Genomic DNA, 72,089 nt, shown 5'->3' on the forward strand with positions numbered 1-72,089 from the left:
GCTATCGTTTAACGCCCCTAGCTAGGCATGATGATTTCAATGATGCTCACATAAAAGATAAAAATTGAAACATAAAGAGAGCATCATGAAGAATATGACTAGCACATTTAAGTCTAACCCACTTCCTATGCATTGGGATTTTGTGAGCAAACAACTTATGGGAACAATAATCAACTAGCATAGGAAGGCAAAACAAGCATGACTTCAAAACTTTAAGCACATAGAGAGGAAACTTGATATTATTGCAATTCCTACAAGCATAAGTTCCTCCCTCATAATAATTTTCAGTAGCATCATGAATGAATTCAACAATATAACCAGAACCTAAAGCATTCTTTTCATGATCTACAAGCATAGAAATTTTATTACTCTCCACACAAGCAAAATTCTTCTCATGAATAATAGTGGGAGTAAACTCAACAAAATAATTATCATGTGAGGCATAATCCAATTGAAAACTAAAATCATGATGAAACGTTTCATGGATATCATTATTCTTTATAGCATACAAGTCATCACAATAATCATCATAGATAGCAACTTTGTTCTCATAATCAATTGGAACCTCTTCTGGAATAGTGGATTCATCACCAAATAAAGTCATGACCTCTCCAAATCCACTTTCATCAATATAATCATCATAAATAGAAGGCACGCTATCATCATAATAAATTTGCTCATCAAAACTTGGGGGACAAAAAATATCATCTTCATCAAACATAGCTTCCCCAAGCTTGTGGCTTTGCATATCATTAGCATCATGGATATTCAAGGAATTCATACTAACAACATTGCAATCATGCTCATCATTCAAATATTTAGTGCCAAACATTTTAATGCATTCTTCTTCTAAGACTTTGGCACAATTTTCCTTTCCATCATACTCACGAAACATATTAAAAAGATGAAGCGTATGAGGCAAACTTAATTCCATTATTTTGTAATTTTCTTTTATAAACTAAACTAGTGATAAAACAAGAAACAAAAAGATTCGATTGCACGATCTAAAGATATACCTTCAAGCGCTAACCTCCCCGGCAACGGCGCCATAAAAGAGCTTGATGTCTACTACACAACCTTCTTCTTGTAGACGTTGTTGGGCCTCCAAGTGCAGAGGTTTGTAGGACAGTAGCAAATTTCCCTCAAGTGGATGACCTAAGGTTTATCAATCCGTAGGAGGCGTAGGATGAAAATGGTCTCTCTCAAGCAACCCTGCAACCAAATAACAAAGAGTCTCTTGTGTCCCCAACACACCCAATACAATGGTAAACTGTATAGGTGCACTAGTTGGGCGAAGAGATGGTGAAACAAGTGGTATATGGATGGTAGATAAAGGTATTTGTAATCTGAAAATATATAAACAGCAAGGTAACTAATGATAAAAGTGAGTGTAAACAGTATTGCAATGCTAGGAAACAAGGCCTAGGGTTCATACTTTCACTAGTGCAAGTCCTCTCAACAATAATAACATAATTGGATCACATAACTATCCCTCAACATGCAACAAAGAGTCACTCCAAAGTCACTAATAGCGGAGAACGAACGAAGAGATTATGGTAGGGTACGAAACCACCTCAAAGTTATTCTTTCCAATGAATCCGTTGGGCTATTCCTATAGGTGTCACAAACAGCCCTAGAGTTCGTACTAGAATAACACCTTAAGACACAAATCAATCAAAACCCTAATGTCACCTAGATACTCCAATGTCACCTCAAGTATCCGTGGGTATGATTATATGATATGCATCACACAATCTCAGATTCATCTATTCAACCAACACATAGAACCTCAAAGAGTGCCCCAAAGTTTCTACCGGAGAATCACGACAAAAACGTGTGCCAACCCCTATGCATAGGTTCATGGGCGGAACCCGCAAGTTGATCACCAAAACATACATCAAGTGAATCACGTGGTATCCCATTGTCACCACATATACACACGGCAAGACATACATCAAGTGTTCTCAAATCTTTAAAGACTCAATCCGATAAGATAACTTAAAAGGGGAAACTCAATACATTACAAGAGAGTAGAGGGGGGAGAAAACATCATAGGATCCAACTATAATAGCAAAGCTCGCGATACATCAAGATTGTATCACCTCAAGAACACGAGAGAGAGAGAGAGAGAGAGATCAAACACATAGCTACTGGTACATACCCTCAGCCCCGAGGGAGAACTACTCCCTCCTCGTCATGGAGAGCACCGGGATGATGAAGATGGCCACCGGAGAGGGATTCCCCCTCCGGCAGGGTGCCGGAACGGGTCTAGATTGGCTTTTGGTGGCTACGGAGGCTTCTGGCGGCGGAACTCCCGATCTATTGTGCTCTCAGATTGTTTTAGGGTATATGGAGATATATAGGTGGAAGAAGTACGTCAGGGGGGCCACGAGGGGCCCACGAGGGTGGAGGGCGCGCCCAAGGGGGGTGGGCGCGCCCCCTACCTCGTGGCCTCCTCGAAGCTTCCCTTACGTGCACTTCAAGTCTTCTGGGCTTCTTTCCTTCCAAAAATGAGTTCCGTGAAGTTTCAGGTCAATTGGACTCCGTTTGATTTTCCTTTTCTTCGAAACCCTAAAACAAGGTAAAAACAGAAACTGGCGCTGGGCTCTGGGTTAATAGGTTAGTCCCAAAAAGGATTTAGAAGTGTATCATAAAGCCCATAAACATCCAAAACAGTAGATAATATAGCATGGAGCAATCAAAAATTATAGATACGTTGGAGATGTATCAGGCACGCCCAGGGGGGGACTCCTACTAGCAGTAGGTTCCCCCCTTTCCTAGTCCAACAAGGAGGGGAAGGAAGGAGGAAGGGGAGAGAAGGAAGGAGTGGGGCGCCTCCCCCACCCCTTGTCCAATTCGGACTGGGGGGCGCGCGCCACCTCCTAGCCGGCCCTCTCTCCTCTAAGGCCCATGGTGGCCCATTAACTTCCCGGGGGTGGTTCCGGTAACCCTCCCACACTCCGGTTTTATCCGAAACTCTCCGGAACACTTCGGGTGTCCGAACAACATGGCCCAATATATCAATCTTTATGCCTCAGCCATTTCGAGACTCCTCGTCATGTTCGCGATCTCATCCGGGACTCCAAAAAACCTTCGGTAAATCAAATCACATAAACTCATAATATCAATCATCATCGAACGTTAAGCGTGCAGACCCTATGGGTTCAAGAACTGTGTGGACATGACCGATACACTTATCCGGTCAATAACCAATAGCGGAACCTAGATGCTCATATTGGTTCCTACATATTCCACGAAGATCTTTATCGGTCAAACCGCTTAACAACATACGTTGTTCCTTTTGTCATCGGTATGTTACTTGCCCGAGATTCGATCGTCGGTATCATCATACCTAGTTCAATCTCGTTACCGGCAAGTCTCTTTACTCGTTCTGTAGTGCATCATCCCGCAACTAACTCATTAGTCACATTGCTTGCAAGGCTTATAGTGATGTGCATTACCGAGAGGGCCCAGAGATACCTCTCCGACAATCGGAGTGACAAACCCTAATCTCGATCTATGCCAACTCAACAAACACCATCAGAGACACCTGTAGAGCATCTTTATAATCACCCAGTTACGTTGTGACGTTTAATAGCACGCTAAGTGTTCCTCCGGTATTCGGGAGTTGCATAATCTCATAGTCATAGGAACATGTATAAGTCATGACGATAGCAATAGCAATAAACTAAACAATCATAGTGCTAAGCTAACGGATGGGTCTTGTCCATCACATCATTCTCTAATAATGTGATTCTGTTCATCAAATGACAACACATGTCTATGGCTAGGAAACTTAACCATCTTTGATTAACGAGCTAGTCTAGTAGAGGCATACTAGGGACACTCTGTTTGTCTATGTATTCACACCTGTACTAATTTCCGTTAATACAATTCTAGCATGAATAATAAACATTTATCATGATATAAGGAAATATAAATAACAACTTTATTATTGCCTCTAGGGCATATTTCCTTCAGTCTCCCACTTGCACTAGAGTCAACAATCTAGATTACATAGTAATGATTCTCACACCCATGGAGTCTTGGTGTTGATCATGTTTTGCTCGTGAGAGAGGCTTAGTCAACGGGTCTGCAACATTCAGATCTATATGTATCTTGCAAATCGATGTCTCCCTCCTTGACTTGATCGCGGATGGAATTGAAGCGTCTCTTGATGTGCTTGGTTCTCTTGTGAAATTTGGGTTCCTTTGCCAAGGCAATTGCACCAGTATTGTCACAAAAGATTTTCATTGGACCCGATGCACTAGGTATGACACCTAGATCAGATATGAACTCCTTCATCCAGACTCCTTCATTTGCTGCTTCCAAAGCAGCTATGTACTCCGCTTCACACGTAGATCCTGCCACGACGCTCTGCTTGGAACTGCACCTACTGACAACTCCACCATTTAATATAAACACGTATCCAGTTTGTGACTTAGAGTCATCCGGATCAGTGTCAAAGCTTGCATCGACGTAACCATTAACAACAAGCTCTTTGTCACCTCCATAAACGAGAAACATATCCTTGGTCCTTTTCAGGTATTTCAGCATGTTCTTGACCGCTGTCCAGTGATCCACTCCTCGATTACTTTGGTACCTCCCTGCTAAACTAATAGCAAGGCACACATCAGGTTTGGTACACAGCATTGCATACATGATAGAACCTATGGCTGAAGCATAGGGAATGACCTTCATTTTCTCTCTGTCTTCTGAAGTGGTCGGGCATTGAGTCTTACTCAACTTCACACCTTGCAACACAGGCAAGAACCCTTTCTTTGCTTGATCCATTTTGAACTCCTTCAAAACTTTATCAAGGTATGTGCTTTGTGAAAGTCCAATTAAGTGTCTTGATCTATCTCTATAGATATTGATGCCCAATATGTAAGCAGCTTCACTGAGGTCTTTCATTGAAAAATTCTTATTCAAGTATCCTTTTATGCTATTCAGAAATTCAGTATTATTTTTTATCAACAATATGTCATTCACATATAATATCATAAATGCTACGGAGCTCCTACTCACTTTCTTGTAAATGCGGGCTTCTCCAAAAGTCTGTATAAAACCATATGCTTTGATCACACTATCAAAGCGTATATTCCAACTCTGAGATGCTTGCACCAGTCCATAAATGGATCGCTGGAGCTTGCACACTTTGTTAGCACCTTTTGGATCGACAAAACCTTCTGGTTGTATCATATACAACTCTTCTTTAAGATATCCATTAAGGGATGCAGTTTTGACATCCACTTGCCAAATTTTATAATCATAAAATGCGGAAATTGCTAACATGATTCGGACGGACTTAAGCATCGCTACGGGTGAGAAAGTCTCATCGTAGTCAACTCCTTGAACTTGTCGAAAACCTCTCGCAACAAGTCGAGCTTTGTAGACAGTAACATTACCGTCAGCATTAGTCTTCTTCTTAAAGATCCATTTATTATCTATGGCTTGCCGATCATCGGGCAGGTCAACCAAAGTCCATACTTTGTTCTCATACATGGACCCCATCTCAGATTTCATGGCCTCAAGCCATTTCGCGGAATCTGGGCTCATCATCGCTTCCTCATAGTTCGTAGGTTCGTCATGGTCAAGTAACATGCACTACTGTAGGATGCTGCTAACACGACACTACGATGAGAGACCCTTCGAGAAACTGTGTGCGATGCAATAATCGCAAACGGTGATGTATGAAAACCGTCAAAAAAGGTGAAAATGTTTGCGATGGAGGATGCATCAAACACGGTTCATATTTAGTTGCATGTGCCATGAAGGGCATACGGTTCAGTTCAATTAACTATTTGTGATGAGGAGGAACAAAAGAAACGAGCAGCCAGATGAAGGCGTGTGCGATACACAGCATACGGTTCACTCGGATGAACTGTTTGTGATTAGGAACACAAAAGAAACAGGCAGCAAGATGAAGGTGTGTGCGATATACGGCATGCGGTTCACTCGAATGAACTGTTTGTGATTAGGAAACACAAAATAAACGGTCAGCCAGATCAAGGTGTGTGCGATATATGGCATGCGGTTCACTCGGATGAACTGTTTGCGTTGACACAAGAGAACAACAACGGTTCAACTTGACAAGACGTGTGTGTTGTGTGATGGGATTGCATGCGGTTCACTCGGCCCTTGTCATCAGTGTGTGACCTCTGTGGAAACCGTTCACTCCCCAGGTGCCTCTTCGTGTACCGTGGAAACCGTCCATCGACTCTTCACCTTGCCCTCTCGATTTGGAACTGTTGTCACATGCTAGCTCTTCCCCCCTCCTCCATTTGCCTTCACCCTTCCTTCTGCCATTGTTTGATCGTCTTCTCCATGGAGGGAACAAGCCGGAAATGACCCCGTTATTCTTGCCCCGATCTGAATGATGACGCGGTGGAGGAACTCATTGACCGGTGCGACGCCATCACCTCGGCTAGCATGGCAGGTTCGTTCAAGATCATTCTCGACTCAACTAATAACATCATTACAAGGAACCCAAGGGTCCAGGAGCGGTTTGATCTCCCCTATCTTCTTCGTCGTGACCCTGCTGACTGGCGCGGAGATGAGGGAAGCCTCGCCTTGTGTAAGTTGATGCCGCTTGATAATGATACGTATGATGTTAAGATGCCATCGCTTGAGGGCAAGGCTTGGGAAGGCACAAATGGAGATTGGGTTGTTTTTATTTGCTACAATTGCGAGTGGGAACTTTTGAATGTGTACACTCGTCACCGGGTTCCACTTTGAAAAATCTCAGACAACTGCCCAGAGGTTGAGTACACCGGTATTCTACGTGAGTTCAAATACGATCAGGCTGAATGTCGTCTACGGAAGATAGAAATTTGTCGAGTTCCCAACCGCTCTTGGGGTTATAGGAATGCTTATGTTGTCGCTATCTTCGACAAGCTTGTTGCTGTCCTTCATGGTTCGACTCGATGGATATTTGCTCAAAAATCAGTTTCTATACACAGATGAGTACTGTGATGCAATTCAATACGAGGGTCTTGTGTTTGCTGCCACAACTCGTGGCACTGTTTTTGCATGGAATCCTTATGATTTCGGTACGTTTGTCTTCCACCATAATTATAATTGTTTCATCCACATGCATGCGGGTTAGCTAGTTTCCTTTTACTAATTAATCTTCTTGTGTTTCCAAGGTCCTGTGAACATTCCACCACCTATACTTGAAAATTTTATTCACGAGCATGAGGACGAGTAGGACCCATATACTCAGTGGCGCCTAGCAACTTATTCCGATGGATCACCTCTTCTTGTCTGTATATGGGGCACTGCTAATGTTACTAAGGAAGCAGGTGTTTTCTCGTATGGTCACACTCTTTGGACCTATTCCAACATCTGTTGCAGGGTATTCGGGATGGATACTAGTGTACTAGTGCCAACACCTTCTCCCTGGTTCAGTATTGAAAGTCTTGGAGGAAACTCGCTCTTCCTTGGACAAAACTATCCAATGATGGTGGAAGGCGATCCAGCTGCTGTTGACACAACGTTACTACCATTTATGAGAAGCAACTATATTTATACCTTGGACATTACTATGCTTCCCTACCATCCCAATATGGGTCCTGACATAGGCCGCTTCAGCCTCGATGATTAGTCATGTGTTGGTCTCGAGATTGACAGTAGTTGGCCCTTCCCAGAGAATCACTTCTGGTTCAAAGCAAGTGTTTCCAACGCCGACGAGTGGTTGAGCTGAAGTTCATTTCATCGCTTTGTTATTTGTTGTGCGAGAAAAACTTTACTAGAATGTTTTGTTGGAAATGATCTATAATCCAACGTGTATCCTCGTTGTTGTTGTGGTTTGATGACTTGTTGTATGTAATAAATGGTACATTTGCATATGCGTCCATGAACTCACGCATGCTAGTGGTGTCCATATGAATAGTGCTAGTGATTTTAGTTGCAAAAATTAGATAGTGCTAGTGATTTGTGGCTGCATATTTTGACAAATCGCAATGTTACAAGGTTGACAAATGGCAATGTTACTAGATAAACAAATGTCAATATTTCTAGTTTGAGAAATGGCAACATACCCAAAATGATAGATATGCAAATCTTACCCAATTGTTTGTATGCGATTGCACATGGGTCATGCAAAACAACCTTTTGCATTAAAGGGATGCAAAAATCCTGCTCGGCACATTTTCCCTTGGCTTCCTGGGGAAGCTGTCGGTTTGCATACGGGTGTTCTAACAAATGTTTGCGATGAGTGTTTTATATTTAAAATTGTTGACTTTTTTTCAAAAGAAAATCGTTTGATAAGTCTGTACATTAAGAGAGAAAAATGCAAGTTCGTTCAAACCATATCTTTCATTCAGTCACACTGTGAAAATTTATATTCATATGATCGAGAATTCAAGATGCAGTATTAAACCCCAAAAAAACTATTTCCGGTGGCGGCGGAGGCGGCATGCTGCGCCATCGTTGTCATTTTCATCCTTCGGGACGCCGTTGTTGAAGTCTTCAAGGCAGCACAAAATGTTCTTCACTTGTAAATCAAACATCATGTCGTTGCGCGATCGACGGGCGGGGCACGAGAGGACGGCAACTGGCGCCACTGAGAGGTAGCGGTCGACGGCAGCGTCCCATGCTGCTGAGGGGGGGGGCGCACGAGCACAGGCACGGGCACGGCCAGTGCAGCCAAACGCATGGGACCAGTGCCGCGGTGGATGGAGGGGCGCGCACGGGCCCGGTGGGTGCAGCCAAACGCACGGGGGCTGGCGCCACGGTGGGTGGAGCGGCGCGCACGGGCACGGGCGCTGGCGCTGGCGTGTACACAAGCTCGCGCGGGTCCGCGGAGACCTCGCTGACGCCCGCGGCTTCCAGCTCTGCGATAGTGCTGGGCGACCAGCCCGTCAATGCTATGGGGATGGTCACTGGCGCGGGCGGGGGGATGGGAGCTAGGACGGGAGCGGGGGCAGCAACCGCTGCGGCCGGCTCATTCTAGGCCATGTCCATGAGGCCCCATTCCTCCTTATTTTCTATCTCCTCTGGCTCGGAGTCGACTTCACCAAACTTGAAGACTAGTGGCAGATGATCATTCTGCGCCATGGCAGTGGAGGTCTGCGGGGGGGAGGGGAATGGGAGGCGAACAGTAAGGCCGCCCGTATTAAACAGCGGCTCGGGCGCCATTAATGGAGAGGAAGGCGAGCGGCCATGGAAGTCAAAGGGCTCGCTTCCCAGTGAGCCTGTGCAGTGTACAACTCACACGCTTCCCGATGAGCCTGCGCATTGGAGGACAGTTTGCATGCATCTCGGTCAGCCTGCGCACCGAACTGCGCTCACATGCCTCCCATTCAGTCAAGGTCAAGCAGTTGTCCGCACGGCCCCTCCTACAGCCATTAAAACCAAGACACGTGGCGTCACGTGAATGGTTAACAGAACACACACGGTTTGAATTATACAAACGTTTGAGATATTAAAGTGGCAGCTGTTTTTTCAAAATGCCTTTGTTGGCTGTCATTATTCGAGTGCGCCTTCTCTCAAAATGGACATGAAAAATACCACATCATGTGCCATTCCATGATAGCATGCCAAGTTTCATGAATTTCAGACGAGTTTTGGATTTACTAGAATTTAAAAATCAGGCATCTCAATGTTTTGTCGGCAATCAACGGTGCCCTGGTGTTTGAAATTCATTCCTATTTCTTACATGGGACCTAAGCATGCACCCAAGGACACAGATTTGATTTTTCAACCAATTTATATGCACTGGAGCATGTGCATGTAGTTCAAATTTGAATTATGCACATAAATGCATTGACAACTCAGTTAATGCATAAAAATGTCCAAAAGAACCCCAAAAAATCACAAAAATTGACACAACACTCCTGTTGTTCTATGTTGACACGAGAAAAAAATTGGAAGCAATAAGAGGCAGTAGATATCATTTTGTCCCCAAAGGTGGGACATTCCCCACCGAAACCATGATGCTTGTTGTGAGAAGCTCTGGTTTGTGAGAAGCATATACCCAAACCTGCCCCAAACGGGACAAAAATTTTACCATGGCATGTTGATGCCGCTCCATGAAATCACGCCAAGTTTCATGAATTTCAGACGAGTTATGGATTTACAAGAATTTAAAAATGAGGCATCTCAATGTTTTGCCGGCAATCAACGGTGCCCTGGTGTTTGAAATTCATTCACATTTCTTGCATGGGACCTAAGCATGCACCCAAGGACATAGATTTGATTTCTCAACCAATTTATATGCACTGGAGCATGTGCATGTAGTTCAAATTTGAATTATGCACATAAATGCATTGAAAACTCAGTTAATGCATAAAAATGTCCAAACAAACCCCAAAAAATCCCAAAAATTGACACAACACTCCTATTGTTCTATGTTGACACGAGAAAAAATTTGAAAACAATAAGAGGCAACGGATGTCATCCCGTCACCAAAGGTGGTACGTTCCCTATCGAAACCATCATGCTTGTTGTGAGAAGCTCTGGTTTCTGAGAAGCTTATACCCGAACCTGCCCGAAATGGGACAAAAATTTTCACCATGGCATGTTCATGCCGCTCCATGATAGCATGCCAGGTTTCATGAATTTCAGACGAGTTTTGGATTTACAAGAATTTAAAAACCAGGCATCTCAACATTTTGCCAGCAATCAACAGTGCCATGGTGTTTGAATTTCATTCCCATCTCTTGCATTGGACCTAGAAATTCACCCAAGGACACACATGATTTTTCAACCAACTTTGGTGCATTGGAGCATGTGCTTGTAGTTTAAATTTGATTTATGCACATAAAAGGCCTAGAAAACCCAGTTAATGCATAAAAATGTCCAAACGAACCCCGAGAAATCCCAAAAATTGACACAACACTCCTATTGTTCTATGTTGACATGAGAAATTTTTTGAAAGCAATAAGAGGCAATGGATATCGTTTCATACCCAAAGGTGGGACGTTCCCTACCGAAACCATCATGCTTGTTCTATGTTGTGAGAAGCTTTGGTTTGTGAGAAGCATATACCCGAACATGCCCCAAATGGGACAAATTTTTTAACACGGCATGTTGATGCCGCTCCATGATATCATGCCAAGTTTCATGAATTTCAGACGAGTTTTGGATTTACTAGAATTTAAAAACCAGGCATCTCAACGTTTTGCTGGTAATCAACAGTGCCATGGTGTTTGAATTTCATTCCCATCTCTTGCATGGGACCTACAGATTCACCCAAGGACATACATGTGATTTTTCAACCAACCTTAGTGCATTGGAGCATGTGCTTGTAGTTCAGCTTTAAATGATGCACATAAAATGCCTAGAAAACCTAGTTAATGTATAAAAAGGCCAAACGAACCCCGAAAAATTCCAAGATTGAACACAACACTCTTGTTGTTCTATGTTGACACTAGAAATTTTTTTGAAAGCAATAAGACGCAACGGATATCGTCCCGTCACCAAAGGTGGTACGCTCCCTATCGAAACCATCATGCTTGTTGTGAGAAGCTCTGGTTTGTGAGAAGCTTATACCCGAACCTGCCCCAAATGGGACAAAATTTTCACCACGACATGTTCATGCTGCTCCATGATAGCATGCCAAGTTTCATGAATTTCAGACGAGTTTTGCATTTACTAGAATTTAAAAACCAGCCATCTCAACGTTTTGCCGGCAATCAACAATGCCATGGTGTTTGAATTTCATTCCCATCTCTTGCATGGGAACTAGAAATTCACCCAAGGACACACATGTGATTTTTCAACCAACTTTGGTGCATTGGAGCATGTGCTTGTAGTTCAAATTTGAATTATGCACATAAAATGCCTAGAAAATCCAGTTAATGTATAAAAAAGGCCAAACGAACCCCGAAAAATTCCAAGATTGAACACAATACTCATGTTGTTCTATGTTGACACTAGAAAAAAAATAAAGCAATAAGAGGCAACGGATATCGTCCCGTCCCCAAAGGTGGTACGTTCCCTATCGAAACCATCATGCTTGTTGTGAGAAGCTTATACCCAAACCTGCCCCAAATGGGACAAAATTTTCACCACGGCATGTTGATGCCGCTCCATGATAGCATGCCAAGTTTCATGAATTTCAGATGAGTTTTGGATTTACTAGAATTTAAAAACCAGGTATCTCAACATTTTGTCGGCAATCAACAGTGCTCTGGTGTTTGAAATTCACTCCCATCTCTTGCATGGGGCCTAGGAATTCACCCAAGGACACACATGTGATTTTTCAACCAACTTTAGTGCATTGGAGCATGTGCTTGTAGTTCAAATTTGAATTATGCACATAAAATGCCTAGAAAACCCAGTTAATGTATAAAAAAGGCCAAACGAACCCCGAAAAATTCATTCCCATTTCTTCCATGGGACCTAAGCATGCACTGAAGGACACAGATTTGATTTTTCAACCAATTTGTATGCACCGGAGCATGTGCATGTAGTTTAATTTTGAATTGTGCACCTGAAATGGCTAGAAAACCAGTTTAATGTATGAAATGTCCAAACGAACCCTGAATAATTCCAATTCTTTTACGACACACATACAGTTGCATGTTCACTGCAGATAAAAGGTCTAGCAATTCAAACACCGTCGATTGCCGCTGTGACCCCATTTTGTAATTCAAATCAAGTAGATCCCACACAGTTTATTCTCACCAACCCTGTGAGATGTAGTACAAAATATCGTGGAGCATCGTCGGTGTATAGTACGCCTATGGCTTATGCGAGAAGGTGTGTCGGTTGCAGTCCACAGCCGGCGTGTCAAGCACACTAGCTCTCTCCCCCAAAACTCCCGCCTCTACATCCCTCGCAATCTCGAAAATACCTACCGCCTAGAAGGTTTTAATGCTCGATAGCACACGATTAGTATGTGCGGACCATGTGCAATGTCTATTACTCCCGCTCTGCTTCAGTCCCTTGATTCAAATTTTCAGTAGCCCCGGCATTTTACTCCCGCCTCTGCATCCCTCGTGATCTCAAAAATATCTGCTCGCCCTTGATCCAAATTTTCAGTAGCCCCACCTTGTTACTCCCGCCTAGTAAAATTTTTCGTTGTAGCAATATTTCCTCAAACACAACCTCCGCTCACACAGACACACACAACCCTCGGAACAATTGGTAGGTCGCCGCCATCGCCAACGCCTCCATCCTCAACCTCTGCCTGTGTGCCGGGGAGCTCGAGTAGCCAATGGCCAAAAAGAGGTTTATCGCGGCCTTTTCGCCCGACGCCGGCGAGGTGGCCGCCGAGGTGTCCCCATCGTCCTCCACGGGCGCGATCCGCCATCGCCGGTCCCCCAATCCGCCTGCCGCCGCGCCCCTACACTAGTTCCAGGACTTCCTTGTCCTCCCCCGGACCCGGCAGCCGACGAAGTCCTACCTCGAGGTCCAGCAGCGGCGGTGGGGGACGTGGGTCGTCGAGATTACAGATCGAGAGACCCACACCCACCGGTGGATCGGTAGCTTCCACACGGCCGAGCTCGCGGCCATGGAGTACGACCGCTGGCAGGTCCGCTACCACGGCGTGGCGGCTAGGCTCAATTTCCCCTTCGGCACACGTCTGGTCCACCTCGTTCCGTCGGAACCAGGGGTGGTGAGCTCGGCTATGGTGCGGGACGACCATGAGGCGTGGGAGCGTCTCGAGGCCGAGGCCATCGACAAGGCCTACATGCAAGAGCTACGCCGGCAGCACCCGGAGCTCATAGAGGCGGAGTCTTTGTCGGCGCGGAGCGCGGAGACGTTATCGCGCTCTCCTCCGATGACGAGGTCGAAGGCGGCGAGGACGGTGGCGCGGAGGGCGGCGACGTTATTGCGCTCTCCTCTGATGACGAGGTGGAAGGCGGCGGCAACGGCGGCGCAGAGGGCGTCGAGGTGCGCCCCGAGGACGAGGAGATCGACGTCGACGAGTGGAGGAGTGCCTTCCCCAACGATCCCGACGATGGTACTGGCCCAGACCCGGCTCGCGGCACATCGTACATGACGAGGAAGGATTGGCTCGACCTCTACTTCGACCAAAAGTAGTTTAGTGATAACCCACAAGTATAGGGGATCGCAGCAGTTTTCGAGGGTAGAGTATTCGACCCAAATTTATTGATTCGACACAAGGGGAGCCAAAGAATATTCTCAAGTATTAGCAGCTGAGTTGTCAATTCAACCACACCTGGAAACTTAATATCTTCAACAAAGTATTTAGTAGAAAAGTAATATGATAATAGCGGTAACGGTAACAAAAGTAATAGTTTTGGTTTTATAGTGATTGTAACAATAGCAATGGAAAAGTAAATAAGCGAAGAACAATATGTGAAAAGCTTTTAGGCAATGGACCAATGATGGATAATTATGTCGGATGCAACACAGAACTACCTCCAGTTCATCAATGTAATGTAGGCATGTATTCCGAATATAGTCATACGTGCTTATGGAAAAGAACTTGCATGACATCTTCTGTCCTACCCTCCCGTGGCAGCGGGGTCCTATTGGAAACTAAGGGATATTAAGGCCTCCTTTTAATAGAGTACTGGACCAAAGCATTAACACATAGTGAATACATGAACTCCTCAAACTACGGTCATCACCAGTAAGTATCCCGATTATTGTCACTTTGGGGTTAACGGATCATAACACATAATAGGTGACTACAGACTTGCAAGATAGGATCAAGAACTCATATATATTCATGAAAACATAATAGGTTCAGATCTGAAATCATGGCACTCGGGCCCTAGTGACAAGCATTAAGCATAGCAAAGTCATAGCAACATCAATCTCAAAACATACTGGATACTAGGGATCAAACCCTAACAAAACTAACTCGATTACATGATAAATCTTTGATATCTACTACACAACCTTCTTCTTGTAGACTTTGTTGGGCCTCCAAGTGCAGAGGTTTGTAGGACAGTAGCAAATTTCCCTCAAGTGGATGACCTAAGATTTATCAATCCGTGGGAGGCGTAGGATGAAGATGGTCTCTCTCAAGCAACCCTGCAACCAAATAACAAAGAGTCTCTTGTGTCCCCAACACACCCAATACAATGGTAAATTGTATAGGTGCACTAGTTCGGCGAAGAGATGGTGAAACAAGTGGTATATGGATGGTAGATAAAGGTATTTGTAATCTGAAAATATATAAACAGCAAGGTAACTAATGATAAAAGCGAGCGTAAACAGTATTGCAATGCTAGGAAACAAGGCCTAGGGTTCATACTTTCACTAGTGCAAGTCCTCTCAACAATAATAACATAATTGGATCACATAACTATCCCTCAACATGCAACAAAGAGTCACTCCAAAGTCACTAATAGCGGAGAACAAACGAAGACATTATGGTAGGGTACGAAACCACCTCAAAGTTATTCTTTCCAATCAATCCGTTGGGCTATTCCTATAAGTGTCACAAACAGCCCTAGAGTTCGTAGTAGAATAACACCTTAAGACACAAATCAACCAAAACCCTAATGTCACCTAGATACTCCAATGTCACCTCAAGTATCATGGGTATGATTATACGATATGCATCACACAATCTCAAATTCATCTATTCAACCAACACAAAGAACTTCAAAGAGTGCCCCAAAGATTCTACCGGAGAGTCAAGACGAGAACGTGTGCCAACCCCCATGCATAGATTCCCAAGGTCATGGAACCCGCAAGTTGATCACCAAAACATACATCAAGTGGATCAATAGAATACCCCATTGTCACCACGGATATCCCACGCAAGACATACATCAAGTGTTCTCAAATCCTTAAAGACTCAATCCAATAAGATAACTTCAAAGGGAAAACTCAATCCATTACAAGAGAGTAGAGGGGGAGAAACATCATAAGATCCAACTATAGTAGCAAAGCTCGCGATACATCAAGATCATGGCACCTCAAGAACACGAGAGAGAGAGAGAGAGAGAGAGATCAAACACATAGCTACTGGTACATAGCCTCAGCCCCGAGGGAGAACTACTCCTCCTCGTCATGGAGAACATCGGGATGATGAAGATGGCCACCGGAGAGGGTTTCCCCCTCCGCCAGGGTGCCGGAACGGGTCTAGATTGGTTTTCGGTGGCTACAGAGGCTTCTAGCGGTGGAACTCCCGATCTATTGTGTTCCCCGAAGTTTTTAGGGTATATGGGTATATATGGGAGGAAGAAGTACGTCGGGGGACCTCCGGGCTGTCCACGAGGCAGGGGGCGCACCCAGGGGCTGGGCGCACCCCCCACCCTCGTGGGCAGCCCGGGACTCTCCTGGTCCATCTTCGATACTCCGTGGGCTTCTTTTGGTCCAAAAATAAGTTCCGTGAAGTTTCAGGTCAATTGGACTCCGTTTGATTTTCCTTTTCTGTGATACTCTAAAACAAGGAAAAAAACAGAAACTGGCACTAGGCTCTAGGTTAATAGGTTAGTCCCAAAAATCATATAAAATAGCATATAAATGCATATAAAACATCCAAGGTTGGTAATATAATAGCATGGAACAATCAAAAATTATAGATACGTCGGAGACGTATCAGCATCCCCAAGCTTAATTCCTGCTCGTCCTCGAGTAGGTAAATGATAAAAACAGAATTTTTGATGTGGAATGCTACCTAACATATTTCTCTAAGTAATTCTATTTATTGTGGCATGAATGTTCAGATCCATAAGATTCAAGACAAAAGTTTAATATTGACATAAAAACAATAATACTTCAAGCATACTAACTAAGCAATCATGTCTTCTCAAAATAACATGGCCAAAGAAAGTTCATCCCTAGAAAATCATATAGTTTGGTCATGCTCCATTTTCGTCACACAAGAATGCTCTCATCATGCACAACCCCGATGACAAGCCAAGCAATTGTTTCATACTTTAGTAATCTCAAACTTTTTTCAACTTTCACGCAATACATGAGTGTGAGCCATGGATATAGCACTATGGGTGGAATAGAATATAATGAGGGGGTTATGTGGAGAAGACAAAAAGGAGAAAGTCTCACATCGACGCGGCTAATCAATGGGCTAGGGAGATGCCCATCAATTGATGTCAATGCAAGGAGTAGGGATTGCCATGCAACGGATGCACTAGAGCTATAAATGTATGAAATCTCAACAAAAGAAACTAAGTGGGTGTGCATCCAACTTGCTTGCTCATGAAGACCTAGGGCACTTGAGGAGGCCCATTGTTGGAATATACAAGCCAAGTTCTATAATGAAAATTTCCCACTAGTATATGAAAGTGACAAAACAAGAGACTCTCTATCATGAAGATCATGGTGCTACTTTGAAGCACAAGTGTGGAAAAAATGATAGTAGCATTGTCCCTTTTATTTTTTTATTTTTTTTATTTGGCCCTTTTTTGGCCTTTCTTTTTTTATTTGGCCCCCTTTTTTGGCCTTTCTTTGGGGGGGCAATGCTCTATTAATGATGATCACCACACTTCTATTTATTTACAACTCAAAGATTACAACTCGATACTAGAACAAGATATGACTCTATATGAATGCCTCCGGTGGTGTACCGGGATTGCGATAAATCAAGAGTGACATGTATGAAAAATTATGAACGGTGGCTTGGCCACAAATACGATGTCAACTACATGATCATGCAAAGCAATATGATAATGATGATGCGTGTCATAATAAATGGAACGGTGGAAACTTGCATGGCAATATATCTCGGAATGGCTATGGAAATTCCATAATAGGTAGGTATGATGGCTGTTTTGAGGAAGATATAAGGAGTTTTATGTGTGATAGAGCGTATCATATCACGGGGTTTGGATGCACCGGCGAAGCTTGCACCAACTCTCAATGTGAGAAAGGGCAATGCACGGTACCGAAGAGGCTAGCAATGATGGAAGGGTAAGAGTGCGTATAATCCATGCACTCAACATTAGTCATAAAGAACTCACATACTTATTGAAAATCTACAAGTCATCAAAAACCGAGCATTACGCGCATGCTCCTAGGGGGATAGATTGGTAGGAAAAGACCATCGCTCATCCCCGACCACGACTCATAAGGAAGACAATCAAATAACACCTCATGTTTCAAATTTGTTACATAACGTTTACCATACGTGCATGCTACGGGACTTGCAAACTTCAACACAAGTATTTCACAAATTCACAACTACCCAACTAGCACAACTTTGATATCACTATCTCCATATCTCAAAACAATCATCAAGTATCAAACTTCTCTTAGTATTCAGTGCACTTATATGAAAGTTTTTATTATATCCCTCTTGGATGCCCATCATATTAGGACTAGTTTCATAACCAAAGCAAACTACCATGCTGTTCTAAAGACCCTCAAAATAATATAAGTGAAGCACGAGAGTTCATCTATTTCTTCAAAATAAAACCACCACCGTGCTCTAAAAAGATATAAGTGAAGCACTAGAGCATCAACAAACTACTCTGAAAGATATAAGTGAAGATCAATGAGTAGTCGAATAATTATGCAACTATGTGAAGACTCTCTAGCATTTAAGAATTTCAGATCTTTTTATTTTATTCAAACATCAAGCAAAGCAAAATAAAATAAAATAACGCTCCAAGCAAAACACATACCATGTGGCGAATAAAAATATAGCTCCAAGTAAAGTTACCGATGAACAAAGACGAAAGAGGGGATGCCTTCCGGGGAATCCCCAAGCTTAGGCTTTTGGTTGTACTTTAAAATTACCTTGGGGTGCCTTGTGCATCCCCAATCTTAGTCTCTTGCCACTCCTTATTCCATAATCCATCGAATCTTTACCCAAAACTTGAAAACTTCACAACACAAAACTTAACAGAAAACTCATAAGCTCCGTTAGTGAAAGAAAACAAAACACCACTTCAAGGTACTCTAATGAACTCATTATTTATTTATATTGGTGTTAAACCTACTGTATTCAAACTTCTCTATGGTTTATAAACTCTTTTACTACCATAGATTCGTCAAATAAGTAAACAACACATAAAAACAGAATCTGTCAAAAACAGAACAGTCTGTAGTAATCTGTATCAAACGTATACTTATGGAACTCATAAAATTCTCAAATAAATTGGTGGACCTGAGTAATTTATCTATTAATCATCTTCAAAAAGAATTAACTCAATAGCACTCTCCAATAAAAAGTGGCAGCAATTCTCGTGAGCGCTAAAGTTTCTGTTTTTTACAGCCTGATCGCAAAGACTTTCCCCAAGTCTTCCCAAAGGTTCTACTTGGCACAAACACTAATTAAACACAAAAAACACAACCATAACAGAGGCTAGATGATTAATTTATTACTAGACATGAACAAAAAGCAAGGAACAAAAATAAAGTTGGGTTGCCTCCCAACAAGCGCTATCGTTTAACGCCCCTAGCTAGGCATGATGATTTCAATGATGCTCACATAAAAGATAAAAATTGAAACATAAATAGAGCATCAAGAAGAATATGACTAGAACATTTAAGTCTAACCCACTTGTCGGGGAACGTAGCATAAATTCAAAATTTTCCTACGTGTCACCAAGATCTATCTATGGAGTCATCTAGCAACGAGGGAGGAGTGGATCTACATACCCTTGTAGATCGCGCGCGGAAGCGTTCAAGAGAACGGGATTGATGGAGTCATACTCGTCGTGATCCAAATCACCGATTATCCTAGCGCCGAACGGACGGCACCTCCGCGTTCAACACACGTACGGAGCAGCGATGTCTCCTCCTTCTTGATCCAGCAAGGGGGAAGGAGAGGTTGATGGAGATCCAGCAGCACGACGGCGTGGTGGTGGAAGTAGCGGGATTCCAACAGGGCTTCGCCAAGCGCTGCGGGAGGAGGGAGATGTGTCATGGGAGGGAGAGGGAGGTGCCAGGGCTTAGGTATTGCTGCCCTCCCTTTCCCCCACTATATATAGGGCCAAGGGAGAGGGGGGGCGCAGCCTTGGCCATTCCTCCAAGGAAGGGTGCGGCCAAGGGGGGGAGGAGTCCATCCTCCCCAAGGCACCTCGGAGGTGCCTTCCCCCTTTAGGACTCTCCCCTCCTCTTGTCCCTTTGGCGCATGGGCCTCTAGGGGCTGGTGCCCTTGGCCCATATAGGCCAAGGCGCACCCCCTACAGCCCATGTGGCCCCCCGGGGCAGGTGGCCCCACCCGGTGGACCCCCGGGACCCTTCCGGTGGTCCCGGTACAATACCGGTGACCCCGAAACTTGTCCCGATAGCCGAAATAACACTTCCTATATATAATTCTTTACCTCCGGACCATTCCGGAACTCCTCGTGACGTCCGGGATCTCATTCGGGACTCCGAACAACTTTCGGGTTACCGCATACTAATATTTCTATAACCCTAGCGTCACCGAAGCTTAAGTGTGTAGACCCTACGGGTTCGGGAGACATGCAGACATGACCGAGATGACTCTCCGGTCAATAACCAACAGCGGGATTTGGATACCCATCTTGGCTCCCACATGTTCCATGATGATCTCATCAGATGAACCACGATGTCAAGGACTTAATCAATCCCGTATACAATTCCCTTTGTCTATCGGTACGACACTTGCCCGAGATTCGATCGTCGGTATCCCGATACCTTGTTCAATATCCTTACCGGCAAGTCTCTTTACTCGTTCCGTAACACATCCCATGATCAACTCCTTGATCACATTGTGCACATTATGATGATGTCCTACCGAGTGGGCCCAGAGATACCTCTCCGTCACACGAAGTGACAAATCCCAGTCTCGATTCGCGCCAACCCAACAGACACTTTCGGAGATACCTATAGTGTACCTTTATAGCCACCCAGTTACGTTGTGACGTTTGGCACACCCAAAGCACTCCTACGGTATCCGGGAGTTGCACAATCTCATGGTCTAAGGAAATGATACTTGACATTAGAAAAGCTTTAGCATACGAACTACACGATCTTGTGCTATGCTTAGGATTGGGTCTTGTCCATCACATCATTCTCCTAATGATGTGATCCCGTTATCAACGACATCCAATATCCATGGTCAGGAAACCGTAACCATCTATTGATCAACTAGCCAGTCAACTAGAGGCTTACTAGGGACATGGTGTTGTCTATGTATCCACACATGTATCTGAGTTTCCTATCAATACAATTCTAGCATGGATAATAAACAATTATCATGAACAAGGAAATATAATAATAACTAATTTATTATTGCCTCTAGGGCATATTTCCAACAGTCTCCCACTTGCACTAGAGTCAATAATCCAGTTCACATCGATATGTGATTAACACTCAAGGTCACATCCCCATGTGACTAACACCCAAAGAGTTTACTAGAGTCAATAATCTAGTTCACATTACCATGTGATTAACACTCGATGAGTTCTGGGTTTGTTCATGTTATGCTTGTGACAGATGTTATAGTCAACGGTTCTGAATCTTTCAGATCCGTATGTACTTCGCAAATCTCTATGTCATCTTTTAGATGCAGCTACTATGCTATATTTGGAGCTATTCCAAATAACTGTTCTACTATACGAATCCAGTCTACTACTCAGAATAATCTGGATTAGTGTCAAAGTTTGCATCGGCGTAACCCTTTACGACGAACTCTTTTACCACCTCCATAATCGAGAAAATTCCTTAGTCCACTAGTTACTAAGGATAACTTTGACCGCTGTCCTGTGATCCATTCTTGGATCACTCTTGTACCCCTTGACTGAATCATGGCAAGGCACATTTCAGGTGCGGTACACATCATAACATACTGTAGAGCCTACGTCTAAAGCATAGGGGACGACCTTCGTCCTTCCTCTTTCTTCTGCCGTGGTCGAGCTTTAAGTCTTAACTTCATACCTTACAACTCAGGCAAGAACTCCTTCTTTGACTGATCCATCTTGAACACCTTCAAGATCATGTCAAGGTATGTGCTCATTTGAAAGTACCATTAAGCGTTTTGATCTATCCTTATAGATCTTGATGCTTAATGTTCAAGTAGCTTAATCCAGGTTTTCTATTGAAAAACACTTTCCAAATAATCCTATATGCTTTCCAGAAATTCTACGTCATTTTTGATCAACAATATGTCAACAACATATATTTATCAGAAATTCTATAGTGCTCCCACTCACTTCTTTGGAAATACAAGTTTCTCATAAACTTTGTATAAACCCAAAATCTTTGATCATCATCAAAGCATACATTCCAACTCCGAGATGCTTACTCCAGTCCTTAGAAGGATTGGTGGAGCTTTGCATACTTATTAGCATCTTTCAGGATTGAAAAAACCTTCCAGTTGTATCACATACAACCTTTCCTCAAAAAAACGTCGAGGAAACAATGTTTTGACATCCTATCTGCAAGATTTCATAAATAATGCAGTAATCGCTAATATAATTCCAACAGACTGTTAGCATCGCTACGAGTGAGAAAGTCTCATCGTAGTCAACTCCTTGAACTTGTCGGAAAACATCTTAACGACAAGTCGAGCTTTCTTAATGGTGATACTTACCATCATTATCCGTCTTCCTTTTAAAATCCATCTGCACTCAACAGCCTTACGACCATCGAGCTGTTCTGCCAAAGTCTACACTTTGTTTTCATACATGGATCCTCTCTCGGATTTTATGGCCTCGAGCCATTTATCAGAATCCGGTCCCACCATCGCTTCTCCATAGCTCGTAGGTTCATTGTTGTCTACCAACATGACTTCCAAGACAGGATTACGTACCACTCTGAAGTAGTACGCATCCTTGTTATCCCACGAGGTTTGGTAGTGACTTGATCTGAAGTTTCATGATCACTATCATAAGCTTCCACTTCAATTGGTGTAGGTGCCACAGGAACAACTCCCTGTGCCCTGCCACACACTAGTTGAAGAGACGGTTTAATAACCTTATCAAGTCTCCACCATCCTCCCACTCAATTCTTTCGAGAGAAACTTTTCCTCGAGAAAGGACCCGATTCTAGAAACAATCCCTTATTGCTTTCAGTTCTGAGACAGGAGGTATACCCAACTGTTTTGGGTGTCCTATGAAGATGCATTTATCTGCTTTGGGTTCGAGCTTATCAGCCTGAAACTTTTTCACATAAGCGTCGCAGCCCCAAACTTCTAAGAAATGACAGCTTAGGTTTCTCTAAACCATAGTTCATATGGTGTCATCTCATCAGAATTACGTGGTGCCCCTTTTAGAGTGAATGTGGTTGTCTTTAATGCCTAATCCCATAAACTATCGTGGCAATTCGATAAGAGACATCATGGTATGCATCATATCCAATAGGGTGCAGTTATGATGTTCGGACACACCATCACACTATGGTGTTCCAGGCTGTATTAGTTGTGAAACAATTTCCACAATGTCTTAATTTTGTGCCAAACTCGTAATTCAGATATTCATCTCTATGATCATATCATAGATATTTTATCCTCTTGTCACGACGATCTTTCAACTTCACCCTGAAATTACTTGAACCTTTCAATAAATCAGACTCGTAATTCATCAAGTAAATATACTCAACATCTACTCAAATCATCTGTGAAGTAAGAACATAACGATATCCACTACACGCCTCAGCACTCATTGGACTTCACACATCAAAATGTATTACTTCCAACAAGTTGCTTTCTAGTTCCATTTTACTGAAAACGAGGCTTTCAGTCATCTTGCCCATGTGGTATGATTTGCATGTCTCAAGTGATTCAAAATCAAGTGAGTCCAAACGATCCATCTGTATAGAGTTTCTTCATGCATATCTACCAACAAACATGGTTCGCATGTCTCAATCTTTTCAAAAACGAGTGAGCCCAAAGATCCATCAACATGGAGCTTCTTCATGCGTTTTATACCGATATGACTTACGTGGCAGTGCCACAAGTAGGTGGTACTATCATTACTATCTTTTGGCATGAACATGTGTATCACTACGATCGAGATTCAATAAACCATTCATTTTAGGCGTAAGACCATTGAAGGTATTATTCAAATAAACAGAGTAACCATTATTCTCCTTAAATGAATAACCGTATTGCGATAGACACAACCCAATCATGTCTATGCTCAACGCAAACACCAATCTCGATGGTAGAGGGAGCGTGCGATGCTTGATCATATCAACATTGGAAACACTTCCAACACATATCGTCAGCTCACCTTTAGCTAGTCTCTGTTTATTCCATAGCTTTTATTTCGAGTTACTAACACTTAGCAACCGAACCAGTATCTAATACCCTGGTGCTACTAGGAGTACTAGTAAAGTACACATCAACACAATGTATATCCAATATACTTCTATCGACCTTGCCAGCCTTCTCATCTACCAAGTATCTAGGGTAATTCTGCTCCAGTGGTTGTTCCCCTTATTACAGAAGCACTTAGTCTCGGGTTTGGGTTCAACCTTGGGTTTCTTCACTAGAGCAGCAGCTGAATTGCCGTTTCATGAAGTATCCCTTCTTGCCCTTTCCCTTCTTGAAACTAGTGGTTTCACCAACCATCAACAATTGATGCTCCTTCTTGATTTCTACTTTTGTGGTGTCAAACATCGCGAATATCTCAAGGATCATCATATATGTCCCTGATATATTATAATTCATCATGAAGCTCAAGCAGCTTTGTGGTAATGACTTCGGAGAACCATCACTATTTCATCTGGAAAATCAACTCCCACTCGATTCAAGTGATTGTTGTACTCAGACAATCTGAGCACAAGTTCAACAATTGAGCTTTTCTCCCTTAGTTTGCAGGCTAAGAAAATCGTCGGAGGTCTTATACCTCTTGACGTGGGCACGAGCCTGAAATCCCAATTTCAGCCCTCGAAACATCTCATATGTTTCGCGACGTTTCAAAACGTCTTTGGTGCCTCAACTCTAAACCATTTAACTGAACTATCACGTAGTTATCAAAACGTGTATGTCAGATGTTCGCAACATCCATAGACAACGTTCGAGGTTCAGCACACTGAGCAGTGCATTAAGGACATAAGCCTTCTATGAAGCAATGAGGACAATCCTCAGTTTACGGACCTAGTCCGCATAATTGCTACTATCAACTTTCAACTAAATTTTTTTTCTCTAGGAACATATCTAAACAGTAGAACTGAAGTGCGAGCTACGACATAATTTGCGAAGACCTTTTGACTATGTTCAGGATAATTAAGTTCATCTTATGAACTCCCACTCAGATAGACATCCCTCTAGTCATCTAAGTGATTACATGATCCGAGTCAACTAGGCCGTGTCCGATCATCACGTGAGACGGACTAGTCAACATCGGTGAACATCTTCATGTTGATCGTATCTACCATACGACTCATGCTCGACCTTTCGGTCTTCTGTGTTCCGAGGCCATGTCTGTACACATGCTAGGCTCGTCAAGTCAACCTAAGTGTTTTGCGTGTGTAAATCTATCTTACACCCATTGTATGTGAACGTTAGAATCTATCACACCCGATCATCACATGGTGCTTCGAAACAACGAACTGTCGCAACGGTGCACAGTTAGGGGGAACACTTTCTTGAAATTATTATGAGGGATCATCTTATTTACTACCGTCGTTCTAAGTAAACAAGATGCAAAAACATGATAAACATCACATGCAATCAAATAGTGACATGATATGGCCAATATCATATAGCTCCTTTGATCTCCATCTTGGGGCTCCATGATCATCTTGTCACCGGCATGACACCATGATCTCCATCATCGTGTCTTCTTGAAGTTGTCTCGTCATCTATTACTTCTACTACTACAGCTAACTGTTAGCAATAAAGTAAAGTAATTACATGACGTTTATGTTGACACGCAGGTCATAAATAAATTAAGACAACTCCTATGGCTCCTGCCGGTTGTCATACTCATCGACATGCAAGTCGTGATTCCTATTACAAGAACATGATCAATCTCATACATCACATATATCATTCATCACATCCTTTGGCCATATCACATCACATAGCATACCCTGCAAAAACAAGTTAGACGTCCTCTAATTGTTGTTTGCATGTTTTACGTGGCTGCTATGGGTTTCTAGCAAGAACGTTTCTTACCTACGCAAAAACCACAACGTGATATGCCAATTGCTATTTACCCTTCATAAGGACCCTTTTCATCGAATTCGATCCGACTAAAGTGGGAGAGACAGACACCCGCTAGCCACCTTATGCAACTAGTGCATGTCAGTCGGTGGAACCAGTCTCACGTAAGAGTATGTGTAAGGTCGGTCCGGGCCGCTTCATCCCACGATGCCGTCGAATCAAGATAAGACTAGTAACGGCAAGCATATTGAACAAAATCAACGCCCACAACTACTTTGTGTTCTACTCGTGCATAGAAACTACGCATAGACCTAGCTCATGATGCCACTGTCGGGGAACATAGCATACATTCAAAATTTTCCTACGTGTCACCAAGATCTATCTATGGAGTCATCTAGCAACGAGGGAGGAGTGGATCTACATACCCATATAGATCGCGCGCGGAAGCATTCAAGAGAACGGGGTTGATGGAGTCGTACTCGTCGTGATCCAAATCACCGATGATCCTAGCGCCGAACGGACGGCACCTTCGCATTCAACACACGTACGGAGCAGCGACGTATCCTCCTTCTTGATCCAGCAAGGGGGAAGGAGAGGTTGATGGAGATCCAGCAACATGACGGCGTGGTGGTGGAAGTAGCGGGATTCCAACAGGGCTTCGCCAAGCGCTGCGGGAGGAGGGAGATGTGTCATGGGAGGGAGAGGGAGGCGCCAGGGCTTAGGTATTGCTGCCCTCCCTTTCCCCCACTATATATAGGGCCAAGGGAGAGGGGGGGCGCAGCCTTGGCCCTTCCTCCAAGGAAGGGTGCGGCCAAGGGGGGGGGGAGGAGTCCATCCTCCCCAAGGCACCTCGGAGGTGCCTTCCCCCTTTAGGACTCTCCCCTCCTCTTGTCCCTTTGGCGCATGGGCCTCTAGGGGCTGGTGCCCTTGGCCCATATAGGCCAAGGCACACCCCCTACAGCCCATGTGGCCCCCCGGGGCAGGTGGCCCCACCCGGTGGACCCCCGGGACCCTTCTGGTGGTCCCGGTACAATACCGGTGACCCTGAAACTTGTCCCGATAGCCGAAATAGCACTTCCTATATATAATTCTTTACCTCCGGACCATTCCGGAACTCCTCGTGACGTCCGGGATCTCATCCGGGACTCCGAACAACTTTCGGGTTACCGCATACTAATATCTCTATAACCCTAGCGTCACTGAACCTTAAGTGTGTAGACCCTACGGGTTCGGGAGACATGCAGACATGACCGAGATGACTCTCCGGTCAATAACCAACAGCGGGATCTGGATACCCATGTTGGCTCCCACATGTTCCACGATAATCTCATCAGATGAACCACGATGTCAAGGACTTAATCAATCCCGTATACAATTCCCTTTGTCTATCGGTACGACACTTGCCCGAGATTCGATCGTCGGTATCCCGATACCTTGTTCAATCTCGTTACCGGCAAGTCTCTTTACTCGTTCCGTAACACATCATCCCGTGATCAACTCCTTGATCACATTGTGCACATTATGATGATGTCCTACTGAGTGGGCCCAGAGATACCTCTCCGTCACACGGAGTGACAAATCCCAGTCTCGATTCGCGCCAACCCAACAGACACTTTCGGAGATACCTGTAGTGTACCTTTGTAGCCACCCAGTTACGTTGTGACGTTTGGCACACCCAAAGCACTCCTACGGTATCCGGGAGTTGCACAATCTCATGGTCTAAGGAAATGATACTTGACATTAGAAAAGCTTTAGCATACGAACTACACGATCTTGTGCTATGCTTAGGATTGGGTCTTGTCCATCACATCATTCTCCTAATGATGTGATCCCGTTATCAACGACATCCAATGTCCACGGTCAGGAAACCGTAACCATCTATTGATCAACGAGCCAGTCAACTAGAGGCTTACTAGGGACATGGTGTTGTCTATGTATCCACACATGTATCTGAGTTTCCTATCAATACAATTCTAGCATGGATAATAAACGATTATCATGAACAAGGAAATATAATAATAACTAATTTATTATTGCCTCTAGGGCATATTTCCAACACCACTTCCTATGCATAGGGATTTTTTGAGCAAACAACATGTGGGAACAAGAATCAACTTGCATAGGAAGGTAAAACAAGCATAACTTCAAAACTTTAAGCACAGAGAGGAAACTTGATATTATTTCCATTCCTACAAGCATAAGTTCCTCCCTCATAATAATTTTCAGTAACATCATGAATGAATTCAACAGTATAACCAGCACCTAAAGCATTCTTTTCATGATCTACAAGCATAGAAAATTTACTACTCTCCACATAAGCAAGATTCTTCTCATTCGGAATAGTGGAAGTATCATAAGAAACTCGAATACTATAATTTTTTTCCACATTAAAAGAGTAATGTTCGGAAAAAGGGTAATCATAATCATGACAAGTTTTATAAATATAATCATCACTACTTTTTATAGCATAAGTGTCATCACAATTATCATCATAAGTAGCAACTTTGTTCTCATCATAATCAATTGAAACCTCTTCCAAGATAGTGGAATCATTACTAAATAAAGTCATGACCTCTCCGATTCCACTTTCATAATTATTATAATAAGATTCAACATCCTCCAAAATAGTGGGATCATTACTTCCTAAAGTTGACACTCTTCCAAACCCACTTTCATCAATATAATCATCATAAGTAGGAGGCATGCTATCATCATTATTAATTTGCATATCAAAACTTGGGAGACTAAAAATATCATCTTCATAAAATGTAGCATCCCCAAGCTTGGGACAAACATTAATTGCAGCAAATATACTCTCAAAAACATCATCTTCATCAAACATAGCATCCCCAAGCTTGGGACTTTTCATATCATAAGCATAATCACTCTCATCATTAATAGTATGGATAGCACCAATAGTATAGCAATTATCATCATGACAATGAGTAGTAGGAGTAACATCATTTGGGAGGGATACCTTTTTACCTTTGCTTCTCCATTTTTTCTTTTTCTTCTTCACATCATGTGTGGGTTCAACCCTCTTTTTGGAGCTCCTTATTAATGAGATTGGTTGAATAAAAGGCTCCTCCTCTTTACCTGATTCATCATAAGAAATAATAGGAGGATATTGGGAAGTATCTTCCCTTTCATTAGTATTTTCTTCGTCTTCTATTTGTTTTCTTTTCTTTATATAATTGGCAATATAAGGTTTTCAATGCAATTCACCACACAATACATATAAATTTCTTCTAGATCAATATCGAGGAATTTCTCGAGGTTATATTCTGGAATAATCTTAGTTTGATGTTTCATTTCTTCATAACCCAAAAGCAAACTAAGTTCATTATAATGTGCAAGGGAAATCAAGTCATCACAATTTTTGGACATGATTCAATCATGAGACAATTTGCATTTGATATTTAAATGACCATGTTCATTGCAAAGTTCACAAGTATGGCTAAGAAATTTTAAATTTTCAGCACTAACATTTAGCCTTTCTTGCAACCATTTAGTTTCTAAATGCTTGTGCCTCTTGCAATATCTATCTTCCCTATTTGGTGTGTACTTGCAAATCCAATGCACTCCACAAAAATTGACATGTTTATAGGAGATATTTTCATCATAACGAGTGCAATTATCATTACTACTATGGATATTCAAGGCATTCATACTAACAACATTGCAATCATGCTCATCATTCAAATATTTAGTGCCAAACATTCTAATGCATTCTTCTTCTGGCACTTGAGCACAATTATCGGAATCCTTATTCTCACAAAAGACATTAAAAAGATGAAGCATATGAGGTACCCTTAATTCCATTTTTTGTAGTTTTCTTCTATAAACAAAACTGGTGCTAAAACAAGAAACAAAAAAAATTGATTGCAAGATCTAAAGATATACCTTCAAGCTCTAACCTCCCCGGCAAAGGCGACGGAAAAGATCTTGATGTCTACTACACAACCTTCTTCTTGTAGACGTTGTTGGGCCTCCAAGTGCAGAGGTTTGTAGGATAGTAGCAAATTTCCCTCAAGTGGATGACCTAAGGTTTATCAATCTGTGGGAGGCGTAGGATGAAGATGGTCTCTCTCAAACAACCCTGCAACCAAATAACAAAGAGTCTCTTGTGTCCCCAACACACCCAATACAATGGAAAATTGTATAGGTGCACTAGTTCGGCGAAGAGATGGTGATACAAGTGCAATATGGATAGTAGATAATGGTTTTTGTAATCTGAAAATATAAAAACAGCAAGGTAACTAATGATAAAGGTGAGCACAAATGGTCTTGCAATGCAAGGAAACAAGGCCTAGGGTTCATACTTTCACTAGTGCAAGTTCTCTCAACAATAATAACATAATTGGATCATATAACTATCCCTCAACATGCAACAAAGAGTCACTCCAAAGTCACTAATAGCAGAGAACAAACGAAGAGATTATGGTAGGGTACGAAACCACCTCAAAGTTATACTTTCCAATCAATCCATTGGGCTATTCCTATAAGTGTCACAAACAGCCCTAGAGTTCGTACTAGAATAACACCTTAAGACACAAATCAACCAAAACCCTAATGTCACCTAGATACTCCAATGTCACCTCAAGTATCCGTGGGTATGATTATACGATATGCATCACACAATCTCAGATTCATCTATTCAACCAACACAACTTCAAAGAGTGCCCCAAAGATTCTACCGGAGAGTCAAGACGAAAACGTGTGCCAACCCCTATGCATAGATTCCCAAGGTCACGGAACCCGCAAGTTGATCACCAAAACATACATCAAGTGGATCAATAGAATACCCCATTGTCACCACGGATATCCCACTCAAGACATACATCAAGTGTTCTCAAATCCTTAAAGACTCAATCCGATAAGATAACTTCAAAGGGAAAACTCAATCCATTACAAGAGAGTAGAGGGGGAGAAACATCATAAGATCCAACTATAATAGCAAAGCTCGCGATACATTAAGATCGTGGCACCTCAAGAACATGAGAGAGAGAGAGAGAGATCAAACACATAGCTACTGGTACATACCCTCAACCCCGAGGGAGAACTATCCCTCCTCGTCATGGAAAGCGCCAGGATGATGAAGATGGCCACCGGAGAGGGTTGCCCCCTCCGCCAGGGTGCCGGAACGGGTCTAGATTGGTTTTCGGTGGCTACGGAGGCTTCTGGCGCCGGAATTCCCGATCTATTGTGTTCCCCGAAGTTTTTAGGGTATATGGGTATATATGGGATGAAGAAGTACGCTGGTGGACCTCCGGGCTGTCCACGAGGCAGGGGGCGTGCCCAGGGGGTGGGCGTGCCCCCCACCCTCGTGGGCAACCCGGGACTCTCCTGGTCCATCTCCGATACTCCGTGGGCTTCTTCTGGTCCAAAAATAAGTTCCGTGAAGTTTCAGGTCAATTGGACTCCGTTTGGTTCTCCTTTTCTACGATACTCTAAAACAAGGGAAAAACAGAAAGTGGCACTGGGCTCTAGGTTAATAGGTTAGTCCCAAAAATCATATAAAATAGCATATAAATGCATATAAAACATCCAGGGTTGATAATATAATAGCATGGAACAATCAAAAATTATAGATACGTTGGAGACGTATCACACATCACCGTCCAACAAGCCTATGATGGAATTACTCACGCACGGCGGTGAGCATCATGAAATTGGTGATGGACGAAGGTTGATGATGACAATGGCGACAGATTCCCTTCTCCGGAGCCCCGAACGGACTCCAGATTAGCCCTCCCGAGAGAGATTAGGGCTTGGTGGCGGCTCCGTATTGTAAAACGCGTTGAATCCTTCTCTATTTTTTTTCTCCCCGAACACGAATATATAGAGTTGGAGTTGAGGTCGGAGGAGCACCAGTGGGGCCACGAGGCAGGGGGCGCGCCCAGGGGGGTAGGCGCGCCCCCCACTCTCGTGGACAGAGTGTGGGCCCCCTGGCCTTGATTCTTTCGCCAGTATTTTTTATATATTCCAAAAATATATTCCGTTGATTTTCAGGTCCAAGAACTTTTATTTCTGCACAAAAATAACACCATGGCAATTCTGCTGAAAACAGCGTCAGTCCGGGTTAGTTCCATTCAAATCATGCAAGTTAGAGTCCAAATCAAGGGCAAAAGTGTTTGCAAAAGTATATACGTTGGAGACGTATCAACTCCCCCAAGCCTAAACCTTTGCTTGTCCTAAAGCAATTCAGTTGATAAACTGAAAGTGATAAAGAAAAACTTTTACAAACTCTGTTTGCTCTTGTTGTTGTAAATATGTAAAGCCAGCATTCAAGTTTTCAGCAAATATTATGAACTAACCATATTCACAATAACATTTAGGTCTCACGTTTACTCATATCAATGGCATAATCAACTAGCGAGAAATAATAATAAATCTCGGATGACAACACTTTCTCAAAACAATCATAATATGATATAACAAGATGGTATCTCGCTAGCCCTTTCTGAGACCGCAAAACATAAATGCAGAGCACCCCTGAAGATGAAGGGCTGACTGGAAATTGTAATTCATGGTAAAAGAGATTCAGTCAAGTCATACTCAATGTAAACTAATAATAATACATGCAAATGACAGAGGTGCTCTCCAACTGGTGCTTTTTAATAAGAGGATGATGACTCAACATAAGAGTAAATGGATAAACCCTTCGCAGAGGGAATCAGGGATTTGTAGAGGTGCCAGAGCTTGGTTTTGAAATAGAGATGAATAATATTTTGAGCGGTATACTTTCATTGTCAACATAACAACCGAGAGCTCTCGATATCTTCCATGCTACACACATTATAGGTGGTTCCCAAGCAGAATGGTAAAGTTTATACTCACCCACCACCAACAAGAATCAATCCATGGCTTGCCCGAAACAACGGGTGCCTCCAACTAACAACAATCCTGGGGGAGTTTTGTTTGCAATTATTTTGATTTGATTTGAGCATGGGACTGCGCATCCCGGTGACCAGCCATTTTCTCATGAGTGAGGAGCGGAGTCCACTCCTCTTCAGAATAACTCGCCTAGCATGGAAGACACAGACAGCCCTAGTTGATAAATGAGCTACTCGAGCATACAAAACATAATTTTTATTTGAAGGTTTAGAGTTTGGCACATACAAATTTACTTGGAACGGCAGGTAGATACCGCATATAGGAAGGTATGGTGGACTCATATGGAATAACTTTTGGGGTTTATGGAGTTGGATTCACAAGCGGTATTCCCGCTTAGTACAAGTGAAGGCTAGAAAAAGACTGGGAAGCGACCAGCTAGAGAGCGACAACAGTCATGAACATGCATTAAAATTAATCAACACTGAATGCAAGTGTGAGTAGGATATAATTCACCATGAACATAAATATCATGGAGGCTATGTTGATTTGTTTCAACTACATGCGTGAACATGTGCCAAGTCAAGCCACTCGAATCGTTCAAAGGAGGATACCACCCTATCATACCACATCACAATCATTTTGATAGCATGTTGACACGCAAGGTAAACCATTATAAACTCCTAGCAAATTAAGCATGGCATGGGAAACTATAATCTCTAATTGTCATTGCAAACATGTTTCATCCATAATAGGATGAATCAGGAATGATGAACTAATCATATTTACAAAAGCAAGAGACGTCGAGTTCATACCAGATTTTCTCATCTCAACCAGTTCATCATATATCGTCATTATTGCCTTTCACTTGCACGCTCGAATGGTGTGGATAATAATAATAGTGCACGTGCATTGGACTAAGCTAGAATCTGCAAGCATTCAATTCATGGGAGAAGATAAGGTAATGTGGGCTCTTTCTTAGATCAACAATAACGCATATGAGAGCCACTTCAACATTTTCATCATGGTCTTCTCCTCTCGACCCCCAAAGAAAAGAAAAGAAACAAAACTATTTACACGGGAAAGCTCCCAACAAGCAAAAGAAGAACGAGAAATCTTTTTTGGTTTTCTTTTTAATTACTACTACAAGCATGGAAAGTAAACTAGCTAAAAGTTACAACTAGTTTTTTTGTTTTTCTTAAGGTTTTTCCAAACACACAAGAAGAAAGCTTAAAAAGAAAATAAACTAACATAGATGATACAATGAAAAAGTATGAGCACCGACAACTGGCATGAGTGTGTGAACATGAATGTAATGTCAGTGAGAAATACATACTCCCCCAAGCTTAGGCTTTTGGCCTAAGTTGGTCTATGCCCATGGATCAAAGTTGTAGCTGGGGTCGTACTGAGATGCAGCGGCAATTGCCCCATGAGCTGCAGCTTGGAGGCGAGTTGCCTCCGTCCTCCTCTCGTACTCGTTCGCCTCCTCCCTGGTTATAACATATCTCCCTTTTGTCTAAAAATCAAAGAAAGCATGAGCAAGGAGAGAAACATGGACGGTGCGCCATCTGTCAAAGATTAGTCGGTACTGGAGGAACTAATCGTTCCTCTCAACAAACTGTGACGAACCATAGCATTATAATCTAGATAAGCAGGAGGCAACTCAATATCATCCCCACGTATGGGTATACCAAGAAAGTTAGCTACACGAGTTGCATAAATTCCACCAAACAAATCTCCAGTTTAACCATTAAGATGCAACCTACGTGCAACAATAGCCCCCAAGTTGTATTGTTTATCTCCTAATACAGCACTCTTGAGAACACTAAGATCAGGAACACACATGTGACATGCATCATCCTTACCGCTAATGCATCTACCCATGAAGAGAGCAAAATAATGTATGGCAGGAAAATGAATGCTTCCTATGGCAGCTTGTGTTATTTATATAGATTCCCCCACAGTGATACTAGCAAGAAAGTCTTTAAATTCATATTTGCAAGGTTCACTAGCATTACCCCACTGCGGGAGTTTACAAGCACTATTAAAATCTTCTAGGTCCATGGTATAAGATTTACCATAAAGATCAAATAGGACATTGTGAGAATTGCGCGAGGATGTAAATTTAAATCTTCTCACAAATGAATCGGTTAAATAGAGGTATTGCCGGCACTTATCTGCCTCGAAGCTGTCAAGATCAACGTTACGCACATATGCGTCAAATTCTTCCTTGATGCCTGCCTGGACCATGAAATCCTCTAACGGCCATTCACAAGGCCGCACTTGAGCCCCTCTTGGTAGTTCATTGTCTGGCTCGCGTATTGCAGGCCTTGGGCCTTGCTTCCTTGAGGAACCACCTTGGTACATTTCCTAAACATAATTCTTCCTCTAAAAAATTTCTGAAATTTTTAGTGACTCAAAATAAAAGTGAACCAAACTCGACAAAATTGATAGCAACTACTCCTACAAGTGCCTAAAGGCTATATCATGCATTAAAACTACTTTTGACCATATAAATTTGACATGCAAGCTCAAGAACAGGGTCACCTAAGCAGCAAAAATTTGCAATAAATAAAGCACTAGAACAAAAAATAATTGGACCAGTGGAGGAGTCACATACCGAAGAACAATACTCCAAAGCAGTTTCGTGAATGGAGCTTTGAGCAAGGAGATCGAAAATGGCAGCAAGATGAGCTAGAACACGGGTTTGAGCTGGTGGGTGGTTTTTTCTAGAGGAAGACGAAGTGTGTGGGTGCAAGAATAAGTGGAGGGGATCCACGTGGGGTCCACGAGGCAGGGGCGCGCCCTCCACCCCCGTGGGCACATGGTGAGGCCCCCTGGTGTGTTCTCAATGCCAATAATTCTTAAATAATCTGGAAAAATCACATTTCATTTTCAGGGCATTTGGAGAACTTTTATTTTCTGGGTATTTTTTATTGCAAGGATAATTCAGAAAACAGACAGAAAATACTATTTTTGCTTTATTTAATATAAATAACAAAAAGTAAAAAGAGGGTACAGAAGATTGTGCTTTCTAACTTCATCCATCTCATGCTCATCAAAAGGAATCCACTAACAAGGTTGATCAAGTCTTATTAACAAACTTATTCCAAATCGCATGAAACCAGAGAAATTTTGAATAACACTAGGTTACCTTAACGGGATATGCACATCCCCAACAATAAGAATATAATATTTCTTCTTGACAGTAGGAAGAGGAAATTCAAAACCTCTAATAGTAATCGTTGAAATTTTTCCAATAGAATTGATACTATGGACTTGAGGTTGTTTCCTCGGAAAGTGTACCGTGTGCTCATTACCATTAACATGAAAAGTGACATTGCCTTTGTTGCAATCAATAACATCCCCTACAGTATTCAAAAAGGGTCTACCAAGGATAATCGACATACTATCGTCCTCGGGAATATCAAGAATAACAAAGTCCGTTAAAATACTAATGTTTGCAACCACAACAGGCACATCCTCACAAATACCGACAGGTATAGCAGTTGATTTATCAGCCATTTGCAAAGATATTTCAGTAGGTGTCAACTTATTCAAATCAATTCTATGATATAAAGAGAGAGGCATAACACAAACACCGGCTCCAAGATCACATAAAGCAGTTTTAACATAGTTTCTTTTAATGGAGCATGGTATAGTTTGTACTCCTGGATCTCCAAGTTTCTTTGGTATTCCACCCTTAAAAGTATAATTAGCAAGCATGGTGGAAATTTCAGCTTCCGGTATCTTTCTTTTATTAGTCACAATATCTTTCATATACTTAGCATAAGGATTCATTTTAAGCATATCAGTCAAACGCATACGCAAAAAGATAGGTCTAATCATTTCAGCAAAGCGCTCAAAATCCTCATCATCCTTTTTCTTGGATGGTTTAGGAGGAAAAGGCATGGGTTTCTGAACCCATGGTTCTCTTTCCTTACCGTGATTCCTAGCAACGAAGTCTCTCTTATCATAACGTTGATTCTTTGATTGTGGGTTATCAAGATCAACACCGGTTCAATCTCTACATCATTATCATTGCTAGGTTGAGCATCATCATGAACATCATCATTAATATTATCACTAGGTTCATGTTCATTACCAGATTGTGTTTTAGCATCAGAAATATAAATATCATTGGGATTCTCAGGTGTGTCAACAACAGGTTCACTAGAAGAATGCAAAGTCCTATCATTTTTCTTCTTCTTCTTCTTCTTAGAAGAACTAGGTGCATCAACATTAGTTCTCTGAGAATCTTTCTCAATTCTCTTAGGGTGGCCCTCAGGATACAAAGGTTCTTGAGTCATTTTACCCCCTCTAGTCATAACTCTAACAGCATTATCATTTTTCTTATTATTTAATTCATTGAGCAAATCATTCTGAGCCTTAAGTACTTGTTCTACTTGAGTGGTAACCATAGAAGCATGTTTACTAATAAGTTTAAGTTCACCTTTAACTCTAGACATATAATCACTCAAGTGTTCAAGCATATCAGCATTGCATTTCAATTGTCTACCGACATAAGCATTGAAGTTTTCTTGTTTAACAATAAAATTATCAAACTCATCTAAGCATTGGTTAGCAGACTTATTACGAGGAATATCACCTTCATCAAATCTATAGAGAGAATTTCTATGTCGGGTTATCAAGACCATGTATTTCTTCAGTAGGTGGTAAATTCTCAACATCTTCAGCTTTAATACCTTTTTCTTTCATAGATTTCTTTACCTCTTGCATATCTTCAAGACTGAGAAATAGAAGATCCCTTTTCTTCGGAGTTGTCTTGGGAGTTGGTTCAGGAAGTGTCCAATTATTTTCATTGGTCAACATATTATTCAATAGCAATTCATCTTGATCAACAGTTCTTTCCCTGAAAACACAACCAGCACAACTATCTAGGTAGTCACTGGAAGCATCGGTTAGTCCATTATAAAAGATATCAAGTATTTCGTTTTTCTTGAGAGGATGATCAGGCAAAGCATTAAGTAATTGGAGAAGCCTCCCCCAAGCTTGTGGGAGACTCTCTTCTTCAATTTGCACAATATTATATATTTCCCTTAGAGCAGCTTGTTTTTATGAGTGGGGAAATATTTAGCAGAGAAGTAATAAATCATATCCTGGGGACTAAGCACACAACCAGGATCAAGAGAATTAAACCATGTTTTAGCATCACCCTTTAATGAGAACAGAAACAACTTAAGGATAAAGTAATAGCGAGTTTTCTCATCATGAGTAAACAGGGTGGCTATATCATTTAATTTAGTAAGATGTGCCACAACAGTTTCAGATTCATAGCCATAAAAAGGATTAGATTCAACCAAAGTAATTAACTCAAGATCGACAGAGAAATCATAATCCTTCTCGGAAATAAAGATAGGTGAAGTAGCAAAAGCAGGGTCATATTTCATTCTAGCATTCAAAGACTTTTCTTTAAGCTTAGCTAATAATTTCTTAAGATCAGATCTATCATTGCAAGCTAAGAAGTCTCTAGCAATTTCTTCATCCATAACATAACCCTCAGGCACAACAGGCAATTCATATCTAGGGGGAGAATCTTCATCATCACTTTCATCAATATTATCAGTTTCAATAATTTCATTCTCTCTAACCCTAGCAAGTTGTTCATCAAGAAATTCACCTAGTGGCACAGTATTATCAAGCATAGAAGTAGTTTAATCATAAGTATCATGCAAAGCAGAAGTGGCATCATCAATAACATGTGACATATCAGAATGAATAGCAGGTGTAGGTGTCGCAAGTTTACTCAAAACAGAAGGTGAATCAAGTGCAGAGCTAGATGGCAGTTCCTTACCTCCCCTCGTAGTTGAGGGAAAAATCTTGGTTCTTCTATCTTTCAAGTTATTCATAGTGATCAGCAGATAAAAATCCCAAGTGACTCAAAGAATAGAGCTATGCTCCCCGGCAACGGCGCCAGAAAATAGTCTTGATAACCCACAAGTATAGGGGATCGCAACAGTTTTCGAGGGTAGAGTATTCAACCCAAATTTATTGATTCGACACAAGGGGAGCCGAAGAATATTCTCAAGTATTAGCAGCTGAGTTGTCAATTCAACCACACCTGAAAACTTAATATTTGCAGCAAAGTAATATGATAATAGCGGTAACGGTAGAAAAAGTAATAATTTTGGTTTTATAGTGATTGTAACAATAGCAACGGAAAAGTAAATAAGCGAAGAACAATATGTGAAAAGCTCATAGGCAATGGACCAGTGATGGATAATTATGTCGGATGCGATTTCTCATGCAATAGTTATAACATAGGGTGACACAGAACTAGCTCCAGTTCATCAATGTAATGTAGGCATGTATTCCGAATATAGTCATACGTGCTTATGGAAAAGAACTTGCATGACATCTTTTGTCCTACCCTCCCGTGGCAGCGGGGTCCTATTGGAAACTAAGGGATATTAAGGCCTCCTTTTAATAGAGTACTGGACCAAAGCATTAACACATAATGAATACATGAACTCCTTAAACTACGGTCATGACCTGTAAGTATCCCGATTATTGTCACTTCGGGGTTAACGGATCATAACACATAATAGGTGACTATAGACTTGCAAGATAGGATCGGGAACTCAACATATATTCATGAAAACATAATAGGTTCAGATCTGAAATCATGGCACTTGGGCCCTAGTGACAAGCATTAAGCATAGCAAAGTCATAGCAACATCAATCTCAGAACATAGTGGATACTAGGGATCAAACACTAACAAAACTAACTCGATTACATGATAAATCTCATCCAACCCATCACCGTCTAGCAAGCCTGCGATGGAATTACTCACGCACGGCAGTGCGCATCACGAAATTGGTGATGAAGGAAGGTTGATGATGACGATGGCGACGGATTCCCCTCTCCGGAGCCTCGAACGGACTCCAGATCAGCCCTCCCGAGAGAGATTAGGGCTTGGTGGCGGCTCTATATCATAAAACGTGATGAATCCTTCTCCTCTATTTTTTTCTCCCCGAACACGAATATATATAGAGTTGGAGTTGAGGTCGGAGGAGCACCAGGGGGCCCACAAGGCAGGGGCGCGCCCCCACCCTCGTGGATGGGGTGTGGGCCCCTGGCCTTGATTCTTTTGCCAGTATTTTTTATATATTCCAAAAATATTCTCTGTTGATTTTCAGGTCATTCTAAGAACTTTTATTTCTGCACAAAAATAACACCATGACAATTCTGCTGAAAACATCGTCAGTCCGGGTTAGTTCCATTCAAATCATGCAAGTTAGAGTCCAAAACAAGGGCAAAAGTGTTTGGAAAAGTAGATACATTGGAGACGTTTCATTTAGCTTAGTTTAAATTTATGTTTTATGTTCGGTTATGCAAAATTATCTATGTTTATGTTTGAATGCATGCTACTTTCGGTTGAACCTGCTTTGAACTTGATCAAATTGAAGTTTACAACCTTAAGTTTAGGGGATCGACTAGAAAAGGCCAAAAATGGCTGGAGTATATATATATATATATATATATATATATATATATATATATATATATATATATATATCCACTAAGGGTTTTAGTCCTTTAACTTTTTAAGGATCGCCTAAAGATGTCCTTATGACTTGTTTATTTAAGTTCTTCACAATGTGATGCTCTATATGTGCAACTATTTGCCGTGCAGTTCAATTTCATCAATAACAGTTTCAACAATACCACTATGAATTACGATATTTGGTTGTTGTTAAGGATATTGTAGTTAACATGCCTTTTCATTTTTTAATTGTTGTTTAGCAACATGCATTGTACTGAATGACTAAATATGCAATCTCAGGCTACATAGCAACAAGGAAGAGTGTTACCTTAATGTTCTGATGATGTCTAGATATACATGTAATAAAATATTATATAATGGGATGGATGGAGTGTTGTACTGGGGGGGCCACCTCCTGGCCGGCCCTCTCTCCTCTAAGCCCCATGGTGGCCCATTAACTTCCGGGGGGGTTCCGATAACCCTCCGGCACTCCGGTTTTACCTAAAACTCTCCGGAACACTTCCGGTGTCCGAACAACATGGTCCAATATATCAATCTTTATGTCTCGGCCATTTCGAGACTCCTCGTCATGTCCGTGATCTCATCCGGGACTCCGAACAACCTTCGGTACATCAAATCACATAAACTCATAATACCAATCGTCATCGAACGTTAAGCGTGCGGACCCTACGGGTTGGAGAACTATGTAGACATGACCGAGACACTTCTCCGATCAATAACCAACAGCGGAACCTGGATGCTCATATTGGTTCCTACATATTCTACGAAGATCTTTATCGGTCAAACCGCACAACAACATACATTGTTCCCTTTGTCATCGGTATGTTACTTGCCCGAGATTCGATCGTCTGTATCATCATACCTAGTTCAATCTCGTTACTGGCAAGTCTCTTTACTCGTTCCGTAGTGCATCATCCCGCAACTAACTCATTAGTCATATTGCTTGCAAGGCTTATAGTGATGTGCATTACCGAGAGGGCCCAGAGATACCTCTCCGACAATCGGAGTGACAAATCCTAATCTCGATCTATGCCAACTCAACAAACACCATCGGAGACACCTGTAGAGCATCTTTATAATAATCCAGTTACGTTGTGAAGTTTGATAGCACACTAAGTGTCCCTCCGATATTCGGGAGTTGCATAATCTCATAGTCACAGGAACATGTATAAGTCATGAAGATAGAAATAGCAATAAACTAAACGATTATAGTGCTAAGCTAACAAATGGATCTTGTCCATCACATCATTCTCTAATGATGTGATCTCGTTCATCAAATGACAACACATGTCTATGGCTAGAAAACTTAACCATCTTTGATTAACGAGCTAGTGTAGTATAGGCATACTAGGGACACTCTGTTTGTCTATGTATTCACACATGTACTAAGTTTCCGGTTAATACAATTCTAGCATGAATAATAAAGATTTATCATCATATAAGGAAATATAAATAACAACTTTATTATTGCCTCTAGGGCACATTTCCTTCAGGAAGCAGTAGCAAGGTGATGCTCCCGTACATCCATGTAGGTTCTAGGACCACCCCTCGTGCTGATTAGGGTCCAACCCACATTCTGCCTCATACACGTCGCCATGGGCTATTTTCATCCCTAGCTCGTCACACACTTTTTCACTTTTCCTTCTCTTCCCTTCCTTTCCTTACCTTTCTTCAGCGAAGCAGTAGCCTCCTCTGTAGGAGTCACCTCCTGTCTGTAGGCTATAGCTTTATTGCCACGATGGCATCCGAGCCTAGCTGGCCTGCGAAGCAGCACCTCTGGGGCTAACCGTTGGCCATGCCCTAATTAGGCCTGTCACAGCCCCAGTCTCAGGTGTTTTCTTGGAGAAGACACCTAAAAGGGGATGTGGGATATCTGCTCCTGAACACAAATTTTCTTGGAGAAGACACCTAAAAGGGGATGTGGGGTATCTGCTCCTGAACACAAATGGACACGGATGAACTGTAAATTCATAAGAAAATGTAAAAATACAAAAAGTCGTGGAGAAAAATTTGGCAAAATTGTTTAATGTTTTGACTGGTCGCAAAGTTTCATGATGGAATGACATTCGTGGAGTTTGTGGTAAAAAAATAAAATCAATATTCCAGAAAAAACTATTTTTGAAAGCATTTTGAAACATTGATTTTGTTTTTTCGCCACAACTTCCATAAATGTCATTCTAGATGAAAATTTGCACACAGAAAAATTGATTTTTTAAACTATTTACCATATATGTTTTTTGAATTTACTGTTCAGAGCAGGTGCATGTGTTCTCATGTGCACAAGAGGACTTTCGCAGTCAGACCTATGTCAACAGCGATCCATAAGAAAGAGAGAATTCACAATGACTGCTATTATAGCATCTCTAGCAGACCCCGTATAATACCGACCTGCAAAATGCGTTTACAGCTCACGAAAAAACAGCTTTGCGAGCCGGCGCGGGCGGTCGCAAAGTCTGACCCCGCAAAACCAGCCCCGTAAAAAAGGATATTCACGGAGTATGCTCTCTTACGGGTCGGCTTTGCGGGGACTGCCCGAGCGCCGCCCCGCCAGCCCGCAAATCCGAAATTTGCAATTCAATTTCACACATGAAAATACATTTCTTTGTTTTTTTATTTTCTTCTACGGCATTGGATACATAGTAATCACCAAATCTTTGCTAGAATAGTAAAACCAAAGAAAACAAGAACCACAATTATGCATTTTAGAAGATATCCAACTTCCATAACTGCGGCCCTCTAGCGTGATATATATAGCGCGCTGACGGGCCGAGGAGGGAACCCGCATTTTCACGGGTTGTGACAGGAATTATGCCATGCCCCGCAAAAAAAATTACGGATCAAACACGTTTGTGGGGTCTGGTAAGGCATGTTTTCCCACATGGACCCACATTTTGACGGTTATTTTACGGGTCACGGGTCTGCTAGAGATACTCTTGCACCGAGAATAATTTCAAACTTCACATCACTTACTAATAGATTCAACATACGCACAGTAATCACTCGCTTAGTGGGGCCGTTCGGAAACTCTCCACTCCTAGCTCCACTGCTGGAGCGGAGCGGCATCTTGTGTAATTTGGGCGAGCAGCCAAATGGGCGATCCGCCCGCTCCGCTCCCTGGCGAAGGAGCGGAGTATTACCGAACACGACCTTGTGATTCACACACTCCCTTGTTAACAACCAAACGAGACAGAAATGGCAAGCTCGCTCAACCAGAAGACGCATATTCAGTACAGAGCGATCTCTCCGTTCCAGCCAAAACACAATCTAGCCACACAGTATTAAGCTACCACCATGTACGATTAATAGGTGCCTTAAAAGCAGAAAAACACGAGGGGCTGCCAGGAACCGAGGGCATCAGTGCTCCAGGTGGAAAACACATTCAGTCAAACGCTGTAGTTTGTTCGGATCAAGCTTCTGGTTCGTCTGGGGCTTCTGTTTTCTGACAGTAAGCATCTTGGTTGCCACATCCAGACTCCAACCGTTTTGCACGGCATCTGCATCCAGGAGGAACAAGGCAACGATTGTCATCAACTGAATTGATACAAATAAAAGCAACAGTGCAGCAATAAAAAATTAAAACGCACAAGCATAATCATTTTCCAAGGCAACAATAATGTATGTGATATCTTACAAGAAAAAGCAAGTGTGCAATAACAGATGAACAACTAATCAAACTGGAAACCATGTTTATCAGCTCAAACCTTAATACTCCTACCCACCAGGGATTTTGGTAAATTAGAAGGGTACGAAAGGGTGCGCTTATACAAGTAAAAATGCAACACAGAAGTAGTTGGTTGCATCCAACATGCCCACTGACTCTGCACAGTGCTGTTTACCGCAATTTGAATAATACCAGATACTCTCTCTGTTCCTAAATACTCTCTCTGTCTCATAATATAAGAGCGTTTTTGACACTACGCTAGAATAAAAAACGCTCTTATATTATGGGACGGAGGGAGTACAAGTCTTTTTAGAGATTTCAATATGGACTACATGCGGATGTATATAGACGTAGTTTAGTGTAGATTCACTCATTTTGCTCCGTATGTAGTCCATATTGGAATCTCTAAAAAGACTTATATTTAGGAGCGGAGGAAGTAGTTCCTATCTATATACCAATATAAAAAGACCTCAAGAGGCAGATCCAATTAATCTCGACCATCAAATCATGTCAATCCAACGACCTAGACTGTTTCAATGTCGAGTGCTCAACACGTTTAGCGTGTAGTTAATTTCATGCCAAATATAGTGCTAATCACATAATAACACGCAAATAATATCCTACTTAATATCCGCATGCACTTAATATACTTCCAAATTAACATGCATTGCACGTACACATTGACTAGTTTTTTTTAAAAAAAAAAAACAAGAAAGTAATAACTATGCAAGTAATATTACTCTTACTCTATTACTTCATACAAGAATTCTAACTATGAATAAGTAGCAAATCATTGTGCCTCACAGTAACACTTGGCTCAAAAAACTAAGTTAAACAAAAAAAATCTGCATTACTGTGCAGGTTGATAAGCAAACAATAGTGTGAATGTGCAGTGTACAATCTAGGAAAGAGACAACGTTTGATGGCCTGAAATGGAATTGACTGCCATATAGGAAAGGTTTCTCCTTTATGTGTTCAGTCAACCAGGAAGGCAAGGGCATTGTAATAAACGTAACTTTATCTACAAGCATTAGATCATTATGCTTGTGGCAACTATTCAGAACCCCAGATATTGGCACTCGAAGATTTAACACCTGATAAGGTCCCAGGGCAAAGGACACATGTCAGCGCAACAGAGGGGTTGTAAATGATTAAGTGCCAATCCTAGGGATCATAAACCCAAATTTACTGAGATTTATTAAATGTGAAGCGAAGCAGCAAAGCACTTGCACCTTCAAATAAATCATATTCGTCTCACTATCAGAAGGAACGCAGGACATATACATCACAGATGCCTAAATAGCAGATGGACACACACACAGACTAGGCATGTTGTTTCTGGTAATATAAGTTAGATGTATCAGAAGGATAGGATTTCTGAAAGACATAACTGGATCTAGGTACTCCTGGCCAGGAATATATGTGTTCAGGGAAGTATTCAAAATCAATTAAAAAAGGAAAGATAGCCATCTCAAATATGCTTAGGTTTGCCGGTGCAGATAATGACACATGCTCCTCAAGGATATCAACAGAACTAAACTTTTTGTAGGTAGCAAACCATCTCAGTTCGTAACTAAATTAAAGTTTGATCTTATACATATGAGGGTAACACTTCATAGGGAAAGATCTATTATTTGATTTAAAAAATGCAGTTTTACATGTTTCAAACCAACCAAGCAATTAAACAGGTTAGAATGCTCAAAACTCGTTATTATCTAGCTGAATTGAAAAACGTACAGTTAGTAGCATCCTCCTCGCTCATCCCCATGAAGTGAGCCACATCTGCAATGCTGATTGTGGTATATGCAGAAGTCAACAGCTCAAATATCCTCTTTCTGTAGCTTTCTGCGAATATTAGAAGCCAAGGTGAAAACTCCATGTCAACCAGTAAGGCAATAGAGCAATCGAAAACAAAAACAAATATATGAGTAGTTCCAAACATTGTAAGTAAGACAAGATCAGTTAACCATGCAAGTAACAGGGACAATATTACCCCAATGATAAGTTCAGAGATCAACCTTTTTTTCCGGCAGGAAAAGACCGCAAGGGATTCATGCAAGAATTTAACCTCTCTAGATATACAGAAGTACCACATAGGTACCACAAAAAGAGCCGGAGCTGGAATAACTGTACTGTCGATTAGGGAAACAGACCCTATCTGCAGTATTTAGGGACGAAATAGCCAACATCTTATCTAAAACCAAAATTATATGTGAATGTAAGCCCATTGGACAACCATCTATATGCAGTATAGTTCTTCAGCGACCAGACAATCATACAGCAAAAAACTCTACTACAAATGTCACATTCAAATTCAGTGAGGATCTTGTCCGATTACAAAGATAAACCTTCTCCATGAATACTCCATAAGGGGCAACCTACTTATCTGCTTCGCCCCACCCCCTTCACAAAACAGAACTACCACAAGCTCTATCAAAGCAAGCAATCCAAACTATACACTACACAACTAGGCAACTAGCACAGAAAAACTATATTACCATGCTAAAAAGTAAAAAACAAGGGCAATACCTAGGAAGGCGGACACAAAATCCGCGATTTCAGGCCCCCACTCGAACCCCTGTGCGGAAGTATAGATACCAGCGTAGTCACGGTTCCAGAGGCACTGGCCAATCTTCCAGATGGCGCCCAGCTCCGGATGAGCGTCCTTCACCTCCTGCGGCACCGTTTTCCACAAAAACCTCGCGCTGTTCCTGCTCACGCACCCAGAACACACATCATTGTCACAGTAGAAGATCCAAATCTGAAGGCGGAAAAAGTAACAGGAAAAAAAGGGGGCGGGAGCAGATTACATACTGGTCGTTGAGGTAGAGATGGGCGAGGAGATGAACAGCGTAAGGCCAGTCGTCGGTGGCGACGCCCCGGGACGCAACCTGCGAGTCAGGCCACGGAGCGCGTTAGGGGAGGGGGGACGCTTCGTCGCTAACCCTTGTACGGGTGGGACGGGGGAGAGGGGAAGGAGGTTACTGTACCTGGAGGAGGAGGTCGTCGCAGAGGCCGGCGATGGCGGAGTAGGACTTGGCGGAGAGCGCGGCGTGGACGGCTGAGAGATCCATCGGAGGAGGAGGAGGAGGAGATCGCCGGCGGTGGGGTGTTTGGGGGCGAGGGTTTTGGCCTCTGAGATTGTGCGATTTCAGTAAAATCCGGGCAGCTTTCGACGTTTTGTTTCCGGAGAGAGAGAGAGAGAGAATACGGAAAGAAAATAGAACATGGGATGTCCATCCAGCCCAACTACTTTTTTTTGCGGGTGAGCCCAACTACTTTTTCATGGACCAGCCCAATCAATTTTGTTGGTTTGGGTGCGAACTCCTCTCTGAAAAAACTATGGTTTGAACTTCTAGGCTCGCCAAGTCAGTAATTTAACTACTAAAAAAAAGTCAGTAATTTAACTACTAATAAAAACTACTAATAAATCTCAAAAAGGAAATTTAATTGCTATTATTTCCATGATTCACATTTCAGTTATTTATTCTTTTATTTTGTGAAAATAATCAAGATCTATTAGATTCACCGGAAGTATGCACCTCAAAACAATAAAAATTACATCAACGTCCATGTACCACCGAACGACCACTATCGTCGCCAGAACAAACCGTTGACACGTCGCTGTCGCCGCTCCAACATCAGAGCCGTCTTGACCTTGTCAATAAAAGCGGGGAAATCTTTGTGCACGTGCCCCTAACTAAAAAAATTGGCTTGCTATGAAGTAGCATGTATCAATACACTCCAGAGATCTCAAGTTGCTCTAGATCTTAGTTGCGTATTCTGATATTCCTGTTCTGCATAAGTCGATACGGGCATACAGGCTAAACCTTGACAACCATGCTTAGTCGGTACTTCTTTGCGCCTTTTTCTCCTAAGAAACCATCTTTGTGCCTTTTTCTCCTAAGAAAACCTCTTTGTGCCTTTTTTGGTTTATTTCCATAAAGTTTATTTTACAAAGTTGCTAAATCGGTTTGTTAAAGGGAGCTTCATCGTGTTAATTTAAACTCACAATTGAATTTTTCATTTTTGTTTCCTATTGAATTAATTATTGTTTTTACATTCATGTGCTAATACCTATATGCCTCTAGTTATGTTCAACAATATTTAAAAACTGTTAGCATGAGATTTTGATGTTGCATGCACACTTATCACATATCAAATGTTCTTCCACCTCTTCCGAAGCATACCATACCACATTACCACTACTAGCATTCCTTCCGAAACTTCATCAATCATTTTTTTGCGGATCATTGTGCGTCTTAAATTGTTGTCGCGGCTGGTAAAACTCAAAGTTGTTTAGAAAATTGTTAATACTGGTAGCAATGTTTTCCGTTTGTTGCCAAAACATTAACAGATACTCTAACTACGTGCAAGCATGGTGCAAGTGTGATGCCACAGAGGTTGCGAATATGACAATTATACTCTTAATGCTATATTAATTGACCACTTTATTAGGAAGCACGGTGCAAGTGTGATTCACCGGAAGTAAGACGATTATGTGGTTTGAAAAAAGCCTCAACTACAATCAAAAAAATTAAGGGGCAACCCAAATTCAAAACGAGCAGTATTGGCAGGGGTTAATATTAATCCGACAAAGTTTGCCCAGCTGAGTAAGGTGGGGGAGGGGGCATCCAGCCAGGAGCCACCATAGCCGGCCCCGAGGACAGCGAGGACCATCAAGCATCCTCCAATTATTCAAACCTCACTTGTTTGCGTGGCACATATATAGAAGTAATAGGCCCCCGCGTCGTCCCCCGCATCAGGCGACTCGGGTGACTCCCCAGACCCTAGCCGCCAAGCGCCACCTAATCTCCCTCCCTTACCTCAGTCGGCGCTAGAGGAAGCCGCCAGGCTATGCATCGGCGGCCGACGGCCGTGGCGGAGGCCCTCCTCTCCCCTCTCGTCACATCGGGTGGTGCGGGACACCCAATCGCGCGGGGGCGTGATCCAGGATCTGGGCCACGGCAGCGACACAACGTCTCGTTCCTGCGACTGCGCGTGGCGGCGGCGTGGTGCTGGATGGTGGCAGAGGTGTTGTGGAGGCGCCGATAAGGTTTGGGGACCAAGGTGGTGGCCACCCCAGTGGGTGTCTCCTGATCTGGTTGTCGTCTCCCCTCCCTATACGCCTCCGTATCTAGGTCTCGGTCCTCAATGCGGTTGGAGCTCGGGGTGGAGATTCACATATCAGTCGACGGTAAGGTCGTTACAAATCCTAGATCCAGGCCTCCTGGATCTTGTACCTCCCCCTCCCCCTCTTGGGAAATCCTAGATCTGGGCCTCTTGGATCAAACGGCGGTGAGGTCGTTACAAATCCTAGATCCATGGCCGGGCATTGGTCTCGCATGCTTCTAGATCCATGGCTGGTTGGTGCTCGCGGCTAGCCGGCGTGCAGCCACCGGATTTCTTGTTGTGTGTGGCGTGGGGACAGTGCACATCATCAACCTTGTAGGTATGTATATTTTATTTGTTTTTGTAAAGTCTTGAATATGCAATAAAGATGGCTATTCTTATTGTGCATGGTGCGGGGACAGTGCACATCATCAACCTTGTATGTATGTATATTTTATTTGTTTTTGTAAAGTCTTGAATAATAATGCAATAAAGATGGCTATGTGCCCTTGACGCAGAGGCCGGGTAAAAAAAATAGGCTGCAAACATTCCTTTGAATTCCCAAAGAGGAGATCGTAGGCAGAGCAAACCGTATTTCGCAAAAAAAAAGGCAGGAGTAATTTATATGTTTTTCATGTGTACCCAAGCCCACAAATCCTTAACAAGCCTTGCCAAATCGTCAGCACACCGAGCAAACTGATTCCAGCTGCCATGCTCGGATCAAAATCAGAATCAGAAACAAATAAAACGATGGTCATCAACAATCATAAACAAATTTTCTGAGCTAGATTTGATGATGAACACGTTCAGGATGCTACAATTCACAGTTGGAATGATAACCAGGTCTGGTATATGAAAGCAAATGGAAGAATTAACCTAGCTACAAAATCATAACTAGTCTCATCCCCCCACACTGAGAGTCACTCTATCAACTTTAAACATAAACCTAACCAGATACAACAGCCATTATAATCTACTAGCAAAGATGAGACTCGTCGCATTCAGTCGATGGGCCAGCCAATCTACTCTTGAGGAGGTCCTTGGGGGAATGGTCCACGGCCACGACCCCCACCGCGTCCGCGTCCGCGTCCGCGGCCACGGCCACGGCCACTTCCTCCATCACCTTCTGCACAGGAGATTCACAAGATAACATTGCTTAGTGGTGATTAAACCCAAATTCAGAGAGGCAACTAGAAAAGAATTATTCAAAGGAATGCCAATTTATAATATCATCACTTCTTTCTACCTTAGTCAAAGCACAATACATCACATTGAGAATTTAAATATTATCTGTGGTTCTGCACATCTCTAATTAAGTGGTGAAGTGATAAAAACTGGGGGCAAGATTAAAAACTGAGGGCTGTTAGTAGAAAATTTAAACAGAACTAACCATATCCTTGCACAGGAGGTCCATTATGCTCCATGCCATGATACCCACCAGCTTCTTCATTTACATAGCCATAGCCATCACCACCATAACCCCTTCCAGGCCCAAAGGACCCACGCCTACCCCTTCCTCTCCCTCTGCCACGATATCCCTGTGGACCTTCCATGTCTCCATTCTCATCATCATAATCTGCCCCTCCATCACTGAACCCTCCTATATCACAATGGCCCAAATGTAAAGAACAATTAGGAATAAAACAACATGAGCAAAACCCATAGTTAACTTAACTTACAATATACAGTGTAAACAGGCAGATATTTACCTCTTCCCCTGCCCCTTCCCCGGCGACCACGGCCTCTTCCACGGCCACTTGGCACATCCTCTGCATCCTGATCAAATTCTGTTGGTGGCCTGACCTGATCAACTGGTATCGGTAGCTGGTAACTGCAGAATTCAAAGCCGTATTACAAATCTGTCAAAGAGATGAATCCCCAAAGTAAAATTGTGCATAGCCCTATTTAACAGACAAAACCAGGATTGTTTCTAAACTAGGCAAAAGGCGTGCCAGGCAAAAAATTCCTACATAAATATTTGAAGTTATAAGCGATTGCAAACTCTCTCCAGTCCTTATATACAAGTGAGCATGCGCTTGCCAAATGAGAAAACATAACAAAAACAGAGGCAGAGCCATGTCATGATATAACAAACCATCGCAGAAATAAATTCCATGGCATGTGAGAAACTATATGCAGGTTACAACTCCCCACCAAGTATTGATCAGACATACAAAAAAGGAAAACGATGATGCTACTAACCCAGGAGACGATGTATCCAGCTCTTTCTTTGACAAGGTAATGGTAATCAAGGAAACATGGCGAGTAGTCTCAAGTCTGCCAAGAAGTCATACAAGAATTCTGTCAGAAACACACTGTACATCAAAAGCTGGAAGTACTTACACTATGCAAATAAATCCAGTGCTTCTTACACATTCAGGCCTTCTTCCAACGGCTCCCAAGTGTCAGTTATATTGATTGATTCGATGGAGTTATTCTGATGGAGACCAGCAATCCTTCTCTGCTTAGACATGGCTTGAAAATGTTAACTTGGTTTAACTGCAAGGTGTAGTAAGTATTTACTAGCAATCTGAATCAGGTCTACCTTGAGAAGCTCCACAATGGCCACTGTCTTGTTGATAGCCCTTCCCATAGCCTTTATAACAATTTCATCTGTGGCTTCTTCCTGTTATGGACAGAAAGTTAAAGATACTTTAGGTACTTATTAATAAAAAGAAATAGATATGCCCAAGATTATCGTTCTAAAATTTATAAAACAGCAGTGGGCACAAATTCAAGCGAAGGAAGGCACTCATCCACTCAACCACAAGACAACCTAATGACTATTGAATCTTACTGGCATAGCATAGATCCACACACATAAAAAACAGTAATACTAGCAATGATGATACATTAATAAAATTAATAGCATCCCAATGCCCAACTGTAAACTCGAATCGAGTAAATAGTATAGTTAATCAGTAGATTCACAAAAGTTGCATACCAAACACAAACCCTAGATATAACAAAAACAATAAACAAAGCATCGTACGGAAAGCGGTCCCTTCAATAATCATTGCGAATACTAGTCAAACCAACGCCAACAGCACGATAACGAACCGCAAGAGCCATTCGAACAGCAAACCTTCGCGATTAGATGCCCTAATCACCTAACCAACATCGGGACTGAACCCGTGCTAAACCCTAACCAAAAATCGCCAAGCAAAGAAAGGAAAAACGATCTCCCCGCTCCCTGGAACCGACGGCGCCGAGCGGACGTGGACAGGCACGCAAGGCGGCGCTTACCTGGAGCAGGGCGAGGGCGTAGGTGATGTAGTTTCGGGTGCGGCCCTGCGCCGTGATGCGGATCTCGTTGGCGCCGATGGGCGCCTCCTCCCGCGGCTTCTCGACTCGCTGGTAGCGATCCATGGTCGTTGCTCCTCCTCGACCTCCTTCGCCGACGCGCAGACGCGAATCCTCTCGCTCGGAATACGACGGGCGCTCTGTGGTGGTTTGCGGTCGGTGGAGATAGTCGCGGTGGTCTCTCGAGGGGGTCGTCGCGGTGGCTGATATAGGAGCGGAGGGGAGAGGGAGGAGGAGAAGCAAGCGGAGACGGATAGGGTAGGGTTTGTTCGCGTGGGGTGGCCTGGTCCGACAGGGACCCGGTTTTGGTGTCCGGGCCCGGCACGTTCGGTCGGCGTGCTGCGTTGGGTGTTCGGCTCCATGGTCTGGCCCGCGCCCGCGTCCTGGGGATCTGGGCCGTCGGTTCTGTGATCGGGTGGTGGCGATGGTGGTCAGAGAGAAGGATTTGTCCCTGTCGGGTCAGTATGGACGCGTGTTTGTTCGTGTGATCTGTGGGCTCATCCAAGATCCTGTGGGCAGCGAGTACTCCCTCCATTTTTTTATATGCATATGATAAGATTTGATCAAAATCAAATATTATAAAGTTTGACCAACTTTATAAAAAAATATCAACATCTACAATATTAAAGCTATATGGTATGAAAATTAATTTCATGATGCATCTAACAATATTGATTTCATATTATGAATCTTGATAATTTCGTGTGATCTGTGGGCTCATCCAACATCTTGTGGGTAGCAAGTACTATTTCTTTCTTTTTGAAAAAGTTTTATTTCAATATACATTATAGATTTAGAGCAGTTCAAAACGTTTCTCAGTTCTCTAAAATAACTGAGAAGATAATGAGACGTGGGGGCAGAGGGTGTGTCACCGCGTGAGGTCCGGTGGGTCGAGGTGAGGCCCTTTGTTCTGTTCCGTCCTGCGCCACATTGGTCGGCCCGTGATGCATTCAGGAAGACCCATGGATGACTAGTCGTACAAGACAAAGATAGCAGAATTGTGAAGGACTCTGTGTCCACTAACAAAGCCGGCTAGGATTTGTAATCCTAGGTTCTCGGACTAAGGTTACCACTTTATCTCTGATATTACTATTCATCCAACCTAACTTTAAGGGGCATCCTACAAAATGCTCTGCTAGAATCATACTCGTTGATTAGGAAGAGAGGTGTGAGACAATGCGTGAGAGATAGGCGTAAAGATAATGTGCATACATGAGACACGTAGGCAGGTCCATGTATATAGAAATGGTCGATGAGGATTGTGCGTGTGTATGTTTGCGAGAGGAAGAGTGCTTGTGATAAAGGTTAGTGAAAACAGTTGTAAATGGTCACGAGAGGGAGGGAGGGTTATATCTAGAGCATGTGTGTGAGAAAGACACCTCGGGAGAGAGTGTGTGAGCATGTGTGAGAGACCACCGATGGAGAGTGAAACTACACGTAAAAGACTGCTCTACACATTGATTAAAGATATAAATTGTATCCAAATATTAGGATGGGATCATGATATTTGCAATTCGTGTAAGGAGCGGTCATTGATCCATCAGACATCTAGATTCTATCGAATTTGAGCATGTCTATGTTATTATTCGACACAATTGATCCACATAGTTAGTATTTTGAACTTCAGACAATGCATCGCTTTAGCAATCGAATATAAACGTGAGTATAATTCATGTTGTGTGTGTAAAGCACATTATACATACGGAAAGTTACACAATGGACATTATAAATAGCTACAACCTATGAACTAGCATACATTTGAATTCAACTTAAGGTGGTTTAAAAAAATCGAATTCAACATGAAGTCCATTCAATTATTTGAATTTGATATCATGGCATTTGTAAACCATACCTAAATTATGGGGGCAGCAATCTTTGCTCTGATTTTGTACATAATAGCATATGTAGTCGTGTACAAAATAGATTCAAATTTAGCTCCTGCATTCCAAAATAATCGTAGTTATAGGATTTTTAAGTGTCAAAATTTTAAAAAGAAGCGGATAATTTAATGAGGTTTTCAAACATACAAGGTCAAATATAACGTTGTATATTTAGGTCAATCCTCATAGTTCAAGAGTACTCTAAACGTGAATGCTTGTGTTTCAAAAATTCGAACGAAGTGCCAAAAGAGCCTCTACTCGCCCGAAACCGCATGAGACCAATGTTTGGTAGTACAAGGAAATTGGAAATTACTTTTCTAATAACTCCGACCTGTGAAACCTACCGGCCCGACGTCCAAAGGTCTAAACCGGGGTAGGTTTGTAGCTTCATCTAGACGCCACGCAACCGCATCCGAAAAACATTCATACACAATCGCCGCCTAAGCGCACATGCGCGCGGCCGAAATTGCTCCCGCCCACTATTTGGCACACCTGGGATTACCATCCTACCCCCGACCCACAGTAGGTCCGAAATTTAAGAGGGGGCAAAGTTTGTATTTTCCCCAAATTTCAAACAAGCGCGTCCCATTTCTGTTCAAAAAAGCAAAAAACAAGCGCGTCCCAGACCGAAACATGGTTCCCCCCACCCGTCCGATTCCCCATTCATACTCCGTGGGCGCCAAAACTACCTCTCCACCAGTCGCGAAACCCCGGCGTCCTCCGTCCGCCACCCCATCCACCCATCAACCGCCGCCCTCCTCCATCATGCCGGAGCCGATACCCCGACGTCGTCGTCCACCGCAACCTCAACCGCAACGCCCTCCACGGCTAGTAGTTGAAGCTGAGGCCGAGCCGTCCGTACCCGAGCTAGTTCAACCACGCCGTCCTGCGCCTCACCGCTGCCGCTCCAACTTTGCCACCCTCCACCGCACCGGAGTTGTTCCTGATACACCGTCCTTCGCCGCCTCGGATCTGCTTCCCCTCCACCGACATACGGCCACGGCAACACAATCAACAATTTGGCCATGGGTTCATCCAAGTCTGCACCCTCCAAAACATCGGTTTCCCCGGTAAAAAGAAGAAAATCGGCGCGACTTGTGGAGGTGACCACACCGGCAACCAAAAAAGGCACTCCTCTTCCCTTATTCGTGCAAATCTTACGTCTCTGCTTGCACGGTATTCATCCCACAGAAGACACTAGTTGACCACTTCTTCTTGATACTAGATGTTCCTAGTAACTCGCGATGCACAAGGTTTCTCCTCATATACTATTTCACCTTAGCTAGAGGTCCGTCGCCCCCCTGAATTTCAATTTCTGGCCACTTGATTCCCAATTAACGGAAGCATTCCCCGGCGTAACAGGCGCTAGTACACCTATTACGCCAGGGAAGCAGCGCCTTGGTGTTTATCTTAGGGGCGTGTGCGGCCTAGAGCTACTGGCGCCCGATCTGGAGGTCGGCCGGGATTAAAGGGATGGCCTGGGGGCGCTGCCAAGCACGACGGTGGTGTGAGGTCTATGGGAGGGCGGGGCGGCGGAGGCAGGGGTCTGGGCCGGTGGTCGCTGGCGGTTCGAGAAAGATCGTCAACAGTGACTGGCGGGAGGTAGACGAAGGCCATCTGCCCATTCCTTATAGATCGGACGGTTCATTAAAAAAATCGACTGACCTATTAATTTTCAGTCGACTGTTATCTTAGATATGACCACATGTGGTGGTGTGCTGGAGGATTACCTGCATTCCCTATGCTCATATATTACAAAATCATACAGAGTAGAATCTAATTTTGTTTGCCATGCAATGTTGTAGAGCTATCATATGTCTCCTGTCATTTATTTTTCAGCCACCTCCTATCTGCTACTTTTACAGTGCACTAGTTCTGCACACACTTCACCCTTACTCTCACTATTGTGTTTTTATGCAAGGGTATTTCAGACTCTGCTGCCATGAGAGAAGCCAAAAAGAAAAGAGAGAAGTCGCTCCAATTTGGTGTGCGGGTAGGCAAGACACGTTTCAGCGCTATAATGGGTGCAGTGTCAGCAGATGGAGACAATAAACGTAGCTCTGGAGTTGATGACCTCGCTCGCAATGAACCACCATCCTAGGTGCTTGCTTTAACTTCGCGGTATCATATGTGGTTGCATGTTGTGTCTAGCTTGTATTCGAAAGGCCGAAGTTGGTAAGATAAGGACATATTTTTTTCATGAACCACCATCCCGTGAGCACCAGAAGACAAATAGCTAGTCAGGGCACTGGCCGAGCCAGTGACAAGCCCAGCAAAGATAGGCATCACCTGAAAGCCAACTAAAAAGCTGCGATGGTGGCGAAGCAGCCCGCCTCCCACCAGGCTCTCAGGTCCTAGATGATCATGCTCACCACTCCAGCCGGATGTCTAGCTTGTATTGCTTCCAATTTGGTTAAATTGCATCTGCTTAGCTTACACATTATACCTTTGAATATGACATGCCTTTCTGTTTTTGATACATACTAGTACATCTGTGTATTAACCATGTTCTTACAACAAACTAATGTTCTTGTGTATCCCTCATCAATCACTTATGACGAGGCAGGCAGGCAAGGGGACTACTCCTCATTTAAAGAATGCAGCGTCAGCCTCCCGACATGATTCTCAAGAAACAGAAATGCTAGATGAAGATAGTGAACGTAGCTCTGTAGTTGATTACAACATTTCCCCTACACTAGCATCGCAGGTGCTTGCTCTAACTTGGCAGCGTGATATGTGGTTGCATGTTGCATATGGTGTCTAGATTGTAATTCTTCCAATCTGGTTAAACTGCATGTGCTAGTCTGCTTAGCTTATACATTATACCTGTTAATGTGACATGCCTTCCTGTATTTAGTACATAGTATATCTGTCTATTAAGCATGTCCTTACATAAAACTATTGTTTTTTTGTATCCCGCATCAATCAACATGACGAGACACCTTTAGTATATGCAGTGCGATATTAGTTGCATCTTTCATATGATTTATAGCATGCGCTGCTTCTAATTTGTTGAAATTCCATTTATGATGGGATGCTTTTGTGACGCCCCCGATTTGACCGTACACTAATCATGCACGCAAATGTGTACGATCAAGATCAAGGACTCACGAGAAGATATCACAACACAACTCTACAAATAAAATAAGTCTTACAAGCATCATATTACAAGCCAGGGGCCTCGAGGGCTCGAATACAAGAACTCGATCATAGACGAGTCAGCGGAAGCAACAATATCTGAGTACAGACATAAGTTAAACAAGTTTGCCTTAAGAAGGCTAGCACAAACTGGGATACGGATCGAAAGAGGCGCAGGCCTCCTGCCTGGGATCCTCCTAACTACTCCTGGTCGTCGTCAGCGGGCAGCACGTAGTAGTAGGCACCTCCGGTGTAGTAGGAGTCGTCGTCGACGGTGGCGTCTGGATCCTGGGCTCCAACATCTGGTTGCGACAACCAGGTAGGAGGGATAGGGGAAAAGAGGGAGAAAGCAACCGTGAGTACTCATCCAAAGTACTCGCAAGCAAGGAGCTACACTACATATGCATGGGTATCAAATGGAAAAGGGGCTAATATATGTGGACTGAACTGCAGAATGCCAGAATAAGAGGGGGATAACTAATCCTGTCGAAGACTACGCTTCTAGCAGCCTCCTTCTTGCAGCATGTAGAAGAGAGTAGACTGAAGTCCTCCAAGTAGCATCGCATAGCATAACCCTAACCGATGATCCTCCCCTCGTCGCCCTGTGAGAGAGCGATCACCGGTTGTATCTGGCACTTGGAAGGGTGTGTTTTATTAAGTATCCGGTTCTAGTTGTCATAAGGTCAAGGTACAACTCCAAGTCGTCCTGTTACCGAAGATCACGGCTATTCGAATAGATTAACTTCCCTGCAGGGGTGCACCACATAACCCAACACGCTCGATCCCATTTGGCCGGACACACTTTCCTGGGTCATGCCCGGCCTCGTAAGATCAACACGTCGCAGCCCTACCTAGGCACAACAGAGAGGTCAGCACACCGGTCTAAATCCTATGGCGCAGGGGTCTGGGCCCATCGCCTTTTGCACACCTGCACGTTGCGAACGCGACTGGAAGCAGAACTAGCCCCCTTAATACAAGAGCAGGCTTACGGTCCAATCCGGCGCGCGCCACTCAGTCGTTGACGTCACGAAGGCTTCGGCTGATACCACGACGTCGAGTGCCCATAACTGTCCCCGCGTAGATGGTTAGTGCGTATAGGCCAGTAGCCAGACTCAGATCAAATACCAAGATCTCGTTAAACGTGTTAAGTATCCGCGAACACCGACCAGGGCCAGGCCCACCTCTCTCCTAGGTGGTCACAACCTGCCCTGTCGCTCCGCCATGAAGTAACAGTCGGGGGCCGTCGGGAACCCAGGCCCACCTCTACCGGGATGGAGCCACCTGCCCCTTCAGCCCCCATCTCCGAACAGTATCACAGGTAATGTAACTGTGTAAAGTATATTGTATATGCCTGTGATCACCTCCCGAAGTGATCACGGCCCAGTAGTATAGCATGGCAGACGGACAAGAGTGTAGGGCCACTGATGGTACACTAGCATCCTATACTAAGCAGTAGGATAGTAGGTAATGGTAACAACAGTAGTAGCAAGGACAGGCTATGCATCAGGATAGGAATAACGGAAAGCAGTAACATGCTACACTACTCTAATGCAAGCAGTATAGAGAAAAGAGTAGGCGATATCTGGTGATCAAAAGGGGGGGGGCTTGCCTGGTTGCTCTGGCAAGAGAGAGGGGTCGTCAACACCGTAGTCGTACTGGGGCACCCAGCAGCGGCGCCGGTCTCGGTGTCTACCGGAAAGAAGTAACGGAGGGGGAACACAATAAATAACAGAGCAATCAAAGCATCACAAAGCGTAACATGGCAATACGCGGTGCTAGAGGTGACCTAACGCAGTAGGAGGTGATACCGATGAAGGGGGGAAACATCTGGGAAAGTATCCCTGGTGTTTCGCGTTTTCGGGCAAAGGAGCCAGAGGGGGAAAGTTGCGAGTTCGATAGGTTAGGGGTGTGTGGCGGATGAACGGGCTACGTATCCAGAATCGTCTCGTCGTTTTGAGCAACTTTCATGTACAAAGTTTTTCCATCCGAGCTACGGTTTATTTTATATTAATTTTAAAAGGTTTAATTCATTTTTAGGATTTATTTAATTATTTAAATTCAACATTATCCAGAACAGTGCAGGCTGACGTCAGCATGACGTCAGCAGTCAACAGAGGCGTTGACTGGTCAACTGACATGTGGGTCCCGTTCGTCATTGACTGATTAGTCTAATTAGGGTTTAATTAAACTATCTACTTAATTAGATTAATTAAACAAGATTAATTAACTTAATTAATTCATTATTTTAATTATTAATTAATTAATTGTTCATATATTTATTTATATTTCATTTAAAAAAACGTTTTGGAGTGGGGCCCCATTGTCATAGGGCCACTGGGCCTTAGCGGGTTCGGGTGCTGCGGTTGCCGCGGGTGCGAGCGCAAGAGCGACGACGGGCAGGTGCCCGTTAACTGGCGAACCCGGGCGGCCGCTGCGGGCGCGCGTGCCAGCGCCGGCGAGGCGGGCTGGGCGCCGGCTGCAGGTGAGAGGGGAGGCAGGCCATGGCAGGGCAGGGAGCTAGCGGCAGAGGGCAGCGGGGAGGCGCGGGCGAGCACACGACGATGGGGGGAACAAGGGGCGTGCGCGGGCACAGGAGGAAGGGCGCGTGCTGCCTGGAGCGCGAGCTCCGGCACACGGCCGCGGCGATGCGGGCGATGGCCACGATGGGGAGCACGAGCGGCACGACGAGCAAGACGCGATGACTACGGCGACGGGCTAGGGACGCACGTGCGAGGGATACGGAGAGGAGAGGGGAGTTTCGCTCACCCCCGATGCAGGGGTTCGCCGGCGAGGCTCGACGGAGTCCGCCGGGGAGGAGGTCGGGGAGGCGAGCGTCGACGGTAGGCGGCGGGGCGTCCATCCAGCATCGAGGTGGCGGGGCGTCCATCCAGAGGCGTGGTCGCGGGGCGTCGGAGCCGGCGAGGGAGAGTCGGGGACGGGCAGTCCGACGGGGAGGTACGGCAAACGGGAGGGAGGGCGCCGGGAGGCGTCGGGCAGCGCCAGGCGGGGAGATCGGGTCGATCTCGATCTGGATCACGGGAGGAGAGAGGAACGAGCGAGAGAGAGAGTGGGGGTCGTGGGGTAGTGGGGGGAGAGGGGCTAGGGTTTCTGGCGCCCGAGGGGATTAGTAGCGGGCGCGGTTGGGCCGGCCTGGCGGCCCTGTAGCCTGCTGGGCCGGGGCCCAGCTCGGGGGGGGGGGGGGTCTTTGTCTCTTTTATTTTTTGTTGTTTATTTTCTCTTTTCTTTTATTTATTCTTTTAGTTCTTATTTGTTTTATTTTAGTTTCCAAAAATACAAAAGTGGCACCTAAAATAGTGTTACAATTCATGCCACTGCCACAAACCGTTTAGCACTGAAATAAAAATAGTTTTAAATGGTTTATTATTTTAAAGCATTTGAATAATTGCTTTGCTGCTGTTTTATTCATCTCATATTATTTAAACATTTTATAAAGGTGTGGTTTCTCCACCATAATTATCTATGCAATATTTGGTTCACTCCGAACATTTTAGTTTTAATATTTGAAAACGTTTATTGTTTGCTTGATTTTGAATTAGAATTTGAATCGGTTCCGAACTAACACGAGATTAGCGACAATAATCGAAGTGACGTGGCATCATTAGCAAAGAATTACTGTAGCTTAAATATCCGGGCGTCACAATTCTCCTCCACTACAAGAAATCTCGTCCCGAGATTTAAGAGGGGAGGTAAGGGCGAAGGGATTTGGTTGCGAATTCTAACGAGTCTTCTCGGTCTTGGTTGCACTTCTCGAAGAGATCGATCCATTACATTGATGTCTTCATTACTCTGCTTCCATCCATCATGATGAAGTTGTCGCCCTACCTTCGGGATCTTCACCGTACTTATGAAAGGGTGAGAAGGGAAAACTCTATGGGGACGGATTCTAACAAGATCGAGCATCAGACGATTAACTCAGGGGAAGAAGCATAAGTATCTCTCGAATTGAAACTTAAGAAGATATCGAGAGCAAAGTAAGAAGATACCATGTGAAGTTTCAAATGAATAGGCAATGGTTCGATGCCTAATCAGAAGGTGAAAGGGTTACAGGGCAACGCGAATAAGTATGGCGTCTGATACCAGAATAGATCACTAGGAAGGTGGCCCGTGAATTACATACATAGCCATGCGTGAGGATTGACTTTAGAAACAGGGGTGTACAGGAGAGTCGGTTTCGATCCTGTGGAACTGTGGGTTATGGGCCCACCATGTGGGTTAAAAGTAGGAAGGGCGTTGACATCTTGCATGGTCATGTAGGCAAGGCATGTCAGAGGTTAGTCTGTCGGTTATGTCGACAACAACATCGGTACCAAGGGCGAGGGACGAAGAGAACCATTTCCTGCTCGTTGAAACGAGGTGGGCCAATAGGCAAAGTTCTCGTCCATCGGTGGTTACCAGGATGTCATCAACAATAGTAACAGGGCCTTGTTGACAGAATTGTACACCGAGGGGTTTACATATGCAGGAGAATATTACTGCTTAGATTATATAGACCTCAAGAAAGGTTAAACCAAGCAATGGAAAGGAAAATACGATTATCAGATCTAAACAGGACAATGGAACACATATTTCAAGGGGTATATCCTTCCCAAGGACAAGCAGAGCATGATATCCATGACAAGATATAATGTAGAAAACCGTTTAGGTAAGGGGAGAGGAAGTTCATGACATTACCCATACAGCGGTGTTTGGATAATTGATAAAGGGACTTTAGCATTGTGCTTCAAATGCTCTTATTGAAAATCGGAGTACCACAGACATGCTTCGAGATAGCAATAACATGGTCATTGGGTAAAGATCAGACTTTGGATACACAAAGGATCCATCGGGAACAAATTATAGAGTAAGTCTTACAATTTCCTCATGGAAGAATAGATAACCTTGCTAAAAGAAAACTATAACAATAGGTCCTCCGGCCAGGTGTGCTAGGATGAAATCACCTTATCGGTTCGTGTAAAGACCAATGTTATAACTCTTGGAAATATGTCCCAACCATCACATCTGACCGAGATTCAGATCTGATTGGTGTCAAACTACCTCAGACTCAGGATGCGTGAGAAGAAAAGGTGCAACACAATTTGACGAGATGACATTGTGAGATTCTCAGAAATGATCTATGGAGTGATTTTCGTTAACAAGAGTTCATCATTAATCCAAGGAGAGGACAAGGAGGTGTCTGGTGAACTCACGGCAATTCATCGAGGTTTCCAAAAGATGGATTTCCACAATTAAGTGAACAAGGAGATAACATTTGTCATATCAAATGATATAAGGAAGTATGCTCGCGGAAAACATACACAATTAAACATTGGTTGAAAGGTGCGCCCAATATGGGTTGGGTTGCACGACCAATGTCAGAATGGTGATTCAATAATCAATAGTCTAAGAACGAACGGCCGACCATTAACTTCAAAGCAATAGGGTTGCTAGAAGTGCAGAATCCAAACAACACCGTTCACTTGTTGGTACCCCGGTTGGAATCAACACGAGGACCAAGAAAGAATGGTGATGGTGAGAAGTATCACGATACCAAGAATTCTTAAGAGGTGGTGAAATTCTCACAACATTCTTGACATAAAAGATGGTAATACTCCAAGGTAAAGGAGAACAGATGCTGGATAGCAAGGATCTCAAGGTATAACACAAAATACGAACAAGTTTGTGTTGAACGGAAGGCAATCGAGTGGTCGATGATAACACAATTCGTCGAGGGCAAGGATGGTATTTCTCATCAGGAATTCAATTGATATCCTTGAGGAGCTCGAAATGTTGATGATGATCATGACAATTCCTGTCGAGAGGTTTCATGGAGATGTAATCAGTCGGCGATGACATCAAGTCAAACGAATGATGAAGCGAAAGGTTATTGGAACCATGGGTACAACACAAACTTGAAATCAAGTTTGTTGTTTGAGGTGAAACAATAAGACAAGGAAGATCGACGTAAGCTTAGCCCATCGTCGAAATTGTGCTCCGGAAAGAAGGACCAGGTAGCACAGTTAAAATTTGGCACGATAATGATATAGCCGAGTAGGCTCGGAATGACGTGATCGAGTTCAGACTCGTAAGTAATGAAGGTTACCAAGAGTTGTTGAATCGTAGTGCGGACTCAATTCAGTTGTCGGTGTCCTTGAGGGGTTCTAACAACTGAGAACCCATTGGAAAAATGGAATCAGCAAGAATATTAGTTGATGAAGAACTCATAAGAAGTTATGTATCCTGTGGTATCCTCGAGATACTAGGGGGTAATACTCGACGACAGATCAAAGTAGAGGTTGGACTGGGGTATTGCTCTACAGAAGACAAGTGCTTAAACTTGCACGAGAAACGGTACCTAAAAGAGAACATGGTCGAAACCACGATTGCAAAAGGCCAGATCCCAGATATAATATGAACTTATACCAAGGGAGTAATTAATTTAAGAGAAGCTTTAACGATAAGATCTACATCGTGTCCATGGGCATGAACACAAAGTTCAAGGTCGACTCCCACTTCTTCAATGCATAACCTTACATTTACCTCCCCTTTTCGAAGTTGTAGTGTTGAAAAGTTATCTGACAAAGCGTCAGCAGGGTATAACCCGCATAAATTCCGAGGTCACACAAATTAAGGAAGGCATAGGTTCAACCCGTCAGGGTATCGTGGAAACATATACCACAAGCTTTGAGAGTAAATATTACCAGCTCGAAAGCAGAGCATGGTTGGCAAAAGGAGAGGATACAAATTACCAAAGGCATTATGTATCGGAGAAAGAACTCACAAGGTGATTAATTATGAAGGACATTGTCGGATAATAATCCAACAGTGGATATGGTGATCCACAATGGAGCTGATGTGAGTATCGATACCCAATCAGAGGAAGAAAGAATGCAAATGCATCGTTTTACAGAACATCTGAATAATTCAATGTTTAAATAACAAAGGAATTATGATTTTCAAATCAAGGGATCAGGAGCAAACGCTCTGACCAAGGACAGACAAGCTGAATAGACTTAGGGGTACAATCGATGGCAATCTGATTGGTCAAGAACCAACTCATATCCAAATGACGTCTGAGCCGAAAGGATGAATCCTAGTATTCGACTGAGGAATGCAGGCATCCTCAACATATTGAATCAACGGACTTAAAATGATAAAGACAAGGGAGGCCAATAAGATTACGAAACTTATCGGATTAACCACAAGTTAAGAAAGCGAGAATTTCAAGAGCAATAGACTGCTCGGGATTTTTGGAAGATCAAATAGTATTTCTAAGACCATTGTGAAACACATGAACAACTGGGGGATGAGCGGATACTCGATAAGTGTGAGAATTTTTCCATAGGGGTATTCAGGTGACAAGGAACAGCAAGGCGGTAAGCTCAAGGAGTATCGAAACAACGACGAGTATTTCGGGGTTATAATAACAAGATCAACTATGGATGAATGTAAGAATAACAAGTGCAAGTAGTTATCCATAAGGGTTGATGGTGGAAGGGGAATTGCAAACGCGATGAACACAAGTTCTCGGGTTAACAGCGGAGAGTATCTTCAGGGTCTTCACGTGCAGCAGACGATCATCAGTAATAAGGGGCTCTCCGGGTGAAAGTGATAACGAGATCCTAATGTTAGATTTAGCAAAATTCATTTAACCCGAGTAGGAGAGAGTTCAGAGTCCCAGAGTAAGGATCGAGGAGTAAAAGATCCTAATACCACCCAGATGGCGACGTGGGCCCGTAAGGCACACAGCCATGTTAGTAAAAGTTTTGCAATGTCTAGACTCAACTTCGGCCAAGGAGTGTGAAGGGGAATTCCTACAGGCAGTCGGCTCTGATACCAACTTGTGACGCCCCCGATTTGACCGTACACTAATCATGCACGCAAATGTGTACGATCAAGATCAAGGACTCACGGGAAGATATCACAACACAACTCTACAAATAAAATAAGTCATACAAGCATCATATTACAAGCCAGGGGCCTCGAGGGCTCGAATACAAGAGCTCGATCATAGACGAGTCAGCGAAAGCAACAATATCTGAGTACAGACATAAGTTAAACAAGTTTGCCTTAAGAAGGCTAGCACAAACTGGGATACAGATCGAAAGAGGCGCAAGCCTCCTGCCTGGGATCCTCCTAACTACTCCTGGTCATCGTCAGCGGGCAGCACGTAGTAGTAGGCACCTCCGGTGTAGTAGGAGTCGTCGTCGACGGTGGCGTCTGGATCCTGGGCTCCAACATCTGGTTGCGACAACCAGGTAGAAGGGATAGGGGGAAAAGAGGGAGAAAGCAACCGTGAGTACTCATCCAAAGTACTCGCAAGTAAGGAGCTACACTACATATGCATGGGTATCAAATAGAAAAGGGGCTAATATATGTGGACTGAACTGCAGAATGCCAGAATAAGAGGGGGATAGCTAATCCTGTCGAAGACTACGCTTCTGGCAGCCTCCTTCTTGCAGCATGTAGAAGAGAGTAGACTGAAGTCCTCCAAGTAGCATCGTATAGCATAACCCTAACCGATGATCCTCCCCTCGTCGCCCTGTGAGAGAGCGATCACCGGTTGTATCTGGCACTTGGAAGGGTGTGTTTTATTAAGTATCCGGTTCTAGCTGTCATAAGGTCAAGGTACAACTCCAAGTCGTCCTGTTACCGAAGATCACGACTATTCGAATAGATTAACTTCCCTGCAGGGGTGCACCACATAACCCAACACGCTCGATCCCATTTGGCCGGACACACTTTCCTGGGTCATGCCCGGCCTCGTAAGATCAACACGTCGCAGCCCTACCTAGGCACAACAGAGAGGTCAGCACGCCGGTCTAAATCCTATGGCACAGGGGTCTGGGCCCATCGCCCTTTGCACACCTGCACGTTGCGAACGCGGCCGGAAGCAGAACTAGCCCTCTTAATACAAGAGCAGGCTTACGGTCCAATCCGGCGCGCGCCACTCAGTCGCTGACGTCACGAAGGCTTCGGCTGATACCACGACGTCGAGTGCCCATAACTGTCCCCGCGTAGATGGTTAGTGCATATAGGCCAGTAGCCAGACTCAGATCAAATACCAAGATCTCATTAAACGTGTTAAGTATCCGCGAACACCGACCAGGGCCAGGCCCACCTCTCTCCTAGGTGGTCACAACCTGCCCTGTCGCTCCGCCATGAAGTAACAGTCGGGGGCCGTCGGGAACCCAGGCCCACCTCTACCGGGATGGAGCCACCTGCCCCTTCAGCCCCCATCTCCGAACAGTATCACAGGTAATGTAACTGTGTAAAGTATATTTTATATGCCCGTGATCACCTCCCGAAGTGATCACGGCCCAGTAGTATAGCATGGCAGACGGACAAGAGTGTAGGGCCACTGATGGTACACTAGCATCCTATACTAAGCAGTAGGATAGTAGGTAATGGTAACAACAGTAGTAGCAAGGACAGGCTATGCATCAGGATAGGAATAACGGAAAGCAGTAACATGCTACACTACTCTAATGCAAGCAGTATAGAGAAAAGAGTAGGCGATATCTGGTGATCAAAAGGGGGGGGGGGCTTGCCTGGTTGCTTTGGCAAGAGAGAGGGGTCGTCAACACCGTAGTCGTACTGGGGCACCCAGCAGCGGCGCCGGTCTCGGTGTCTACCGGAAAGAAGTAACGGAGGGGGAACACAATAAATAACAGAGCAATCAAAGCATCACAAAGCGTAACATGGCAATACGCGGTGCTAGAGGTGACCTAACGTAGTAGGAGGTGATACCGGTAAAGGGGGGAAACATCCGGGAAAGTATCCCCGGTGTTTCGCGTTTTCGGGCAAAGGAGCCGGAGGGGGAAAGTTGCGAGTTCGATAGGTTAGGGGTGTGTGGCGGACGAACGGGCTGCGTATCCAGAATCGTCTCGTTGTTTTGAGCAACTTTCATGTACAAAGTTTTTCCATCCGAGCTACGATTTATTTTATATTAATTTTAAAAGATTTAATTCATTTTTAGGATTTATTTAATTATTTAAATTCAACATTATCCAGAACAGTGCACGCTGACGTCAGCAGTCAACAGAGGCGTTGACTGGTCAACTGACGTGTGGGTCCCGTTCGTCATTGACTGATTAGTCTAATTAGGGTTTAATTAAACTATCTACTTAATTAGATTAATTAAACAAGATTAATTAACTTAATTAATTCATTATTTTAATTATTAATTAATTAATTATTCATATATTTATTTATATTTCATTTAAAAAAACGTTTTGGAGTGGGGCCCCATTGTCATAGGGCCACTGGCCTTAGCGGGTTCGGGTGCTGCGGTTGCCGCGGGTGCGAGCGCAAGAGCGACGACGGGCAGGTGCCCGTTAACGGGCGAACCCGGGCGGCCGCTGCGGGCGCGCGTGCCAGCGCCGGCGAGGCGGGCTGGGCGCCGGCTGCAGGTGAGAGGGGAGGCAGGCCATGGCAGGGCAGGGAGCTAGCGGCAGAGGGCAGCGGGGAGGCGCGGGCGAGCACACGACGATGCGGGGAACAAGGGGCGTGCGCGGGCACAGGAGGGAGGGCGCGTGCTGCCTGGAGCGCGAGCTCCGGCACACGGCCGCGGCGATGCGGGCGATGGCCACGACGGGGAGCACGAGCTGCACGACGAGCAAGACGCGGTGACTACGGCGACGGGCTAGGGACGCACGTGCGAGGGAGACAGAGAGGAGAGGGGAGTTTCGCTCACCCCCGATGCAGGGGTTCGCCGGCGAGGCTCGACGGAGTCCGCCGGGGAGGAGGTCGGGGAGGCGAGCGTCGACGGTAGGCGGCGGGGCGTCCATCCAGCGGCGAGGTGGCGGGGCGTCCATCCAGAGGCGTGGTCGCGGGGCGTCGGAGCCGGCGAGGGAGAGTCGGGGACGGGCAGTCCGACGGGGAGGTACGGCAAACGGGAGGGAGGGCGCCGGGCGGCGTCAGGCAGCGCCAGGCGGGGAGATCGGGTCGATCTCGATCTGGATCACGGGAGGGGAGAGGAACGAGCGAGAGAGAGAGTGGGGGTCATGGGGTAGTGGGGGAGAGGGGCTAGGGTTTCTGGCGCCCGAGGGGATTAGTAGCGGGCGCGGTTGGGCCGGCCTGGCGGCCCTGTAGCCTGCTGGGCCGGGGCCCAGCTCGGGGGGGGGGGGGTCTTTGTCTCTTTTATTTTTTGTTGTTTATTTTCTCTTTTCTTTTATTTATTCTTTTAGTTCTTATTTGTTTTATTTTAGTTTCCAAAAATACAAAAGTGGCACCTAAAATAGTGTTACAATTCATGCCACTGCCACAAACCGTTTAGCACTGAAATAAAAATAGTTTTAAATTGTTTATTATTTTAAAGCATTTGAACAATTGCTTTGCTGCTGTTTTATTCATCTCATATTATTTAAACATTTTATAAAGGTGTGGTTTCTCCACCATAATTATCTATGCAATATTTGGTTCACGCCGAACATTTTAGTTTTAATATTTGAAAATGTTTATTATTTGCTTGATTTTGAATTAGAATTTGAATCGGTTTCGAACTAACATGAGATTAGCGACAGTAATCGAAGTGACGTGGCATCATTAGCAAAGAATTACTGTAGCTTAAATATCCGGGCGTCACAGCTTTTAACTTGGCAGAGTCATATTGGTTGCATCTTTCATGTGGTGTCTAGCTTGCATTGCTTCTTATTTGCTGGAATGGTTTCTGCTTAGTTTACACAAACAGTTGTGAACATGCCATGCCGTCCTGTTTTTCGTACATATTCCATCCTGGTATCATGTGTTTGCCTTACATCAAAGTAGTGATTATCAATATCATGCATGAATGAGTTCTGAAGAGAGAATTTTATTGCTTTTTCTTGTCGGTTTTACTTGACAATTCAAAATCAATAAAGCGGAAGTTAGTTAGCAAGGCAACAGATAAAGGTGCTCCTTCCAAACGGAGGGCCTCTACAGTTTCTACTCCTCCACACCCCTAAGATGATTTCCAAGACAACACATGCATATACACTTAACAAAGCTGTGTTTATGATGAGCACGTCTCCCCTAGTGCAGCATCACCGGTGCTCCCTCTAACTTGGCACTGTTATATGTGGTTGCATATTATGTGTGATGTCTAGCTTGTGTTGCTTCTAATTTTGTTGAATTCCATCTGCTTACTTTACACATTATACTTGAATAAGACACGTGTTCATGTTTCTGGAACATACAATATCTGTCTATCACACCATGTTCTTACATCAAATTACTACTGTTGCGTAACCTGCAACAATCACTTATCATAAGACACGTTTGACTTCGGAGTGTGATATAGGTTACATCTCACATTCTTTTCTAGCTTGTATTACTAATTTGTTGAAATGGCACTTATGACGAGACAATTTTAACTTGGTAGAGTGATATTCGTTGCATCTTTCATATGGTGTCTAGCTTTCATTGCTTCTAATTTGTTGAAATGCCTTCTCCTTAGTTTACACATCATAAGATGTGAATATGCAATGCTGTGAATATGCAATGGCACTAATGATGAGAGACCTCTAACATGGTAGTGTGATGTTGTTTGCATCTTGCATATGATTTATTTCTTGTACTGCTTCACATTTGTTTAAACGCCATTTATGATGAGACAGTGTTAACTTGGCAGAGTGATATTTGTAGCATCTTTCATATGGTGTCTACCTTCCATTGCATTGCTTCTAATTTGGTGAAATGTCTTCTTCTTAGTTTACACATCATAGTTTTGGTTATCTCTTCCGTCCTGTTTTTCATACATATTACATCCTCCTGTCACGTGGTTGTCTAACATCGAAGTTCAGTTCGTCTGCATCACGCATCAATTTGTTCTAAAGAACTAAATTGTTATTCGTTTTTCTTGTCGGCTTGACTTAACATGGCACAGAGGAAGAGGAAGAAACACAGAATGGTAGGGAATGAGAAGCGGATGAATCCTGCAGATTCTGCTGGTACTGATGGTGCAATAGAAGGTCAAAGTCCAGCAGAAAATTCGACAAACACGACATCCCATGCTACACGAGTTGCAAAAAAAGACAAACAGAAACAAATAGCTGCCACCAAACAAGCAGAGACAGCCCTAGTTCTTGCAACACCTACCACAGTACTACCAGCTGCACGACGTACTCATGCGTCAACTGAGCTAGCAGCACGTTCCCAAGCTCCCTTGCCACCTGACACTACTTCCCAAGCACTCTTGACACAAGAGGAGTTGGCAATATCAGATGAACCTTGTGAGCTTCAGCAGCAAGAAGGTAGTTACTGGAGTCAAGTTACAGTTGCATGCTTCTTTATATGTAGTCTCACATTTTGATGTACACTAACACTTCCTATGTTTGTTGTTGGACTAGCACCTAGGCGCAAGAGGAAACAAACATCAGGGATAATGCTCGATAGGTTAACTAAATCTAGAGGAGGAAGAATGGAGATCCGTTTTGAGGCAGGTTTAAAAAGGCCACGTGATGCTACAGAGTCAGCCAAGTTAGTATCAGAGGCAGCGGTTGCTGTTAGGTGTCATGTACGTATCCTCCCAACATGGATTCAGTACAGGAATGACAAAGACAAAACCGAGTTCAACATCTTCCTCGACCATTTGTCTGTAAGTATGGTTATGTATGGAAACTAGTAATATCGTCTTGCTCTGTCCAATACTTTCTAGGTTGTTGATAATGAGACTCCCATAATTTTCAACAGATGAGGTTCAAGTTGGATAGCCAAGATGACACAACCAGACAAGCTTGCACCCATGTTTTCAAGTCTGCTCTGCGACAGTATCGGTATAACTTGAGGAAAACTCACTTTGAAGGCAAGGCTAACAGTGAACTTGCCCAGACATCTCCAGTGGAAAATATATCTGATGAAGACTAGAGAGGCCTCGTTAAACACTGGTCCGATCCGAAGTATCAGGTACATTATATATATGTCATCAGATCACATGTTGAAGTCCTATTTACGCATGTGCCACACAAATCTATCTTCTTGTAGGTGAACTGTTCAAAGAACAAGGCCAACCGTACGAAAGTGAAATTCCAACAGACGGCAGGATCTCGTAGCTATATTGCACACTGCGAGGCTCTTGTAATTAGCTGTTGTTTCACTCTTTTCGCCGTACCATATTATCAGATCTATATTGACTTGTTCCAAATGCAGAGGAAAGCCCGCAAGGACCAAAAAGTACCTGAACCAAATACTATGGAAATCTTCAAGGACTGTCACACCAGCAAGAAGAAGGGCATGACTACACCAGTCAAAGCCGCTGTTGTAAGTCCTTAATCCTCATGCCTCTTAACTACTACTTACTCTGACTTGTGCCTTGAACTGCATGGTTTGCAGTCAATGTTTATTACTCTTTTCAATTTTATACACAATTGTCTTAGCGTATCATTGCACCTTACAAGGTTTAAAAGAGAGGAGTGATGTTCCTTTGATCTTGACCCATAATCTAGTTCCGTGCTGGACTTGCCCACACAATGTTACAATTGCCCGTTTGTCTGTTCTCAGTTGTTTTGTGATATGAATGACGTCATACTATGCTTACCGTATTATAAACTTCGCCTCTTTATCCTTAGCCCTCAATACAATGTGAAGAAATAGACAATACATTAGCGATGGTACATGGTCATATGTTTGGAACATGGTTTTATTCACCAGAATAAGTTTTGTATATAGACCAAAGCTATTTTGTTTGGTTTTGCTGCCTCCTTAATATCTTCTATTCTGGTACTACTAATGTAAAA

At 43.5% G+C, this 72,089-nt stretch overlaps 2 protein-coding genes across 2 annotated transcripts; both read right to left on the reverse strand.

The window, feature by feature from the left end:
* Positions 1–43,468: 43,468 nt before the first annotated feature.
* Positions 43,469–47,144, reverse strand: LOC123189210 (COP9 signalosome complex subunit 8). Its single transcript, XM_044601573.1, has 5 exons — positions 46,936–47,144; positions 46,760–46,836; positions 46,475–46,656; positions 45,683–45,790; positions 43,469–43,778 (listed from the first exon to the last, which is right to left on the reverse strand). Exons 1-5 carry the CDS (start codon positions 47,017–47,019, stop codon positions 43,639–43,641), a joined length of 591 nt encoding a protein of 196 aa, XP_044457508.1. The 5' UTR covers positions 47,020–47,144; the 3' UTR covers positions 43,469–43,638.
* A 2,680-nt stretch (positions 47,145–49,824) lies between these two features.
* On the reverse strand, positions 49,825–52,642 carry LOC123189211 (ribonuclease P protein subunit p25). The gene is made up of 7 exons (XM_044601574.1): positions 52,304–52,642; positions 51,603–51,683; positions 51,430–51,518; positions 51,260–51,334; positions 50,767–50,888; positions 50,448–50,657; positions 49,825–50,183 (listed from the first exon to the last, which is right to left on the reverse strand). The coding sequence occupies exons 1-7, from the start codon at positions 52,424–52,426 to the stop codon at positions 50,080–50,082; spliced, it is 804 nt and encodes a 267-aa protein (XP_044457509.1). The 5' UTR covers positions 52,427–52,642; the 3' UTR covers positions 49,825–50,079.
* Between the last annotated feature and the right edge of the window lie 19,447 nt (positions 52,643–72,089).

Source organism: Triticum aestivum, chromosome 2A (genome assembly GCF_018294505.1).
Source record: "Triticum aestivum cultivar Chinese Spring chromosome 2A, IWGSC CS RefSeq v2.1, whole genome shotgun sequence".
NCBI classification, from domain to species: Eukaryota; Viridiplantae; Streptophyta; class Magnoliopsida; order Poales; family Poaceae; genus Triticum; species Triticum aestivum.

Excerpts from the sequence above, each read along its gene's own strand:
- LOC123189210 (XM_044601573.1), bottom strand. The coding sequence starts at position 47,019 with ATGGATCTCTCAGCCGTCCACGCCGCGCTCTCCGCCAAGTCCTACTCC. Across the intron at positions 46,657-46,759 it reads CATCTCTACCTCAACGACCA|GAACAGCGCGAGGTTTTTGT; the intron begins GTATGTAATCTG and ends GTGCGTGAGCAG. Across the intron at positions 45,791-46,474 it reads TTTTGTGTCCGCCTTCCTAG|AAAGCTACAGAAAGAGGATA; the intron begins GTATTGCCCTTG and ends TAATATTCGCAG.
- LOC123189211 (XM_044601574.1), bottom strand. The coding sequence starts at position 52,426 with ATGGATCGCTACCAGCGAGTCGAGAAGCCGCGGGAGGAGGCGCCCATC. Across the intron at positions 51,519-51,602 it reads CCATTGTGGAGCTTCTCAAG|AGAAGGATTGCTGGTCTCCA; the intron begins GTAGACCTGATT and ends ATGTCTAAGCAG. Across the intron at positions 50,889-51,259 it reads CTGGATACATCGTCTCCTGG|TTACCAGCTACCGATACCAG; the intron begins GTTAGTAGCATC and ends TGAATTCTGCAG.